Source organism: Nelusetta ayraudi, unplaced genomic scaffold, assembly GCF_046127955.1.
Source record: "Nelusetta ayraudi isolate G7.1 ecotype Tasmania unplaced genomic scaffold, CSIRO-AGI_Nayr_v1 ptg000002l, whole genome shotgun sequence".
Lineage (NCBI taxonomy): Eukaryota > Metazoa > Chordata > Actinopteri > Tetraodontiformes > Monacanthidae > Nelusetta > Nelusetta ayraudi.
The window spans coordinates 2,159,034-2,220,000 of NW_027466052.1; the positions used below are offsets into that span (position 1 = coordinate 2,159,034).

The window sequence follows — 60,967 nt, forward strand, 5'->3', positions numbered from 1 at the left end:
ATCGTGGTCCCCGACGAGCACCCGGTGGGGGAGCTGCTGATCCTGCAGGGCGAGGGAGGCGGCGTCTGCTCGGTGGCTCAGACGGTGGAGATCGACGCCGTTTAGCCGATGGCCGCGCTGGAGGTGGAGCTGGTGGTTGAGCAGCGCCACGGTCCACCAGCAGGGGGAGTCGAATGCTGCGTTCTTCTGTCACCTCGTTCACGGTGAATGTGAACTGGTGACTTTGAACCTCACGCAGGGTGTTTGTCCAGTCAACCCTCCCAGCTTCTGTGGGCGCTCCACATCTTTCCAAACATTAACTCTGAAGCTCTTTTCCAGACAGCCTACACTGTACACTGTGCAATCTACATAGATTCTACAGGGATCAATCCACGGGGCATTTCAGGTTCTGCATTTTCAACACCTCTGCTGTCTGATTTGTGGATTGGACACTTTGAAGCTGAGGCCTGACCGTGAACAATCGTAACAGGAAGGTTCTGCAGGAAGGGAAAGCTGTAGAGCCATCAAGCAAAATTCAGTCGTAACTGAAATCACAGAGATTGTACTGCAAGCCCTCTGGCATCCACAGGCCACGTGTTGTTGCACATCCTGTAATATTTAAGATTCTGTTTTTAAAGGTATGGCATAAAATACACATCTTCAGGTCTTTCCTCCGCTTCCTTCCAGCTTCACACCGTTGATTGTCAAAATTATTTGCACTTGTCCAGCATTTACTGTATACCGCCATCTATTGCAGTTCATCCACTTTAACCACTTTGGTGGAAGCACATTTTTCTCCTTCCTTTTGGTGAACGGACTCATTAGTGTCCTTAAAGTGAGGGTAAGATAGGATGGGAAAGAAGGAGGTGGAGCTACAGCCAGGATAGTTTTTGAAATTTATTATGTCACCAGGACTGTCAATAGAATAGAATAGACTTTAGAGGCATCTATCTTGGCCGCCCATGGAATATATGAGCATGTAACCTGGCAGGTAAACAAAGAGCGTGAGAACCACGCACACAAAGGATGCTGTGTCAAAATTGTAATCATTAATAGTTTCACAAATGACTGTAATTTCATGACATATTTTTTACCAGTAATGTAATCGATTATAATTGTCTTTATTTTGTAAGTAGATTACATAACCACGTTTCATGTAACTTGTTGAGCATCCATCCGTCCGTCTTCCGCTGCTTATCCGGTGTTGTTTCGTGGGGGCAACAGTCTCAGCAGAGACACCCAGACTTCCCTGGACCCAGTCTCCTCATCCGGCCGGACCCCTAGGCAGTGGTGTGAGCTCTGCAAACTATACTTCAAGGATTCCAGCTGGCATGGTGTTCTGACCAGGCAGTCGACATGTCGGATCATAATCCATTGCCTGTTTTACCTTCTGTCCACAACAAATGACTTTACTGCATTTACTTGATTAGCCACAATGAGGAGCATAACTACATTACGATACAGCAGTTTCACAAGACTTCAATGAACGCTCACCTTTCTTTTCTTTTCGTCTTACTATTCTTTCATATTTCTATGTATTTCTGTGACATTCTCCAGAAGAAACATATTCCCACAAAGCTGAATAAACTGGGTCATGGGTAATGTGAAAGAGGATAAACAAGGAAATTTGCCTTCAAAGTGGACAAGAAAAAAACTGTTTCACCATCGAATAAGAAGACAGAATAAGTCTGGGAGGAATTTAATGGGAAGCGGCAGTCATGCTGGAAAAACCAAGTGAGGTCATCTGTGTGCAAAATTGACTGCAGTGGGTGATGAGGAAAGTAGGGAGAAAGTGAATAGAGTAGCGCAGGTGACTGTCATCTGCGCCCCTGCTTTTCTACAGACAGAGTGGAATCTGGGTCAGTGCAACACCTTGTCATATCATTACTCTGCAGGAGTCTAAAGTTCATCTGGGCAATAACACAACCAGTTCAACAGTTCACACAACAAGTAAGACGGTGTGCGTCTCAGCTGCCGACGAAGGTATGTTGAGCTTTACACATTTAAGTCAATTAGATATTAAGTCTTCTAAATCTTCTTCTTCTAAACAACTGCTAAATCTATTGTCTACTTTGTTGCAAACCCAGCTGCATGGCAGCTACCAAGAGTCTTTAAGTGAAAGTAAAAATATAGCCAACACCAGCCGACACACAAACCTGGAGAGAATTCCCTCTTTGTGTCTCAGGACAGACGGAACGCAGCCATCATCTGCCTCGGATTTTCTGGGTCAACTCCACATTGTTGTTCCTCCAACAATGATTCTCACCTGCTTTGTGGCTCTTCTTCCCTGGTTGTGCAGCTCAGCCCCAAGTAAGTCTCTAATGCCTTCATAATGCTGTAGAATATTTCTGCCGTTTCATACAATCCACCATTTATCACATTTGCCTGCTATTTCTTTTTGATAGGTCTTCTATGCCAATAAACAAACTCTACCGCTGTACACAACCAATATATGAATGCAAATATATCAAAATGGGGAGATGAATCTCAACTGTGAGGCTAACCCTGATTCATCATCATACAATTCCTTTTTAAAAAGGGACAATGTACATTGATCACATGCTCAGCATTAATTGCACCAGATTTAGGCAAAAGGTTATTCCTGTGGCCTCGTCCTCAGTTAGCGCCCCCTATTCATAAACCACAGTCTGGGACATAAATAGCTGAAATCTTTGAAATCTTTTTTTTCTTTTTTTTTATAGAAGACAGTTCAAGGATGTGTGACTCTTATCATGCACATAACTGACCAGATTTCTTTCACAGCTGGAAATGCAATCAAGGTTTCAGTCTCGTCCTTGGTCCCAGTACGAACTGGACAATCCACCACGCTACCCTGCTGGCTCGATCCACCACAAAGTGCTGAGGCTCTTGAGATCCAGTGGTACCGCAGTGATAAAGATGATTCCTACATCATGGTGTACATGGAGAGGAAAATAGTGTATGCAGGCCAGAACACACCATATCAGGGCCGGGTTTCATTCGGCACCAAGGACGCAGCATCAGGTGGGCTCGCATCAGGTGACGTGAGCCTCCAACTGGTAAACGTCAGTGTGGAGGACGCAGCAAAATACACCTGTCATGTAAGCAGAAATCAGGACGAGGACATTGCAGTGATCACCCTGGCTGTCTCCAGTAAGTACTGTGAGGGAAACAAAAGCAAACCAAACAGAAGTATGCTGCTGCTTTGAAGTCAAACATCTTCTGACCTTCCTGTTTCTCCACCCTGCTCCTCAGAAACTGGAGGTCCTGTGCTTCTGTCATCGGTGTGGAGAGATGACAACACATTGAATGTCAGCTGTGAGTCTGGAGGCTGGTATCCAGAACCCAGGCTGCAGTGGAGTGACTCTAAAGGGGCTCTGACAACAATGAGGCTGAAACACAGCAGAGACTCCTCAGGTCTTGTGTCAGTCCACAGCTGGCTTCTTGTCTCCAGCTCCTCAAAGATCTCCTGCTCAGTGGGTCTGGATGGTGAAGAGGCAAAGGAGGCCAGTGTGTATCTGGCAAGCTTATCCCAACCCTGTGACCAGTGTTCAGGTCTGTGTTTCCTTTTCCTAGTTAGGAGCTAACTGCATTCTGTTGCTTGTACATGTGGCAGGTGATGTCAGGATTTAATATGGAAACATTTTCACGTCATAGTAACATGTGGACATTTATTGGCGCCTGCAGACAAGAGTTGAAAATAAGCATGTATGATAAACTCTCCAAGCCAGTTGTGATATCTATGTTAAATAGACACTATCTAATCTATCCAGCTGGAGGGACTGGATGGGTGGCCTTCACTGTACTACTCATCACCATCCTGGCTGCACTTGGCGTGTTGTGTTTCAAGAAGAGAGGTAAACCCTTATTGGACATAACATTTCTATTGTTATAAATATAAAGTGCCCCAAAAATTCCACTGTGTGCTCAGATAACAAATGAGTTTCTCTTTGTAACCAGTAAAATTAAAATCATCTTCTGTTTCAGGGATTTTCAGTCGTAAAAGGAAGGTTGAAGAGAAACAACACAATGGAGGTAAATAGGAGTGCTTATTTTATTACCACACATCAGTGAAACATTGCACTGTTTGTTATGATTGAAGGTTGTTGTGGTACTGAATGTTTCATTTAAAGCAATACAAAAAATAATCACAAATCTTTTAAGAAAATTACTTTGAATGTGTTGATTGTGTTTATGTGTGTGTGTCCACCAGGGAAAGACGAGCCTTTACTGGGAGAGGATCACTCTGTTATTAATGAATCTAGTAAGCATCTTTGCCTCAACCTTCTTTCTTTCTAGAGCCTGAAACTCCAGGAGGGAAAAGAATAAATTAGTTTTCAACACTTCCATGTTTTTATCTATATATTGTTGAGAGATGTGCAATAAACACCATTTGTCTAGTATCAGTGCAAATGTATCCCATAATAATATTCTGACTATGTGTTCAGATTTACTCTGGGCTCAATCTGCTGATCGTCCTCCAATTGGCTTCATCGTAGTGATGCTTGTTGACATGGCACTGAAGCAGCCGGACAGCAGCTGTGGATGTGGCGACAGGAAGACACTTGATTTTCTTGAGATCACTGTCATTCATTCGTTCATTGCTAGATTGCAGTTGGATTGTTCTCTCAGTGAGGCGCTCACTGCTGGGAAATCATTTCAAGACACACGTCTCATTATAGTTTGTCTCACACGTGAAATCAGTGGATTCAACCATCTCTGTTTATTTCTGTCCTCCAGGGGAAATCATAAATCCTTTAGCGGAATGTAATCAGTCAGTCTGGTGATGTGATAACAGGAATCCTGTGTAAAATTCTTGACAATGTTTTTCTATTTTCACTCAGAGGCTCCAGGAAGAAAAAACACTGAGGTTATAACGGTTGAACACAAAGCAAAACAACTTTTTGGTGAGCAGCTTTGTTTTGATTTTATATTCATTCCAAGTCATTATTATTATATTGTGATTGGCCTAAGGGACTTTTTCTTTTGAAGTACAATTTAAAATTTTAAAAGTATTTAATACTCAGATTTAGTCCTAAACTGCTGATCATGCTGACCTTGGCAGGCAAATACTGTATATAGTCTGAATCCTGAACAAACAGTGGAAGAAAAAGAATAACTGACCAAAAAACACAGAAGGGAAGGTTGACTCTTGAGTGGTTGAATAGTGGCCTTATAAAGTGTTGCTGTAGTACGGAAATTAAAATAAATGTTCTATGTATAAAATTTTTATTTTTTCCAATTTGTGACTATAAATTCCCAGATAAGAAAACAATGGACGCAACAGATGTATCAAAAGTGCAGGATTTCTTTGGTAAGCACTTATTTCTTTCATTTACTTCAATTGATTCTCATTATTATGACATCATCACCCTGATGACAGTTTTTTTTTATCACTCTCTTTTTTTTTTATTACACCAGCCTTATTTTTTCTCTCTGTTAATCTTGTTTTTCCTTTTCAACAGAAAACATTAAATTTGCCACAACAACAAATGGAAATCTCAGTCTGTCTCCAGACTGCTGTAAAGTGAGACAATCTGACAAGACAAGATCTCTAACAAAGGTGACCCTTCTCACAGTCATCACTGGAGGAACTGGCTTTACCTCTGGACAACACTACTGGGAGGTTTCTATGAAAGACCCTGATGCTGAAGTTAAAAAGTCCTGGTGGTTGGGTGTTTATCGTAAAGCTGTCATTCCCCAGTGGGATGATTATGATCCAAGTGTATCAAATGGTTTCTGGTTCCTGTCCTCTTCCTCTCAGCACTTTCAGTTCAACACAGAACTACGTGAGTTACTTCCTGTCACATCCAGACCAGAGACAGTTGGTGTGTATTTGGATTGTGACACTGGAGAACTTTCCTTCTATAATGTGGAAGAGAAAAGTCTCATTGGTAGTTTAACTGTAGACAGTAGCAGAAAACTGTATCCACTTTTCAATACAGGATTAGGTGACCAGTCATCAATGACATTAATACACAGAGATAAGACTGGCTTCCTGTCAATATTAGTAAGTGTGAGGAATTCTACCAAAGGCCCTGATGGAGCTGATGTTGACAACAGAGCCGATGAACAAGAGAAAGATGGGAAAGAGACGAAATTACAAGAGCAAAATGGCAAAGAGATGAAATTAAAAGACAACAATGAGAAAGAGACGAAATTAAAACAAGAAAAAAATGGGGATGAGATGAAATTATTATCAAAGATGCTAGCAAGGTGGAAGGGCCGCAGCCGCCACCCCCAGACACCTGCAGATCCCCTCCATCCCCTTCCAACGCCCCCCCAACAACCGGCAATGCCCCCCAACACCCGGCAATGCCCCCCAACACCTACCGACCCCTGCACATCCCCGCCATCCCCTTCCAACGCCCCCCAACACCTACCAACCCCTGAAGGCCCCTGCCGACCTCTGCAGATCCCCGCCATCCCCTTCCAACACAGCCTAACACCCGCCGATGCCCAACCAACACCTATTGACCAGTCTGATTCAGAGGCCCCATGAGACTAACCAGTGATTTATCTAGGAAACAGTCCAGGATGTAGGTGGCTGCTTTATTGTTTGTAGGTGGCGCAATAGAGCCAAGTGGGTTAATTCCTCATGTTTGTGGAATGTTTCACCAGTCTGGACCTGTGTGGCAAATTTGATGAGTTTTGAAGCATGTTTAGAGGGCAAAAGGAGAACTGGAAGAAGTCTTCATCATATGCATTTTATCATGTGGAAGCAAATGATGCTGATTCTGCACTTTCTATTTGTTTTTGGTGAAAGCTGTTGAAGAGACAACATTAAAACAAGAGAATAATGGAGAAGAGACAATATCAAATCGACCCTGGTTGTATCTGTACCTTATAACATGAAAACAGTGAGACAGTAGGAATTATCGCTGTGTATGCGACTTCAATCAACAGCAGCTACTCTGATGGTAACATCTGTCAAGTGGTTTGTAGTTTTACAAGATTCACCAATTGAAACGGAATGTGTTGACGTAGACAATTTGTCAGTAAAGTGTTTTTTGTTGTTACTGCTCTATTTTACAAGGCTTTTTATAAGAAAAACACCCACCCAATCCTCATGTTCATAAAGGTTTGAATCCATGTCCAAGTCAGTGAGTGTGGAACTGTTCAGCCTCCAACAGCAAATGGAAATGGACCACAATCCATCTCTCGTTTTCAGTTATTGCTAAGCTAACTTTTGATGGTGTTGCAATTTTAATCCAGTAAAGACATTGTTCATAAATAATAAATAAGCTCATTTATGTGTCAAAGTGTGACTCAACAGTTCTGCCGTCAAATGCAGTCATTACTTTTATTGTCCTTCCTATAATTAAACATAAGTAATTAGATGCTTCTGTTCTTGTCAGGCCGGGACTTGAGGCAGGACTTAGAGGATTAAAGGAAAACAAGTAAATTTATTTCACACAAGCAATTGTCCGCAGACCAGAGAGATCAAATAAACAGGCTATAAGAATCCTATTCTCACTGAGCTGACAACAAAATCACTCGCATGGAGGAAAAAGGACTGACTAACAAAAGTATACTCTAACAAATCTAGGTTTTAACAAAAAAAAAAATCACTCACGAAGAGGAAAAAGACTGACAAATTAACAAAAGGTCTACTCTAATGACAAAACAAAATCACTCACAAGGAACTAGTAAACAAAATCCTATTCTAATAACAAAACTTAGCATTAACAGAAAATCACTCGACCTCGGGGAACAACCGTCTTACTGTGGACTCTTAAAGCAAAGGCTGTGGCGGGGTACAGGGCTAGACGTGACGGACAAAGACACTCTGGCACAAGACCAGGGGAACGCAGACTATTTGAACACACAAGGTAACACGGCACAGCTGGAAACAATGGGTAATTGGGTCAGACAAACAGGTGGAACATGAGGAGAGGTTGTGATCTGAAACGAGAGGAAGTTGTCAAAATAAAACAGGAAATGACGAGACAAAACCCCAAGATGAGACAAAACCTCACCACGGTGTGACAGTTCTAAATGAATTCTAAATAAATTTTAACCTTCTGGCTTCTTCTTGTAATGGAAAATTCATGTACTCGTTATTGTATGCATTACCCTTTGGAATAGTCATTGTATCTTGTACTTCATCTTGTACTACATCTTATACTGTGGAGTTTCCCAACTTGGGATTAATAAAGTAAATCGATCTGTCCATCTACTCAATGCATTGTTTACATTCGTCTGACCTCATCTCCCTGGGAAAAAGGTGTTGCCTCGTTCCCATTGAGGGAGGGTACGACGGGTGTCTAAAAGTTACAACCACACTAAGAATTATTGCCTTGTTTGTATACATTTTATAGGTTTTTCCTGTGCCAACTTGCGTATGTTTCCTCGTTGAGTTATTGTCCTTCTCGTTGAGTTAGTGCCTGATTCTCTCATGTCTTGTTCTCCATACTCCTTGTTGCATTCACACACCTGTGAGACTCCGGTATCTCCTGGTTTCCCAGCAACGGGCCTCGGAGCAAGGCCATCGGAAACCTGTGTGTGTGTGTGTATGTGCTCCGACTCTTCTCGAATCCTCCTGAAACTCCTTATCTCATCTCCTCTCCTCCTCCTGCACTTGCAACTTGCACTTGCATCCTGACTGCATTGCTGTTCATTTTGTATTGTGCCAGAGAACTTTGTCTCTTAAAAAAAACTTCTCACAAGTCGATCTGATCGCAGTGTTTTATTTTTTCCACAACATTCTCAATCCATTTCTAACTAATATGAAATCTGTGATGCAGCTATTTGTCATACATAGTAATCCTGGAAAGGCATTTTTGGAATTTGGAATTCTTGCCCTTGTGATGAACTGTTAGCTTGTCTAGGATTTCCTGAAGCTCTGTGTAAGATAGTTGGGATCAACTCAAGCAGTCCTGGGTACGTCTGTTTCCACGTTTATGTTCAATGTAGAAAAAGTGACTCGACCGTGGAAATGTGCGGTGCCTCACGTCTAGTCACAGGTGGGTGTACGTACATTTCCGCACTTGTTGATCCGTTGGCGACACTCACTGGTGATGTCGGGAAAGGATTACTTAAGCAGAATCAAGTAGGCTATGATGAACAATTAACACGTGTCTGTGTATCTATCTATCGTATTTTCACATGCTGGGGATAAAGTGCAACCAGCATGACAGCCTGTCAAATTTCCAGGCAATTTCTCAAGATGTCGGGGGAAAAAAAGATGTCAGTAGCCTGTGTAATTATTATTATCATTATTATTATTATTATTATTATTATTATTATTATTATTACAAACAGTGAAACAAAAAAAGTCCAAAGTGAGAAATTCAGAGGCAAAGTTTTTATGAATATTTCATTAACTTAGATCAACAGATATGTGAGCCTTCTGTTACCAAAACAAAGCAAATATTTTAAAGGTCGGTGTAATGGCAATCTTCTATTCCTTAAAGACTTCAGTTCAAACCAATTCCACTCTTGCCATTACATGCATATACCTCAGGTCTGGTGAAAGCTTTGTGCTCTCCCGCTTCACGTGCTCCTTCCCTTCTTCTCACCTATGCCTCAATACATATGGTGTGTTCTTGAAATGTGTTGCGGCTAAGGTCCCTTCAGGAGGATGTGCGTGTTTCTGGGACAGGTGTGTGCGCACGTGTTTGTGGGAGTTTTTGGAATTATTGAGACACATGTCTAGTCTCCGGTTTTGGCTGAAGGGTTGATGAAAAAAAAAAAAAAAAAAAAAGGGCCTGCATTTGAGGTAGGTTGTCGGAAGCGACAATAAAGCCAGCTGATAAACCAACAACAACGTCTGGTTATTTACGAGAACTCCAACGTCACTCTTCCCAACTGCTGCCACCTTGTGTAAAAATGATAATGAACGCAAAGTTAAACAATAAAAAAAAACAATAATAATAATAATTATAAAAAATAAAAATAAAAAAACATGACAACGCTAAATAAAACCGCCCCAACAGTCAGCGAGTAAAATTGTGGGGGGTGGAGGGGCGGTTGCGAGGAAAAGATGAAGTAGAGAAACAGTGACATCAAGTGGACAGATTTTAGATCACAAATGCTACTGCTGTTAATGCTGCTGCTGCCCGCTGAACCACGCCGGATGTGTCGTCACCAGCTAGCGGATTCGGGACTCACGTGACAGTGACTCGGCTCCCCGGTCAGGTGATAAAGAGTCGGTGCGGGGGCTCGAACAACAACAAGTCATTGTCCAGTCAATGTCGGTGCCGCCAAAGTCCTCCAGCTCTTCAAACATGAGGCTGTCGCTCGTCGTCGTTTTGACGGCTTTTGCCCTCACGAGTGACGCCGTCATCCGGTAAGAAAAACTCCCGTCGGCTTCAGTGCGACGCCGACGAGCGTTAGCGATCAAGCGACCCAGCATAGCTCTGACCCTGTTATCCAAGATCAGATGCAGCTCGACGGTCCCCCGCGGCGCTGAGCTCTTAGCTAAGTCAGTTATTTGGAGCTACGTGTAGCTAGCGTTAGCTTGTTGTAGCTCAGCTGCTAGTTAGTTGACAGCGTCATCTTGTTTTGTTTGTTGTTTTTTGTATCCTTGTATCTTTGTATGCGTTGCTGCTGCTGCTGCTGCTGCTGCTGTTTCTGTTGTTGTTGGTGGTTTACCTGTAACGTGAAAGCCGGACAGTCTCACGACTTCCTTGCGTACTGGCCGATAATGGACTGGCTTTCATCAAACTAGTGCTTTGGTGGAAAAGGTCGGACCTGATTCACGACAGGCGAAAGGCCATGACGAGGGTTGTTCACACCTCGGGAACATATCCAGCAGAAAAGTGTGTCACAACACTAAAGGTCACGGTCTGACATTTAGCTACTTTTTTTTTTTTTTTTTTTTTTTAAACTTCAAACAAAGGTGCAATAAAATTCTATTCACCTTCTGTCTACTTAGCAAATCTCAGATGTCCCTGGGTGTTTGCCGTCCAATCAGTGAACTGTTTGCAGTGACAGCGTTAAGGGACACGGGGATCTGTCGGAAAAACTGGTTCGATTTTGCGTAACAAAATAATGTTTCAAAGGAAGAGAACAACAAGTCACGCCTCTTTTGTTCTATTGTTTATGTGGTGCGTTCAATGTCTGTTGATTCTAAGTTTAGAAAGGCCCAAATTATTCCAGATGGTGAAGAACAATTGATTTTTCTTTAAACCTGTAATGTCTGTCATCAGGAGTGCGTCTGGCTGCCGTGCAAAGTCATTGTTGAAACCGGGCTGCTGTCACCGCTGCTTGGTGTGCAGGTCCGATCAGCTCTGTGGACTTGACACAGCACACACACTACACAGTGGTTGTGACAGGTGTTGGGACACACTGGTCACCAGTATGAAAGCGGCTCAAAAGCAGAAGTAGTCGGACATTGCCAAATGTCCTCGTCATCATAAGCACGAGACATCGTCTCTCTCTCTCTCTCTCTTTCCCTCCCTCTCTCTATCTTTCCATCTCTCTGTGTATGTCAGGGATCACATGATCTGCTCGACTCATTCCAGCCGCATATATGTGTTTATTGAGCTATTCTGCTCTGCGTCTTCTTTTAAAAAAAAGTCTTTGTACCAAGTAAACTTGTGCTTGCACTTGAAACAACCTGCATGCACGAGAACCTGCATACTGAATCCCGTTCAGGGATTCAGTATGAATTCAAACAGCATCAGTTTGAATGTCTTTTTCCTTCTTCTTTTCCTGCCGACCCCTTGTTCACACTTTCAAGTGCCAGATTGAATCTGTGCCAGTGGATTGGAGGGCGGATCACACGATTAGGTGCCTTTTATTTGTGAATCATGCCTTCAGCTAAACTTCCTGGTGTGTCTGGAAGTACGGATTAAATCCGCTGATTAACGTTTGTCAGGCGCCCCCTGTCTTCACACTTCAGCCGCCCAACACGAGGCCTGTGAGCCCTCTGCTGCTTCTGCTGTGTTGGAGGATTACTGCACCGATAATCTTGAATAATCAGCTGGTACAGATTAGAATGTCGGTCAGATCTTGTTGCTGGTGAACTTTGTCCTGTGATTGTTTTCACCTGCCGGAAGGATCAACTGAGTTGGACTTGTACTTCAGTGTTTTTGTGTCTTTTGTCAGACGTACATTAAAAAAAAAAAAAAAAAAAGTTTTGTTTTTAACCTTTGACGGTTTTGACGATGAACCCTGGCCTTCAGGGTCCTCGGGTCCGGCAGCTGTTTTTCAGCTGCTTTCCGAGATGAAAGTGAGAAGAAATCAAAACTGTCAAAGGGTTCAAAAACATGTTGTTTTTCCCCCACGTCTGACCAAAGAAACAGTCTGAAACTGTCAAAGAGTTAAAGAAGACATGATGAACTTCACTGAGCAACAATTATATCAGTGTGTTTAATGTGGCAGCCCTGGTTTTAATTTATGACCATACAGCGTAATGGATAGTTCATGTGTTAATGTTTGCCAATGAGCCACTCATAACACTAAAGTTATAAAAAAAAAAAAAAATCTGACCTCTTTAACAATTTTGGAGCCGAATTGGATCACTGAGTGCGTCAAACTGTTGTCGGTCCTCAGGTGGCAGAGTTGTGTATGTGGGTCAGTTGGCTCCAGCCAGGTGGCCGGATCACACACAGAGATTTGAAGAACACGTGTGAAATATGGTGTGGAATAACTGCAACGGCTGCAGCCAGACTTCCTCTGAATCTCCTCCTCTGTCTCGTCTCCGATACCCAGAGTCCCCCTGACCAAGTTCCGCTCCATCAGACGTGAGCTGACGGATTCAGGCAGGAAGGTGGAGGAGCTGCAGGCCGACACGCACTCCCTCAAGTACAACTTTGGCTTCCCGGCCAGCAGCGCACCCACTCCAGAGACGCTGAAGAACTACCTGGACGTAAGCAGCAGCCGCACTTGTTTGAAACGCTCACCTGTCCTCTGCCCCCCGACGGCAGAGCCCTGAAGCTGGTTTAGCAGGTTGGGGCCACGCCCACCTTTCTCCCACGAATCCTCACAGCCTCAACAAGAAATCAGACTTTCCTGTTTACCTGCTTAATGTGGCCGAGTGTCATGAAACGGGTGATGTGGGAATTTTCGATCCCGTCTGCCGACTCACCACATCGTCAGCTGACGAAGCAACCGTTTGTGTGCCGAACGTGTGAAATAATCAGCTGCTACTGTCGGTTCTAAGCAGCGTGACCCTGATATGGGGAAGAGGTCCTGTCCCATCCCGCTGGGAAACGGGAAGTTGTCTGTGTCCTCTATACTGCGGCACAAGAGTTTCCACTCAATTGGCTTCCTGCTATACGACCTAAACCAGAGGAAGTGCTGCAGTTCTCCTGAGTCATGATTGGCTGAAAACTTGACTGTCATGCTGTGTAACGACTTTATGGAACGGGTGATATAAACATTGTCAACCTCTTTTTGGATGCAATCGCTTTACAAAATAAAATCAAAGCCAAGAGAACAATATAGTGACAACCAAAATATAAAAACAGATGGCAGAGCGTTTTTTTCCTCATTCCCAAATTTGTGTTCAATTAGAAAATGGATAAAACGGATATATGACAGTTATCAAATTTGGATACTTCATTTTGAGGCAAAGGTGCGTGACCTGGAAGCAGGTGGTCATATCTTCACCCTCTTACCTTCTCTGAAAAGCACAAATGTTTTTCATCCATTTTTTTTTTTATACCGGCTGCTATCTCTCGCATGTGCACAAAAAAGAAAAAAAAAACGCTGACAGACATAATGGGAAACTTCCTCCGGGTTACACGCCTTGCCTTCAATCAAAGTATCCAAATTGGCTGTTTTTGGTTTTGTCCATTTTCCAGTTGAGCGCAATAATGGGAATTAGAAAAACAATTTGTTAACCGTTCTTTCAGTTTGGGTGTTGAAAAGACAGTTAAAAAAAGTTATTAAAAAGTTAAAGTCATTGTTTAGTTTTCTTGGCTTTGGTTTTGTTTTGGAAAATGAATGATACACAATTCCCCCTCCCTTGAACTCCCCCTTGTGGCTGGTGACAGTATAAAACATGAACCCATTCTGCTAGCCAACAGTCTCTTGGTCACTTGCTTGTGGTTTCAAATGACGTCGTCCTTTTACGGGAAGTCTCGAAGTGGACGTTGTCTTTTGCCAGGCTGAGAATAGAACAGTTGCTTGTGTGAAGTGATGGGCGACCAGCAGGGGGCGCCATCCAGTCGCTGTCAGAATCATAACGATGTTGTCTTTTCTACAGGCCCAGTATTATGGCGAGATTACCCTGGGAACCCCCCCGCAGACCTTCACCGTGGTGTTCGACACCGGCTCGTCCAACCTGTGGGTGCCCTCGGTCCACTGTGCCTTGACGGACATTGCCTGCTGTAAGTCTCCTGCTGGCCAACGTCTGTACTGCAATTCCTCACCGCTGTTTACTGAGGCCCAATGCCTTTCATGGGCGACTGCAGCTCGGGAGGTCCAACAAGTGAAAGGTTGGCGGTTGGAGCCACGCTCTGTCCCAGTCTTTATTTTCGTGTCCTTGGGCAAGGACGCACTTATCACCAAGAGGCTCCTACTAAATAAACAAAAAAGAAAGTGGGGCGGCTCTGTGTCACGTAATAAATGATAATAATAATAATGATTATTATTATTATTATTATTATTATTATTATTATTATTATTATTATTATGGCTTGAATTTACATTGTTCTTACATAATAATAATAACAATAATTGTTATTATTATTATCATTATTATTATTATTATCATTATAATTATTATTATCATAATGAAGTATCTTTTTGTTGTCTTTTCCCCTCACAGTGCTTCACCACAAGTATAACTCCGCCAAGTCCAGTACGTACGTGAAGAACGGAACTGCCTTTGCCATCCAGTATGGCAGTGGCAGCTTGTCGGGCTACCTCAGCCAGGACACATGCACGGTAACTGCCACACAAACGGCAGCAGCAAAAGCAGTCACAGAGGAGGGAGGGGCTTCTAATGGTGTGGCCTGAAGATTCAGGCTCAGACTCGAGCGAGGAGAGACGGCTGTGTGGGGGAAAGGCGAGATGGGAACATTTTCCCGTTACCCTTAGCATTGTTAGCGAACGCTAAGTGACCTCAGTGTTCTTTTCACGTTAAAGTCCAAATAACACAAATGCCGTAGCTTACTGCTGTACAAGACGGGAAGCCTGCATTGCCTGGTTGTGCCATGTTTAGAAGTTACCAAAGATGGGAGACTCGTGTCACGTGACTTGACTCGAGTCGCACATTTGAGGACTTTGCTAGGTTCACACTTGAGACTTGCACGTGTGACTTGCTCCCACCTCTGGAAGGTGCCGGACCGCAAACTCAGGTTAACCACTGTAACTCCAGCGATGTGGAGGTCAGATGGTCGGTTTCTCTCTGCTCCTCGCACGCCAGGGTCGTAAGTGAGCTCTGCTGTGTTTACTGTCAGATCGGAGACCTTTCAGTGCAGAAGCAGCTTTTCGGAGAAGCCATCAAGCAGCCCGGCGTGGCCTTCATCGCGGCCAAGTTCGACGGAATCCTCGGCATGGCCTACCCACGCATCTCCGTGGACGGCGTCGCTCCGGTCTTCGACAACATCATGAGCCAGAAGAAGGTGGAGAAGAACGTCTTCTCCTTCTACCTCAACAGGTTGGGTCCAGCGAGACGTCGAAACATTCCAACCTGGTGTGATCACCAACATTAATGCTAACGGCCTGACTGTCGATCTCGCGCCAGGAACCCGGACACGCAGCCCGGCGGCGAGCTGCTGCTCGGAGGAACAGACCCCAAATATTACAGCGGAGACTTCTTCTACGTCAACGTCACCCGCCAGGCCTACTGGCAGATCCACATGGATGGGTGAGAGCAGGAGATCCGCGCTACCGATGCTACCGCAGCCTGTCTGAGACGAGCACTGATCTGTGTGTGTCCGTGTGTGTGTCTTAGCATGACGGTGGGCGACCAGCTGGCCCCGTGTAAAGGCGGCTGTGAGGCCATCGTGGATACCGGGACGTCCCTCATCACGGGGCCCTCGGCAGAGGTCCGCGCGCTGCAGAAGGCCATCGGAGCCACGCCCCTCATCCAGGGAGAGGTGAGCAGACGGCGGCCAAAAACATCTCCTCCACTGTTGCAAAAAAAAAGAAAAAGAAAAAAGCCACCCGATAGATGTGCGGTTTAAAGCTTGTGGCTCTGGGTTTCAGTACATGGTGAACTGCGATAAGGTCCCGTCGCTGCCCGTCATCACCTTCACCGTGGGCGGGAAGGCCTTCTCGCTGACTGGGGAGCAGTACATCCTCAAGGTATTTTCAACCAGATAGCTGCACCAGAGGGCAGCAGAGAGCTGCCTCCCATCATCCCGCCAGCGCAGCAGCAGCGTCTCATTTCTGCTTCTTCTCCTTGTTGTCTGGCTCCGCCCCCTCCGCTCCGTCCAAACAGGTGTCGCAGGCCGGTAAGACCATGTGTTTGAGCGGCTTTATGGGTCTGGACATCCCGGCCCCGGCCGGGCCCCTGTGGATCCTGGGAGACGTGTTCATCGGCCAGTACTACACCGTGTTCGATCGCGAGAGCAACAGGGTTGGGTTCGCCAAGTCGAAATAGGCCCCTCCCACTCGCGCAAATGGAGCAACACGTCCAAGTGCAGCACGGGAACACGCAAATCAGAATCCGCACTTGTCTGAGCACGTTTGTGTTTCGTTTGCTTTGCAATGAAAACAGTAACTAGCCGTGTGTGTGTGTGTGTGTGTGTGTGTGTGTGTGTGTGTGTGTGTGTGTGTGTGTGTGTGTGTGTGTGTGTGTGTGTGTGTGTGTGTGTGTGTGTGTGTGTGTGTGTGTGTGTGTGTGTGTGTGTGTGTGTGTGTGTGTGTGTGTGTGTGTGTGTGTGACCCGCTAAAGCGTTGTTTTGATTTAGATCAGGGATTGGTTTTAGTCTAAAACCTAATTAGCATTATTTTTTTTTTGGAGACGTTTCTCTTCTAATGACTCTAAGGTTCTCTGATTGTGATTGGCTTCAATAAATTCTTCTACAAACATGTTTCCTAATTTATGGCTTCTTTCCAGTTCATTTTGAAAGGGTACTCAATTTCAGTGTTTGTTTTTTCTGTGTGTTTTATACGATAAAGTTGCTTCTGAATGGAAATTATTTATCTAAATTTAGACTTTTAGACTTTAGGCCTGACCAAAGGGCCTACCAGAGTGGATATTGATTTCAGGGAGTAATTAAAATAAATGTTTTAGTAAGTAAAGTTTAAAGGTGCAGGGTGTAAAATTAGAATGCTTTATTGGTAAAAACTTAATATACTTCCCATAAATAGGTTTGGAAGTGTTTAGTCAATGCCAAATAAAAGTAGTTTGGTTTCCCCAACCAACAGTTTTTCTATATAAACATATAGATGGTCTCACTCGCACACAGCCAATTCGGACAATTCAGCCTGTCAGCATTTTGTATTTATGGTTGGAAACTTGTGAAATTATGCTAATAGGTATTAGGCATATTAATAGCCAGGATGGGTGCACTGGCAATGGGAACCTCATAGTTGAACAACTTGGCACACATTTTTGAGTTTCAAGGTCACACTGCAGTCCACTGGCAAGTTTGACTAGGAGAGGGGGAGTGCAAATGAGTGCCACAATCTAAAATCTGACCACATGATGTCACTGTTTGTTCTTAAACAGAACATTCTTCCCCGTCCAATTTCTCACACTGGACCTTCAATTTCTGTATACATTAGTGGCTGCAGTATTGTTGTTGATACTCTCCAGTTATTTGACATGGAGACTACATTAATCACAATGCATCTTCTTGGGATTGTGCCTGATAGCATGTGTGTCTGTGTGACGCTTGCCTGCCTCAACCTTATGTACACAGACTTAAACAGATAGACTTGAGTGAGGAGAAGTTTTTTTTTTTTTAATGAAAAGAATGAAGGAGTAAGTAGACCCTCCACACTTTATTATCCAATTGCAGTCTTTGTTGATCACTATAATGTACAAAAAGTCCATATATCATCTGTCATTCATTTATACTGAAAAGTGGTTATTTTACATCTCACACTAGATAAAATCCAAAAAGACATCCTCACAGTTGTTTAGTAAAAGGTACAGGATATTTGTTCTTGTGTGTTTCTGTGGAAAATTTAGACACTTGAGTAAATGTCCAACAGAATGGGTGAGACTGGGATGGCCTTAGCACAGTACAAGCTGCTGGAAAACAACATGGCCAATTAGAAAGTTGTGTCTTTTTCCAAAATGCACCCTGAAGCGGTACTTGAACAGCGAGGAGGTCTCATCCGTAGTATATGTTGACGATGCCACCGGTGGATGGGGATGAATGAGGTGTGTCTCCTCTCGGGGCTGATGGAAGCGGATGGAACTCAGAGAGAGAGAGAGAGAGAGAGAGAGACAGACACACAGACAGACAGAACAGCAGTGTCTCTTTCCGTGGATCAGGTCACGCCCCTCTGACCACTGAGGGGGGCCAACTGGGCTCAGTAAAGGTAGGCTGCACACACAAAACCACAATGCGTAGGCCAATGAACAGAGTGATGCGCAGCCGCACTCATGACCCTGGGTGTAAGAACTTGTGGTCCACCTGGACCAGTAGGCCTCGTGCTGGACCAGGTGGACTTTCTTTTTTCCGCAATGCTTTCTTCTGCTGCAGTCAATTTTGTAAGAACAATGGGGTCCACGAAATTAAAACCCCAGACTAAAGCCCAATCCCAGCATCAACCAAACAAGAAGAAAAACACCCGGGTTGTTGTAGAAAACATCATGGCGTGACTGCGGCTGCCACCAGTTAAATTAAGTTACCTCCAACGTCTTTATACACTCACAGTAAGAAACTTTTTTTTGGTCCTGGACCCAGTTCTTGGACTTTAGGAAGGAGGCTGGAGAATCTTGTGGACTCCTCCTCCAGCACTCAGGAACAACCTTCCCCTCTCCCTGAGTCACCTCCTGCTCCTCCTCACCCCTCCTTCTCCTCATCTTGGCCTCCCTTCTCCTGCTCCGACCCGACACGTCTCACATCTTCGCCCTCCTCTGGTCGGGTCTCCGCTTGCTCACCTTCCTGTCCTCCGTCCAACTCCCTCAGCGGCGCCGCCGGGTCTCTGACCACGTCATCCATCTCCACCTCCAGCTCCTCCTCGGTCTCCTCCTCCACCCGGCCCACCGTGTCCGGGATGATCTCCACTTCGATGTCGGAGGAGTCCTCGCTCTCCTTGAACCACACTGTCTTCTGGCCCTCCTTCCTCCTCTGCTTGGCCAACCGGGCCCGGTCCCGGTGGTCGTCGCCGTCGCCACGGCCCCTCCATGCTGACGGGCTCCCCTTGGGGACGTGGTTGGTGTAGACACCGCAGGAGGGGCAGTGGTGGCTCCGTCTCTGCAGAGGGCGACCTCGTGCCAGAGGGAAGGTGGTCCTCCGGGGGAGGGCGTTGTTCCAGCGGCAGGAGCTGCTCCGGTTCTGCTCGGCCTCGGTCTGAAAGCCGTCGTTGGTGTACTGCAGGGAGTCCTGAGGTCCAGTGCGGGCCCGGTCTGACTTCAGGCAGGGGCCCAGGCACTGCAGGTAGGAGTGAGGGGCCATCATTGCTCTTTGCTTCCTCACCAGAGGTTGGGAGTGAACAACTACAAATATTTCATCACTGTACTTAAGTAGATTTAAATATTTGTACTTTCGACTTCTTACATTGGGCAAACATGCTCATTGCTTTTTTGTTTGAAAGACAAAATTTTTTTTCAAAGGGATTCACTTATTATTTATCATTGAAGTGGAGCTATTTGAACTCTGCTGTTTAGTAGTTTAAAAGTGGATACAAAAAAAATATCGTTAAAATATATATATTTTTTTTAAAGTCATGACAGTGAAAAAAGCAATTTTCCTTATTTAATATTGTTCCTGATTATTTTTATGTAGTGGTGGCTAAACAATTTATGTATTTCTTACAGCAAACAATTAAAAAAAAAAAACCCTGACTGACCTCACATATTTTGTCCACACTTCCGTTTCCTTTGGCCAAGCGGGAGATGAGGAAGCCGATGACGATGAGGCAGAGCACCAGCAGGGCGGCCATGACCAGGCCAAGCAGCGCCATGTCTCCTGGACGGTAGCCCACGTTGGATGGAGATGGAATGGCCACGGCTGTAGGGGACGACAGGTCAGCCACAGAACAGGTGGGATGGGAGGGTTGGTTGAGGGGTGGGGGGTGTGTCCGTGTCCTGTCAGCTTGAATAAATTGTTGTCTTTATGACAAAACAAAAGGAAGATTGAATGATGGGACACATTTTCCAGTTTTCCCATCATGCACTGAAGGGACTAAAAAGAACTTCTCGGTGGGAATTGAACCTGGTGAACGCTGGCTTATTTGCAACCAACCTGAGTTAATGTACTGTAATTCCTGCAGACTTTATTGTTCTTAACTTTGTTGTCTGGCCACAACAAGGTGCTGCTTTTGTTCATAATCTCTGCTTCTGTTTTTTGTTTTGACTCCACTCAGAACATCTGCAGTACATGAGCTCCAAACACTTGATGGAGAACATGTTGTAATAAATCCATTTTTTTTTTTTTTTTTGGGGGGGGGGGGGTTTAAGCTGCAAAATTTTAATAGATTGACTTTGGGCCTGAGATGGACAGCAGGATGCGCTCTCACCAGGGATGACCTGAACTGAAAGCGCAGCAGTTCCAAACTCCCCCGTTGTCGTGTCCACCGCTCGCAGCTGTGCCCCAAGAGAGAATATATGAAAGAGTTATTATTCATCCTCAGGAAACTGCATCAGCCAGCAGATTTTGTCAGTCATGAGTCACCTGGAGCGCGAAGGACTCAGTCTTCACCACCCTCTTCAGGACCACAAATCCATCAGCTGTCACGTTGACGTAGCTGCTGTATTGGACCTCGTACCTCATGTCTGGATTCACGCCCTGACAAGTCACCAAGTAAAATTAGCTACATCTCAGAGTTGGATGTAAAGCGAGACGTCATATACATATATACTAGTGTTGTAAAAAATTTCGATATGTCGATAAAATATCGATACTTAAAAGTAAAAACGGTACGATATGACTTTTCCATAGAATGGATATATCGGTATTACATCGACTTGACATGCAGCACCGGAAACACACACACAAACACGACAAGCGTTCCCTTCCCTATGTCCCTGCGAGGCAGGAGTAGACAGAGATCGCATCGCGGACTTCACCCCGATTCCTCCAACAAAACTTCCGCGAGACTTCAGCGCGATCTCCACACCCCCTGTCGACGAAACTTACGCAGTTGCTAGTATCGAAAATCGTATCGAAAATCAATATTTTTCAGAATATCGTATCGTAAGTATATACAGTATCTATGTGAGACTGTGAGGTTGGTGAAAATTGTGTATTGCCCCTTGAATAAAGCATTGATTGACATGGATACACTCCAACACAAACAGAATGGCCCTGGTTTTCCCCCCCTTAACGGCGCCTCAGTGTTTATGTGTGTACGAGAAGCTGAATTTATCCAATAATCCACCACACAGTCTCCTGGCTCTGACTCACAGTGGCAAAGTCCTCGTCTCGGGCTCGGACCCTGAAGGGTCGGTTGGTGGTGCGGTCCCGCAGGACCATGCTCTCTGGGATGGAGCTGCTGTAGATGAATCCTTCGTAGCGATCCCTGTCGAAGCGAGGCGGGTTCCTGCTCCTCTTCATCACCTCAATCGTCACCAATGTGACGGCAAACTGGTCCCTGTTGGTCACCTGCGACGCCTGGTGAATTACATAAATTCAACCCTTTAGCAGAACACATCTGGTAAGCTGCCAGAATCAAATATTCTATGTAGCTGACCAAGACAGTGAGGATGATGGGGCCAACAATGTCGGCAGCCTTTGTCATGCTGATGTTTCCTGTGTCCTCGTCAATCTGGAAAATATTCCCCTCGTTTCCTGTCAACATAAAAATATATTTGTACACCTCAATTTCAAACTTTGATTGTGCATCTCTGATGTTGTTAATTAATGTGTGTAGTTCTGTTCGGACCTCGCAGAATTCTGTAGCTGATCTGTTCACTCCTGTTCTTGTCTCCGTCCTTGGCGAACACCGGTCCAGGCTCCAGAACCAGCGGTCCGTCCTGCACAGCCGATCAGAAAATCACACTCAGCAATATTAGCTCCACATGTTGAAGTGAACATGACCCAACAGCAATGGAACTGTGCCCGACCTCCTTCTCAGTGAGGTTGACCCGACCTCGGTAGCCGGTGCTCACACACAGTTTGGCCGTCCCCAGGGTGGCCCTGAGACAGGGCTGGAACCACGGTGGACGGTTGTCAATGTCCCTCACCAGCACAGTGATGGAGGCAACAGAGGTGAAGAAGGGCTTGTTGGAGGCGGAGCCGTTGAATGTGTCCTACAACACAATGGCACGGGTTCACAGGTGAGAGGCTGCGGTTGGTCTGCAGCTCGACGTCGGTCCGTGAGTTCTCATCGTACCTGCACATGTAAGACCAGAGAGATCTTCTGCACGACATCGTAGTCCAGCAGGCTTTTCACTAATATCTTCGGACTGTTGATGCTTTCCAGACGGAAGTATTTGTCCTGCTTTAATCGAGGGAGACAGAGAGAGACCAAGATCAAGATACTTCATTGTCATTATACACGTGTACAATGAAATTAAGGTGCACAGTCATAGTACGGACTAATTGACAAAAAAAAACATATAGGAAGTATGCATAGCTAAAAGAATGTAAATAGTTCACAGTCGGTCACTGATTCACACAACATCCAAGCATCCCACGCTCTTAAAAATAACAAACCACCCATACCCGGCTTAGATGGTAAGAGAGTCAAAATTGCGTATTTGAACTATAAAAACTACAATTCTATATATACATATATATGTATATACATCATATACGTCATATATATATACATAGAGAGAGAGAGGAAGAGAGAGAGAGAGAGAGAGAGAGAGAGAAAGAGAGAGAGAGAGAGAGACAGAAAATCAAGGCAGAGTTATAGAGCGCAGTGTCATCTGCAAAGAAGCAATGGGCCGTGTTTCCCGTAGAAACCATAACCTATGAAAAAAAATCTATGGCAAGAATTCAGACTGACAGACAACATGTAAAACACGTACTTGAAAAACGTGCGTTAAAAAATGAATTTGATGGCAGTAAAATTTGTAATTTTCTTACTGTCGCTGACTCCAAACGATAGAATAGCGGCTCAGAATCGACGTCCGTGGCTTCGATGAGTCCAACACTGGAGTTGATTGGCGTGAGCTGCAGGGGGCGACATCACATCACATCACATCACATCACATTTCTTCTGTACATCACATTCTCAAGAATGCAAGAACTCACCTCATTCACCTCCAGCACAAAGTGGTTCTGTGCAAAGTTTGGCGGGTTGTCATTGATGTTTTCCACCAGGACCTCAACAGACTCGTTGACCTGAAAGTTGTCATCAACATACAGGCGCCATGCTTGCGTCATTGCCTTTTTACGCTTAGCTCATTTGCAATACATTCCATCTCCCTATGTCCAGTTTGTGAAGTTGTGATGTTGTACTCACAGATCTTGAACCAGCTCTGCTGCACTGAACCCAAACCATCAGAGCTGCAGTGGACAGCGACTGTTGCACACACACAAACACACAAACGGGCGTGCGCACCATGATGCAGGTGTGTAACAAGAGGAGCGCAGTCGTGAAAAAGATCTTTGACAATAGTTTCTCGAAAGAAAGTTGCTGATGTGCGTGCAATTGATTTGTGCGACTTGGATATTTCACCTCATAGTCGAGTCCTTTCTTTATCATCAAGGCGTTTCCTTTCAGGTAGAAGAGCTCCTCAGGGTTCACAGACACCCTCAGCGCCACGTCGTCACCCGAGTCGATCTTCACCAGCTGGGCGTCGGCTGTGTTGTTCTCCAGGACAGACACGGGCCCCGGTGGGACGGTGCAGACTGGGACAGAGAGAGAGGAGACTCAGACCTTCAGACAGGCAGGCAAGCAGACAGACAGACAAATAGATAGACTAGCAGGGAGACAAACCGTCATATAGACAGGCAGGCAGAGAGACTGACTGACTGACTGACAGACAGACAGGCAGACTTTCCTCTTGAGCCTTTTCTTTTTGTGTCATGGAGAACAAACAGGGACGGACTGCTTGTTTTCCATTTGTTGGAATTTGGCACAGAGCTGCTGGTCTTATCGGCTGACTTGGGATTAGTTTACTGACTGAACACAGCATAACTGATCATAAGTGCTGATGTAGACTCATTTTGTCTACATTGTCCTGTTTACTAGGGCTTCATTGTTACGTTACACTTCAACCGCTTGTTTAACTCATTTTAAAAGCCCCTGGCTGAGTGAAATCAAGTTCATTGGCATCTCTGTCCTGCCACTGAGCTCTGGTCCACCCTTCACCTTTTCTTCACTCTTCACATTGTGTATGCTGGAACACATCATTCTGATAATCAGCTCTTTGTGACATCAGACATGCAGGACTTTTGGCACGTTTCCAGTAGCACTACCCTGCTCTTGCCACCTCAGCTTTTTACGAGGGCTGCGAATGATTTTGTTTAATGCTGTTGACTTGTATCAAAACACTTTCCTGGCAGAGAAAATGTAGATGCTGAAATGATCACTTGAGTCTCAGAGTCGTTTATTATTAGATAAAAATATTTGCGCAATATAAGTTCCCACAAAGCACAAAACAGCAACAGCTTCATTCAACCGTCGTTAACATGCTAGCAGCATTTAAATCAGCGAACGCAAGACACAAGCAGAGCATGGAGTTAGCGGTGATGGCTAACAGTTTATCGACATGAGTCACTGATTGTACTTTGCAAACAGCCTTAAAACTACAGTTGCTTTCGGTCACAATACACTCGCAGTCCTCATACATGTTCTCATTTCATGTCTTTCCCAAGCTCAGTGGCCACACCCACAGCCAGGCATTGGTCCCCGCCCACTGAGACCGCCTTTTTTTTGTTCCTCTTCCAAGAGTGCGGAAGATAAAAAAAAAAAAAATCATCACAGCAGGAGGCAGCAAATAGAGGGCTTAATGTGCTGTGTTTGTGGTGTGTCCAGAGGACGTCTGCCTCCACCAGAATCTAGAATAATCTATTTATACTCCATTCTATTTCTAATTTCTAAGAATGTCTGGAATACGCTTCTTTACAATATTCTGTCAGCTGATTTGTTGTTGATCCAGTAAATAACCCTCTGACTTTTAAACCTTACTTTTTCTTGTTTACATTATTTAAAGGAGTGCCGCTGTATAATTTTTACACACAACAAAAATTGGATGTGACTGTCCTCAAAGCGTAGCTGCAAGGTTAAATAAACATCCTGCAGAAGTAACACGTAAAGGAGGAAGGACCTTCTGAAGAGAAACTGAAACGCATCAACCTCACAAACACACATACACTAGACACTTGCTGCTCTGCCATTTCTTGGATTTTGCAAATTTCCAGTGGAATTTAATGAGGCCATGGCATTTTGATAAAACAAATTCAGGTTGTGTTTCTGTTGAAGCCAAAACTAAAATTATTCCTGCACATTTTATCTTTCGCTGTTGCTCCCAAAAACCAAAAAAGCTTTTTAGCTCAGGTTTGGCTGTCCAAACTTCTTCTCCCTCTTTCAAACTGAACACCTTCCCAATCAGAAACTGGGAAGATTTTTTTTTTTCGCCTACACCTGGCCAAGCACAGCTCAACAACTCTCTGGATGTCTACTCACGCCTCTCGGCCAGACCAATGGTGCAGAAGCAGACGGCCACGATGCATCCAATGTTCACAGGTCGGCTCCTGGATTTCACTTCCATGTCCCGATTTGAGAGGCAGCGGCGAGTGAAGATCCTCCAGCCGGAGAGCGAGGAACCCGTGGCACCGGCTGGTACTCATCCACATAAAGGCCTGTCTGTGCTGGCGACCAGTGGGAGTCGACTACAGTCGCAGTGTTTGTGACTTCATCGTACAAGCAAGAAGCTGCACCAGGCAGCTGCCAGCTACTGGAGCCACTGAAGCCTCCCTCCCACTGAAATATCTGCATCTGTTTTAGTCGGACGGGTGGCTCTGTGTCAGCAGCCCTGATGCATTCTGGGAGGAATCCAGCCGAGGAATGTTGGGCACCTGGGAAGTTTGCTCGCTTCCAGAAAGACTAAAGATGAGCATGTTTGTCACTTTTAGTTCACTCAAAGCTGAGATTGCTACTGATGTGTGTGTAGCTGGTTCTGTACCTTCACCCATGCAAAGGGCTCCACCTGATAGAAGTCTGGCAGAAAAACAGAAAAACAAGTGTCCATAAAAGAATGTGCACTCTATGTGGCCTGAAAATACTGATGTTTATGAAAATCACCACGTTTTCTCCAACAGACATCACCTTTTGGAAATGCAGCACGTTGGAACTGCCACATAACGACAGCCCGAGCAGGCTCTAATTGGCTAATGGCGGGAATGAGGACTAATTTGTGGCCTGTTTTAAAAAAAAGCAGCCTTTAGTGTTTGTTGTTGTACGCTTGGGCTCCCCCTGCAGCTACAGAGTGTAATACCCTGTCGCAAAAACAACAACAACAAAAGACTCAAGTTATGGACATGATTTATAGCGTTCTGCATTAGGCCAGTGAGGGGGTCACCAATCAAATGGTGACGATGATTTTTACGACATAAAGTAAACTCCTCTGACAAGCTTGCTAACACACACAGATTAGGGGGTTAGGGTTATAATTTGGGAGTTAGGGTTAGGGGGTTAGGGCGTTAGGGTTAGGATTGGGGTTAGGAGTTAGAGAGTTTGGGAGTTAGTGTTAGGGAGTTTGGGAATTAGGTTTAGGGAGTTTAGAGTTCGGGTTTAGAGGGTTTGGGAGTTAGGGTTAGGATTGGAGTTAGGGTTAGAGGGTTAGGGTTAGAGGCTTTTGGTGTTATTGTTAGTGGGTGATGGAGTTAGTATTAGGGGGTTAGGGAGTTAGGGTTAGGGTTAGAGGCTTTGGGTGTTAGGGTTAGTGAGTGATGGAGTTAGGGTTAGGGGGTTAGGGAGTTAGGGTTAGGGTTAGAGGCTTTGGGTGTTAGGGTTAGTGGGTGATGGAGTTAGGGTTAGGGGGTTAGGGAGTTAGAGTTAGGGTTAGAGGCTTTGGGTGTTAGGGTTAGTGGGTGATGGAGTTAGGGTTAGGGGGTTAGGGAGTTAGGGTTAGGGTTAGAGGCTTTGGGTGTTAGGGTTAGTGGGTGATGGAGTTAGGGTTAGGGGCTTTTGGTGTTATTGTTAGTGGGTGATGGAGTTAGGGTTGGGGTTAGAGGGTTTGGGTTATGGTACATGTCTGAGGTGCAGTCCCGCTGTAACCCAGACGTGTGACAGCACCAGAAGGTGACGCCGTTTGAACCATATCTGTAGAGTACCATTGTTGTTCCGCAAGAGCAAAACAAAACAAACAAAAACGACCCACAACGAGCTGCACTGTTGCCCTGTGGCAACATGTTCCCTTGCTTCCATGGACACAGGCACTGTAGTTTATTTTGACCAACGTTGACAAGACATCACAGCCGGGACTCATCCGCCGCTCGCACACACACAGACCTCCACGTCACTCCCTGTTCTCATGAGAACTGTCGCAGGTTCGTATGCCACGAAGCTGAGACACGAAAACAGAAAATCAACCAAGCCGTTTCCGCTAAGACGACACAGGAGCGTGTCGGCAGCCATGACATGCTGGTGTTTACTAGTCAACGCTCATGTTTCTCTCTCTCTCTCTGGCACACACACACACACACACACACACACACACACACACACACACACACACACAGGGAGAGAGAGGCCCTCCCTCCACTCCATAGTGTGGGAACAACACTCCCAGTGTCACTGCGAAGCCTAGACATTATGTTTCCAGCGCAGATGTTACACACACACACACACACACACACACACACACAGACACACACACACACACACACACACACACACACACACACACATACAGGGATTGTGTTTATCTCATGTCTGACCAGCAGAGGGCGCTGCAGGATCATACTGTCTCAGCTCCTGAATCTGGCTTCCAGAATATCAACAAATTAACAAGGTCTTGCAAAAGGGAAGGTTGGCTCAAAAGTGCTTTAAATTAGTTGGACAAATTCCATGTTTGGTGGACCAATCACGATTCTTCTTTTTTGGCCAAACCGGTTGCAATCAGACTGACCACAGTGCACCGTCCACATGAAGTTGTTTGTCAGTGTCAGCACCATGGAAGTATTATAAGAACAGTAAGAAAAGGTACTGACAGTCGGCAGCTGGCTTTGCAACCACTCACTAAATTTGTTTTTTTGCTTTTTAGGATTTTAAAGAGTAGCTGCTTCCTGGTTTCATCAGAACTTCATGGAATTTGAACACTGGTTGATACTGGTACTGTGGCACTGTAACAACGACATCAAATTATCTGTATGATCAGGATATATATATACATATATATACAAACCTAGTTTCATGTGCACTCACCATGTGGATTTGCGTTTCTGTGAAAGGCATTTAAGACAATCACAAAGCAATTGTTGTACTTTACAAAGAAGACGTAAACCAATGGACATCACCCCTTGTATTTTCTTCAGCAATTATGTTTTTCTTCCATTAGTTTTTATAGTGAAATTTCATCAATACATGTCACTTTTTCATTGACCAGAATTGCAGCAGAATTGATTTAGAGGTTATCAATTTACAGAAGGGAGAGTTGTTGTTGTTGTTGTTGTTGTTGTTGTTGTTGTTGTTGTTTTTGTTTTTTCAGAAAAAGCTTCTCTCTGTTCAACGTCTGTAATACAAACCTTTGAATTCTCGACTGACCTGCTTGTTTTATGATTTGTGGTGATGTAAGTGTAAAGTGGTGTTGGAGTTTGGTGGCGAACATAATCTCATTAGAGGCGGACTGAACCAAAGTCTTGTTATTGCCACAGTGCAGGGAGAGACGCTGAGTTGCTGGTTTAGTAAGCTTACTTTATTTCATTTTAAAGGATTTCATGCCAAATGCTGAAATTGAAAAAATGTTGAAGGAAAAAGAAAAAACAAATGAGGACACCTTCAGTTATCTATAATTTACGTATATTTGTTGCTTCTGCCCAAAGAACCAGGAAAATCTGACCTCAGAAGAGTGACAACAACAGGGTCACGACACAGGACTGTAAATATTCTCTGTAGGGAATTATCTGCTTAATCCAATTCTGTTTTTCCTGTGTTTATATTAAAGAATTTTTATTCTTATCCCCCTAACAGCAACAGTACCCCGGTGATCATTTTGGAAGTAGAGCTTCTTCTCTGATCTGTGTGTCAAAGAAGCATAAATGGTTTGTTTACTGTGAACAAAGATAATGTTCTAAGCTGAAAGGTGGAACTTTGTTTGGTGAGGTGGTAGATGAGGGTGAATGTCACATGTCTGATAAATCGCAGAGAGTTGGAGAAGAAGAAGAAGAAGAAGAAGAAGAAGAAGAAGAAGAAGAAGAAGAAGAAGAAGAACTGGCGTGAAACCTCAGGTCAGCAGCTTCTTTCTCAAGTGTTGCACATTGGAGTTTTGCACATTGTGACTTGGCGAGGAGGAGAGAGGAGGACACAACACATTTCCAAAGACACTGCAGATGTTTGTCTCACAGTCCTTTCAAGCCCGTGGAGATAATCGCGTCATTGTTTTCAAAATATCCTAATGTAGCCGTTCACGAGGCTAATCAGCTCCTGACTCGCAAGTAAACAGACGGTTTTGTGTGTGTTGCCGCGGCAACTTGACGAAGTCCCTCTGTTAAGGGAAGATGCTGAGGCAGCGCCAACAATCTTTAGTTAGTTTTACTGCATTCTGTTTGTCCACAGTAGTAGAAATAATCCCTTTGATTCGCTTGCCAGGCTTTTACCGCTGCTGTTACAGCGCACTTTGGGCTTCTCAACACCAGCTGAACACCATTCAGTCGCCACAGTGTTGCTGATCTTCTGATGAGTTGGATAAATCACCAGGTCACAGAACTCCAGTCAGCTCAAACTGTTAGTCCACTGTACTTTGGGGGTCTCCACCAGATCTCAGTGCTGTGGGAACCTGTGGTGGAAGAGCAGACTGTCGTCAGATCAGTCTTTGAAGAACCTGGTTGTGTCAGCGCTGTGGAAAAAGAAGGCAGTTGTGAAGGCCAAAGGCAGGCCAGAACCCATCTGACAGAGCAGCTCCCATCACAGCGCAGCTTCCTCAATCAAACGAAAAGCAGAGCACCAGCGAAAAATTCACACTCATATTTCATGTTAAAGGCAACTTTGTTGGAGCCATAATATCATTTTTGTGCCATGTCCTATTTTTGTTTCTATTGTTTGTTTCTTTATTACATTTAAGACCCTATCTGTGCATGCACCATTTTTGTGTTGAATAAGTGGGCCGTGCATAGCACTGGAAAAAAGGGATATTGGCAAGCCCAAAGTAATTATCACCATGTGTGAAGGGGAGGGCAAAGAGTTTTTTGACAGTGTGACCTGAGGTAGCTTAGTGGTGAATAAATGAAAATAAATGGGTCACCGCACTGAGCGACAAGTTATTGAATGATGGTGATTTATTGGTGCTGAGAACACACGTCCAAACAAGTTCTTCCCAAAGACTACAAACCTTATCTGATCGCCTTTTCAATTCAGTATTTTGTTGTTGCTGCTGTTCCGAGCAATGCTTTGGGCTCTTTTGGCAGCTGGAGGTGTTGAAATGAACCAGAGGGATCAGTCAGATGCGTGGAGTTACAAAGCTGACGTGAGAAAAAGCGCACGGGTCCTGCAGGAGGAGACACGGTGAGCTGAGAGGAGGCGGCGGGAGACGGATGACCACAGGGGGAAACATCCGTCTCTGTCTGCATGCGGCTCCGGCTCAGTTTCTGCTGCTGCTCCATCTTTTGACGGATGGCTCCCGACTCTGTGGCAGATGCAGATATCATTGTCACAGAATCTCACCACCAGTTCAAACTCTCAAGGGCCTTTATTAATATGGTTTTAAAAAAGAAATCATCACTTATTCATGGGACCCTCCGTTTTAATTCATGACTTCAGGAGTCAATTCGGACCACATTACAGCCCAGCTATCACACACATTTATTCTCCAAAAGTAAAGAATATTTTTAGAGTCATTGTCTGTCAGGTGACCTAATGTTTCCCACCTGATATCAAACTATGCACACATAAATAATTTTTGAAAACACTGTGTGCCCTGCTCACAATGTAAAAGTCCCGTGTTCAGCAAAATTCACTTCCCTAAGGTTTTCTACCTGTCAACTGCAGAAATGAAGAAAGTCCACGCTTTACTTCTGAGTGTCTCTTCAAGCACAGAGTGATGGGAACCAGCTCTTCATGATGTCACAAAGGGCGCTGCTATCTCTCACAGGTTAGTGGCCACAACCCCAGCCAGGTTCTAGCTCCGCGGACACATTTCGCATCCTACGAGACACGACCATGAGCGAGCCTTTGACCTTAGACCTTTAACCTTTAACCTCCCTGAGCTCTGCTTTGATTTCTAGAGGTTTATTCTCCCATATTATCACTTCATATGGAAATACTTAACAAATAAGCATAGTAAAAAAAAAAAAAACAGCAACAAGTACTTTATTCCTACCAAATATAAATTACTTTATTTCTGTGAGGGTTCTCAGTCATAATGTAAAAGGGTTAAGTTGAGGCACCTGGACATCACAAGAACAAGTCCAGTTGCCTCAACTTAACCATTCTACACAAAGTGCTTTATTATTACTCACTGAACGGTCTTCTCTGCATTACGATTCAAATTGGGTTGAGACATAGGTAAATATTAATGCCTGTCACAAGTACAGCATACTGTAGTGGGCTCTATAAAATATTATCTTCAGTTAAACAATATGTAGAAAAACTCCATAGCCATAATCAGAAACTTTCCATCAGCGCCTCAGTTTCAGCAAGTGGCTGTAAACAGAGGGCTAAATATGCTGCTTTCTTGAGGATCTTGTTTTTGGAGACCGCTGCGCTGGAGTCTGAAAACTAGAAATCTGCAAGTTGTGGAAGATCCGAACCTTTAACTGGAGTGACGCGGTGACACCTGGGGCAACAGCATCTCCTTTCCGATGATCCTCACGTTGAGGACCTCGGTGTCCAATCTGCTGCACATTCAAAGGTCAGTGTTCTTTGCTCCCTGAGTTCCGCCACCCTGCAGGAAGCTGCAGAACCAGGACTCAGCTGCTGCTGCTGTTGCTGATGATGCTGATGATGATGATGATGATGATGGTGGTGGTGGTGGTGGTGGTGGAGTGAAGGAGTGCAGTGCAATGCAATGCAGAGTAGAGCTGATGTTCTACGTGCTGATGTTCGATGTACTGTAGATGGCTTCTGCTGTAGTCACGGAGGACTTACTATTGATTCAGCGCGGTCAAAAAACCTGAAATGAGCTCCACCTTCTCGGGACCCATTGTGGTTGTGCTGCTGAGTTTCTGTTACAGTGTGTTTCTGCTCCTGAGGCGCACAGCAGAGCTTCGCTAAGCTGATTTGCTCGGACGGATTTACGGCGCCGCCGCCGCCGCCGCCGCCGCCGCTGATTCGTCCAACTTGCGAACTTTCTCCTGCAAGGACCGGAGCGAAGCGGCGGCAGGACGGCGGGACGGCGGCACCCCCTCCAGCCTCCCTGGACCGGAGCGGCTCGAGGTGAAGGGAGGAGCAGTCTTCCGGAGCGCGGTGCGCGCCCGCTGCGCCTCACGCAGGAGTCACCTGCGCGGCTCCCGTGCGTCTCGACACCGACGGACAGCGCGCACGGCAGGTGGATGAGAGGCTGCCGCCCCACCCCGATTCGCCCCGCTCCATCCCGCCGCGCCACGCCACCATGTCCCGCAACGACACGCGGCCCGCCGCCGCCGCCGCCGTCACCGACCACAACTTCCCGGCGCTCGTCTTCGGGATCGTGCTGATCGTGGCCATCACCGGCGGGAACGCGCTCGTGTGCCTGAGCGTGCACATGGAGAAGGCACTGAAGACCACCACCAACTACTTCATCGTCAGCCTGGCGTTCGCCGACCTGCTGCTTGCGGTGCTGGTCCTGCCGCTCTTCGTGTACGCAGAGGTGAGTGCGGGACGGTGGCGGGAGTGGGTGCATGGTTGGACACCAGCGGCGCATCAAACATCAATAATCAATCCACACAATTTTTTTTTTTTTTTTTAATTATTATCATTTATTTAAAAGGGACCGTGCATATTGATGAACATGTACATGTAAATATGCCAGAATTAGCCAAAAGCCACTTTCCATCTGTAGTCCCTGGCAGGTCAGGATAAATAACAATACAATGACAAATACAAACAAATGAAAAATATAAAAATATGATAATAATAATAATAATAATAATAATAATAATAATAATAGGAGAATTGGAAAACTGACACTAACAAAGTCACAAACAACACTAAGAGGATACATAAAAACTTTTTTAAAAAAAATTGGTGCTGACAGATCTGGGTTTTTTCAGCCAGTTTTTTAGATTGATTTTTAAAAATGCTTACTAAAAAGTTGAATACCTATATGGAACTGCACAGTCACCTCTAGTTGCTCCTCGGGTTATTCCCCCGTTGGTGCTGGATCGGCCCAAAGGTAGTGAAGCAAGTCCATGCAGGATCTAATATACACAGCAAGCAAGTTTAAACTTCTTAAAATTATCAAAAATTAAAATATTACATTTCTGGAGAATAGGGCAGTAATGAAAGGAAAAAGGTTTCTTATCCAGTAGTTTTACAGCTTTCTTGAGGAGAGATTCTGTACGTTTTTAGCGTACTTGGGCTTGCCAATGACCAGTTGATGACAATTATCTGTATGAGAAAAAAAAATCATAGAGTGAAGATTTGCAGACCTCTCTGGGAGTAACGGTGTGATATGCTTAATATTGTTGAGATTGAAATTTAACAACAGAGAAACAACAATAATAATATAAAAATTAGCCATGTAATGGAAACAAACAATCTGAAAATAGTTTCTCTTATCAATTAAGTTGGAGAAAAGCAGGAAATGTGAATTAGGAGAAGGGAGACAAAGTGATAAAACACAGAAAACCTCTGGGACGGTCTGTCATGATGTGATGGAATGTTTTTTTCAAAACTTTTGGATTGACGTCACATGATGCCCCTCTTGGAAAGAGGCTGGTGATGGTGGGCGGAGTTTACAATGTGTGTGTGTGTGTGTGTGTGTGTGTGTGTGTATATGTGTGTGTGTGTGTCCAGAGTAAGTCAGTCAGAGGAGAACATCCAAAGTCAATCACTCATTGACAAATTCACCAGGGACTGTTAGGTGTTGCACTCCACCTTCGACAGACAGACAGACAGACAGACAGACGTCTCCAAGGAGAGCGCTTGAACGATCATCTTGAATTCCCCAGTGAGAACTCTTAACAAAGTCGTCAGGATTCAAACTCCATCCTGTGGTGCCATTTCTCGTCCGTCAATCACGATTATTTCATCAAACTGTTGTCTTGGGGGAGTTTACCCCGGCATTAGCGAAGGTATGATCCATAAATTACAATTTCCCCTGCAACCGAGGCCTAATTTAGGTGTAGAGGGGCCACCTGCGAGCTCGTCCGTCACTCTCCAGAGCTGCTGCGTACTAATTCCCACCTGAGTGCCACCTGATTGGCTGCCTGCCTAAGTGATCTCATTACCTGCACCCGTGGCTGCAGTCTGTAAAAGAGCAGATTGTCGCGTCAGTGTTCTGAACACACACACACACACACACACACACACACACACACACACACACACATATATATATATATATATAGATATAAAAAGTCATGTCTGAAAGTTGCTGCAGGTCGACCACCAGAACTGAGCAACTGTTTGTGTCTCACTCAGTTGGAATGTTTGTCGTAACGCTGCTCTGAAGCCCAAGAGGATTAGACGTTGAATGGGGGCAACTGATGACTGTGTGTGTGTGTGTGTGTGTGTGTAGTTTCAGGGCGGTGTGTGGTCCTTGAACACGTTGATGTGCGACTTCCTAATGACCATGGATGTGATGCTGTGCACTGCGTCCATATTCAACCTCTGCGCCATCAGCGTGGACCGGTATGTGCTGCTCACCACGGCTCCTTCACGTTTTGATTTGATTTGCTTGTCACTTGACCATGACACAGTTTCTCTTACGCTCACACTTGCGTTGAAAATCTAAGCCATTGTTCGTTACTACTGTCTCCAACTGCGTGTTAACAATTTATTTGCAACTTGCACATTATTTTCTTTAAAGTTGCGTTTATTCTTTTTTTTTTTTTTGCCTTGCTCTATCTTGAATAGTCACCTTCACTGCTCAGCACTGCCCCCTGCAGTCCCAGTCACTTGCAACAACATAGAATATTATAGAAGCTGTATTTGGCAAAAAAGAAAAAAAGAAAGAAAGAAGCAAGAAGAAGACAATGACCACCATTAAAGGCACTAAAAATGTGTTTTTTGTGCAAGCAACAGACAAAAAAGAGAGAAAATCAGAAAACCGAGAGCTAATGGCCCTTCCCTCCTGGAGATGAGGCACTAGCATCAATTCAAGATGTCCAGAAGCAAAGGTGCTCTGAGTGGATGAAACGCTCTCCCTCAGTCCCCTCCCCTCCCCCTAAGGGTGGGGGCGGAGCCGAACACTTTGTGTTCGTCATCACTGCCGAATGAAGAAGACATTCCTCTCCTCCGAGTATCTTGTGTACTCCAGTGGCTGTTGAGTGAAGCTGATGGAAGACGCACCTGATTACACACTTGCTTTTCAAAATGCCGAGACAAGATGAAATGAAGAGCTTAGACGGAGACTTGAGTTGTTAATTCGTGCGACACCCAGTGCATAGCAGTTTTAAAGGTCCAGTGTGTAATATTTGCCTTGATTTACGATTATTATGGTAAAAGCTTAATATGCTACCCAAGAACAACATCACTGTACAATAAAAACAATATGGTTTTCCTACTCATAGAGCAGTTCTTATATATATATATATAAGAATATACATAGAGCAAGGGTCTTGCTCACAGTTAGCTGCCAATTTTTACTACCATATTTCAAAGGAAGCCTGGTGTGGACAATCCAGCTGCCTGAGAGCCCGTTTCCTATGCAGGCTGAACACTCGCGTCCTCAAATAAACCAACGAAGAAGAAGTTGGACGAGGTACAAAGGTTTGTGTGTGCAGGCCACCCTAGTTGACCGGCAAGCTCAGGAGAGGGAGGGCGAGAGGGTCAGCGCTGTAATCGAAAATGTAACCACCAGATGTCACCGTTTCTTCTTCAAAATCTCCAGATATTACACACTTAACCTGAAAACAGTGTTTACTGAGCCCTTTTTGTCAGCAAACTGGGCAGATGTTGATACCAGATCACATGTCGTCTATTTTGATCTCTCGCTTGCTACCACAGGTTCATTGCCGTGTCCATCCCACTCAACTACAACCGTAAGCATGTGGACCAGCGGCAGCTGCTGCTGCTGGCGGCCACTTGGCTGCTGGCTCTGGCTGTGGCCTCGCCCGTCATCTTCGGCATCAACGAGGTACCGGAGCGCGACCCCAGCCAGTGCAAGCTGGAGGACGACAACTACGTGGTCTACTCCTCGGTATGCTCCTTCTACATCCCCTGTCCCATCATGGTGCTGCTCTACTCGGGGGTGTTCCGTGGCCTGCAGCGCTGGGAGGAAGCTCGCAAGCTGCGTCTGCGCAGCAGCATCGAGGCATGCAGGAAGCTGCAGCACGCCGCCGTGGCTGCCACCCTCCCCCCACTGGCCGGGACCATACCGGGACCACTGCCCATGCCCCTGCCTAGGATCATCGAGCGGGACCTGGCCCAGTCTCGGCTGGACGATGAGGACGACTGCATGCGGCGGGAGATCCCTTACCCTCGGCAGTATCGCGAGAACTCGGTTCCCACGGTGACGCTGAGCCACCAGCTGCACGGCAGGAAGGCGGCCAAAATCAACAACAGGGAGAGGAAGGCCATGAGGGTGCTGCCCGTCGTCGTGGGTGAGTGCTCGTGTGACCTGTATTGGCCAATCTGAGGCCTAAACCCCGTGTTTTGCTCAGGTCTCTTCTTCTTAACTTCATATTTTTGTGGTCGCTGGACTTCTTGGACAGGTGACATTGTGGTGTAGTGGTTAGCACCACTTTTTGTCAAGAAGGTTTTGTGTTCGATTGCCTTGCGGGATCTTTCTCATTCCAAACTCATGCACATGAGGCTAATTGCTCAGTAGGTGTGTGTGTTAGTGGTGTGGGGGTCAGGGGTTCTTGACAACCCTCGGGTCCTGCAATTGTCAGTAATTTGACTCGTCCCAGCCCGCCCCACACAAACGCATCAATTACCACAACCCGCCTCGGCCCGCAACCTGCTGCTAACAAATAAATTGAATATGTCTTTGAATACGGATTTTCTTTCCGTCAAAAAGGTGGCCATTAGCCCATTAAAGCCTTCATGGGCTAATGCCACTTCGAAGTGCCAAGTGTATGAAACATCACTCGCAAAAACTCCATAATATGTTATTTGACATGGCCCAGCCGACCCCGCAAGATGCGCTTCTGTATTAACAAGGTGCAATACGGCGAAAGTTCTTTGTCATCGGATCACCACAGGACCGCTACATGTTTGTGTGTCGTTTTAGAGGGGTTGTATGTTTGTCCAACAATGGCGACCAAGGTAACGCGTTGGAAACGTGTTTGCGCAGATGTTCAGTTGAAGTTGGGCGCTGAGTGGACAACAAGCCCTTTAGCAAACACTAATTCGAAGACGAAGGAGAATAGTAGAGGTGATCGTACTCTCCAGCGTCCTCAGTCAACTTCTTCTCGACGTCCTCCAGTGTAAACAACACACAGTTTGCCAAATTAGCCAATGGCGTGATGTTTTGGGCAGACCCATTGCAGCGCTTGTGGCCTGCGTCACGCCGACGTGCAATTGCATTTCTTTTTTTAGGTGCACGTCAGGCTAACCTCTGAGGAGAGACTTGCCAGTCCTTCAGAGTTAAAGGGATGACTTTGACCCCATTCAACTCTGATCGTAAGATGAGCGGAGAAAGATGACGTACGGAGTTCCTGCTCGGGTGGGGCGGACAGTTCACAGGGTTTCCGAGATGCTCAGAGTACTGGTTTGGGTGTAATTGGGGCATTTATTTGCAAATACAACCCCTGAATACTGAGTGCCAAGCAGGGAGTCCTTGGGATCAAACCTTTTCCCAGTGTCATGGCGGACTCTCTACCACTAAACTGGGCTGAGCCAGTTTATCAAACGGGACCAGAGGACAAAGTGTCACTTCTAATGATTCTTATTTTATTCCTGATTCCTTTTTTTTGATGACACTTTGTCTCCATGGGATTAACAGCATTGGCTCTGACTGCGCTGCACAACGTTAGAGCCTGAAGCCTTCAATCCAATTATTACACAGCACGTGACCGTCTCACGGTGGCAGTGTCCATCCAGCAGAGTGATGCGCCCATGTGACGCACCTGCTGCCTGTCTGTTTCAGGCCTTTTATTGATTTTTGCTGTAACTGCAGATCACCGACCTCAACACAAGGCAACAGCCTGGAGTCTGAAGAGGTCAAAGAAAGTGTGTCAAAATGACTGAAAAGTTGTGCTTTAGTTGTTTTTTTTAAACAAAGTCCATTAAGTGGATCCAAAAATGACTAGGCAGCAGTATTGTTAAGCTTGGTGGTCTGAGTCAACGGTCATGCATTGTTAAAGTGTATGGTGGGTTTCGTGCATTTCCTCAGCTTGGTTCACACCAGTGAGGTTTTATGACACTCACAGTCGCACTGGAAGATGATGATGGCACGTCAATTATTCCACTTAAACAAGAGTCCTGGCCACTGTCGCACCTTGCTTGCTCTGAGGATCGAGTTGTTTTTTTCCTCTGGTTGTACAAAGCGCTTTAGGATGCCTTTGGTTAGGATTTAGTGCTGTAAAAATAAAGGTTGGTTGATAGATTGATTGATTGGTTGATTGATTGATTGATTGATTGATACATTTCTAGTCTTCAGCGGCTGGAGCTCCACTACTTGGTTGCTCGACTGTCTGCTGGCTACGTCTATTAGCTTAGTCACCGTTCAATTCACAATCCAATCCCGCTCCAATTACTGCTCACCTCCTGGTACAACCCAAAAAAAATGGGACCGGGTGCTGAAGGCAGTGCTGACCGTGAGGCCAACCTCCTGGTTTGACCAGCGAAGAATCCTGAGTATCATCCTGTATTACACAGCAGGGGTTCAAGTCAGTGAGCTGCTGCTTGTTGCTGGTGAAACTATGGAGTTTTCCAACAAGCCCCTGAGTAAAGTCTTTCTTTCACTGAAAATGTGCACAGCCTGATCAGCATTTTGTATTCACCTTTGACATGGGTGCAATCCATGGTAGTGGTGTAAAATTATTTTTGCACATCATGTAGCTCTGCAAAAATGAGGACGAAGCGTTCCATGCAGTCGGGTGGATTAAACTGACCACTTACACGCCTTCGATGCAGCGTCATCAGCAGCTCCAGGCAGCTTTTCTTCTGCGGTTCCTCCCTGTGGAGTGCTGGGCAGCGACCTGCTGGCCGAAGCTGCTTCCTGCTGCCACCGCACATGTATCACTAGAAGTGGCCTGAATGCAAATTTGTTTATCTTCAGGGAAAGGGGATGTAAGGTCCATCCATCACTGTCCAACTGCCGAGCTAATAAAGCAGCACGCTACATTTCTTTATGGCCAACAGAAGGTGACGCTTGAGATGAATGACCTCAATTCAATTCCACCATAGTTATTTATAAACCTGGCAGAAAAAGGTGCCATTGTTTAGTTGCATTTTGGATAGAAAGAAGCTTCAGCTAGAGATGGCGCCGTTACAAAATCAGACCAGAGTAGCTGAGCAGAAACCTGTCGCTCACAATGGAAGATTTCTTGATAACTCCGTCGGTTTTCACCTAACGTGGAGGAGCAGGAGGCGTCGCAGTGGGTCTTCCACCTAACCCTTACCCTAACGACCCACTTAGGTTTCTTCCTATTGGCACCTCTGAACCTCCTCCTTGGTGGTTAAATACATGGGACTGTCTAACCAGAAGAAGCCTTTTGGATGAGAGACGAAACATCTTCCAGATAGCAAGAACCAGTCCAGTTGCTTCGACTCAAGCTTCAAACGCATAGAAAATTTTCCAGAAACTAAATGTGTCCATCTGGGTAAACTGGTTGACTACTTCTTTTTTCTGATTGTTTTAATTTGAACACCCAAAGAAAAAGCAAAAATCATAAAAATTCTAAATCAAAACAAGAGACAAATAAAATTTAAAAAAAATATAGAAAAGCTTCTGTTTCTGAGAGGAGACAAGCCTTCACAATAAAACTGGTGATTCTTCCTCAAAAGAAGCAGAATCCTTGTTAAAGAGGCAGCTGACAGCAGTTCCTTCCTTCCTGCTGTTGTTGCAGTAAAAAGGATGATGATATGAAATATAGAAAACCAAGGCTACCATATAACTTTTCAAGTTGGATGAGCAAGGTTTGCAGACTTGAAGTCATTGAGGATCCAGCTGTGGTGCCACGTTGCGTCTTTTTATCCTGCAACCACTTTTTATATCTGAAGGTTTGTGGAGAGTTTTATGTTCTTTTTTTTGTCAGTCGTTTCTGTTGCGTCTGGTGACGAGGAGTGCGACTCTGGCGTCGGGAAGAGCATGAGTTGAAATGACACGACAGCGGCGGTGTGAAACATTTCGGTTTTCTCTCTAATGAACCGCAGCTACTTGTGAATCATTAAGAGTCGCCGTGTCAAGGCATGATGAAACATTTTGTGGAGAAAACGTTTGAAATGAATGATGGTGCTGCAGCCCGGAGGTGTAGGAGAAGAAGGAGGAGGGGTGATGAAAGATAAAAAAATTTTTATGTTTTTTAAACATCAACAGAATTATTCACAATGGGCTTTATTTCAGGAATTTGCATATGTGAGTTCCTCACTGTATCGTTGAAAACAGTGACGCTGAAAATATTCAACAACAGGCACAACATGGACTTGCCCCTGCCCCCACCACCTGACATTTGCTCACATTCGTACAAGGCAGTGCAGGTGAAGTGTCTTGCCCAATGACATAATGGCAGAGACTGGGATACATTTTTTTTATTTTTTATTTCTTCTTTATTTTGTGACTTCTTATAACAGATTTTCTTCACCATTTCATGACCATCATTGCTACACACTCGTCCTTTAAAATATTATTACTGTTATTACTAAGTTCTAAAATCATCATTCACCAATCCCAGGATATATTTATGCTGCATTTGTTACATTTAGGCTTTGGGAGATTGATGAGACTGTCTGAAATCGAACTAAAATATATCTGTGTTGTGTTGAAATGAGTTTCATGACGAAATAATCAAAAGAAAAAATATTTTCAGTCTAAAAAGACATTCTACTTCCTCTGTAAAGTGCCGATACGCTATTTCTTTCCACGAATGCAGAGCGCACAAAAGCCAAAACAACTAAAATGATGCACTTTCATTCTAATTTTTACATAGATGCCATTGTACTACATATGTTCAGAGGAATATAGAGGTATGATGTGTTTTGCGTTGAAAACATGATCAGTGGACGTGAGCTCCAACAGGAGTCACTCACGGTTCTAAAGAGTCGGGTACGGTGGAAAACTGAGTCCGAGTCTCATTCTCTCCGTGCAGGTTGCTTCCTTTTCTGCTGGACGCCATTCTTCGTGGTCCACACCACCCGAGCACTGTGCTCGACGTGCAACATCCCCCCGGGGCTGATGAGCACCGTCACCTGGCTGGGCTACATCAACAGCGCCGTCAACCCCGTCATCTACACCGTCTTCAACGCCGAGTTTAAAAAGTTCTTCAAGAAGTGTCTGCGCAGCTGCTGCCGACGCCTGGATCCCATCCGCAGGCAGTGATGGCGGGAAGTGGTGTGCCGGCCCGGGCAGGTGGCCCGGCCTGGAGGTCTGGTCGGGCCAGTGTTGGAGTGCCGGTGTGAGCTGAGCTCAAGAGATTATTTCAACTGTGAGGCACCCGGACCACTGAGGTTTCACGTCGGAATTTCCACAGGTCGAGCCTGACAAGCCGTTATCTAAATAGCTTTGACTGGAAGCTGTAAACGACCAGATTGTGAACAGTGGCTGTGTCCAATATCGCCCCCTACTGACTATACAGTCACTATACAGAGGCTACGCCACTTTGTAGTGCCGTCCGAATCCTGTGTTAACGTTGTTAATCACCGACATAGTCCACTCAATGCATCGTTAAAAATGGTGTACAACCAGTGGTCACTAACCCGGCAGTATATCCCATCATGCATTGCAATCACGCTGACCCAAAGGTAGAAAAAAAAGCGGGAGAAGCTGAGCGTACATATTTTTTTTTAATGTGGGAATATTCTTAGTATAGTATGAACTTGGCACAAAAATACATATGTGTAAATTAATTTAATAAATAGAAATTTATTTTAACCTACTAATTTATTTATTACCACCTGCCGATGTGATGTTTTAATAATGTGACCACGATGACGTTATTAAGGGCACCAAGAGTGCCGTCTGAAAGTTTGTTTTCATTTGGCTAATGAGTCACTATGTAGTTGGCTACATATAACTTCCGGTAAAGGGAGGAGGGAAGGAGTGGGTGATTTGAGGCACAGCCAGTGTCAGCGTGGAGGCTGCAGTCGCTCAGTCTGGTCTCAGCTGGAAAACGTTTCCTCATTAGAAGAGGGCCACAGAACTAAAGGCATTGAAAGTTTTCCTCTGCTGGTGACTGGCTGCGGACACGCTGTAGTTGGACGCCACCCACTATCACCTCTGACACCAATGGGAAGCCTGGAGCTGCTACCAACTGGCTCCACTGGTAGAGGAGAAATCGGACTGGTCTGCTTTGATGGTCAGAAAAAGTTTGTCCAATCCTCTCTTTCATTTGTTTTGAAACAGATCCTCCCTTTTCCCGGTCTCTGCTCTCGGGCGAACTTGCAGATTCAGTTCAGACAACTGGACTGGTTTCGGCATCTTCTGTGACGTTTTTCCTCTCATCTACAGTTCTGGAAAAACAAAAATTGGTTGGACAGTCCCACATATTTAACTATCAAGGTGGAGCAATAAAACAAACAAAACAAAAACCATGTATCTAAAAACCGATAACTGAACTCATAGAGGCTTCTATAGATTATTCACAGCCAAAGAAGTCTTTGGGATGAGATGTGAAACGTCTTTGTGATACCAAAACCAGTCCCGTAGCCTCAACCAAATCTTCAAGTACCACGACGACCTGGACGACCGAGAACCTTCACAGACACAGACATGAATCCAGCAGATTTAGGAAATGTTCCATCACAGCTGGAGCATCAACAGGCCTTACATTGTTGTTAAAGAAGTTGAACTCTTAACATGCAAAGTTAATCATTATGTCGCACAGCTTTCTATACGTCCTGTTTCACTCGGTCACGTCCACGTTTCAGGCTTTCCAGAAAATATTCGTTTTTTTACTGTATTTTTTTTAACATGATAACAAGGTTATCGGACTGTCACAAGGAGGGCCATGTTAAAGGCTTCACACATAACATGAATGTTGTGTTTTGTCTGAAGAGAAGTACATTATGTATGTTACTATATATTCTATAACTAATTTCTCCTTTATTTTGCAGTGTTTTTTTTTTAAACTTTGTTACAAAGACATTTTCTTATTTTTTGTAGCTTTTTATTAAACTGTCAGTCAGATAGAATTTACAATGTCAATGTTAAAGCAGCAAATGTACTTGTGTGATAAAAAAAAAAAAAAAAAAGCACAAGAAATGTGTGTGATTCAGGGTTCCATTCTATTGGTCAACGTAAAAACCACAATTAAAGAGCGAGCAGTGTCGAGTTAAAGTCCGCCGCATTCTTTTATCTCAGTGTGATTACGCTCCGCCCACAGAAATTTAGATTTCAACTTTCACTTATGTGAGCAGAAGAAAATCTTCTGCGATGGCTGAAGTGAAGTGTCAGGTGAGTCTGAAGCTTTTTTTTTTTATTTATTTTTTTACGTGTCAGCGCCACCCTAAAAATACTGGAGGGTGTCAAATAACAATGTATTATTTTACAGCTGGCAGGAGGTGGTGAGGTGAAAATTGGAGCGGGGTGCTGAGAGACGGAGCCGAAGTGGATCAAAACAGCCTCCGAGGTGAGACTCTGAGAGACTGTCTCTGCTGCCTCGTGATGAACGAGTCGCTGCATTTACTGAGTTGATCGACTGGAATGAGACCTTCTCCTTCTGCTGGCTGTCCAAACACTCATAATTCATCCCGAAACTCTGTGGCATCGGCTGGGACCTAAAGCGACACTTCGGCGAAGAGCCAGAGTGAGCATCTTCGTCGACAGGAAGTGGGCATCAGAGAGCTTTTTTTTGGAATGACTCTGAAGAACAAACCTGAGTCAGATCACCAGTGGGAACTGTTTATTTGGGTGTTTTTCTTCCATTCAAGAAGTCACGGAAACTGTCCGGAAAATGAAAATATTCAACAAAACTAAACAAAAATCATTCAAGAATCAAGAATAAAAACTGAAGTCGAACTGAAGTCTGATGTGAAACAACGAAACACTGAATGCAGTCAGACGTGTTTGGAGAGACACAGCAGACTCCAGGTGGCAGCGGAAGGTCGCTGCACTCTTCCTTACAGTTCAACCAAATCCAAAAATCACCACGGAACGGTCCAGAAGAAGAGAAAAGGACCTTCTGAGCAGAGGCGAGACAACACTGAGTGTCCTCACCGATCACAGGAAGCCGGAGCGGAACGAACTGCACCTGGACCTGAACACACTGGGAACTCATCGGTGGCTTCCCTCTTGACCAATCAGACAGCTGGCAAAGAGATTCTGCTCACTTGCTTAGTGTCAAGATATATACCTTTTCTTACTTTCATGAAAACATGTCATACAATTGCAAAGCATCAAAATAAACTCAGCCATTTCTGACTTTTGCTGAGAAACAGCGTCAGCATCACTCTCGTCTTTGCCAATAAGTCCACCTCCTGGCGTGAGGATGAACGATTAACAAAAGAAAAATATAGAAACAAAATATGCAAAAAACTTTTGATGTCATTGTGAAGAAACTGGTGCCGGCGCTGACGCCCGGAGGTGCTCATCGGACATAAAGTGCATTCACAAGGAGCAGAGTTCGCGGCGCGGCCATCAGTCCTCCTCGTCGCTCCAGAAGGCGTCTTCCTCATCGTCCAGGTCGACGCCGTGGAAGAGTCTGAAACAGGCAGAGCGCAGACAGGTGTGAGAGGCGAGAGGCCACAGGTCTGTGTTAGTGTGTGTGTGTGTGTGTGTGTGAGGGAGAGAGAGAGAGAGTGAGAGAGAGGGAGAGAGAGAGAGCAGGAAAAAGAAGAGAAGCCGCACACAAAGGTAACTCACTGGTTAAAACAGGGCGAGTGCGGGTTGTTGAAGTGACTGTATGGGTTGGCTCTGCTGAGGACGCCCAAACACAGCCAGCAGAAGTACTGCTTGCAGGAAGTGCACGTCATCTTGTTGCAGCCGTCCACTTTCTGCGGACCGAAACAGGCAGCGTCAGTGGGGGAGGCGACGCCAGGTTCTGACGTCCTGTCTAAGGGTGCACGATAAATATCGGCCCGATATCAGGAATTATGACGTCACACCGATAAATCCGACGTTAATGAAATTGGCTGATGTAAAAGCTCCGGTCAAGATTGCGTAGATTGCCAGTACGGTGCTGTAGTTGGGTTAGGGTGAGCAAATCAAGCGCTCCCTTTCTCCATTTTCTAAGAAGTTGATATTTCTAATAAGGAAGAGACATTGTTACTTCTTTTATTCAGAGATTTCAAAGTTATTTTGCACCATTATAAGTTGTTGAAGAATTAGTATTTTAGCCACAGCATGTTGTTTCACATGTTGAGTAACTTAACTCCATTTACAGAGGGTATACTTGAAATATATTGAAATTACAAGGCATCTTTGAGTAAACTCAATATCTCATTGAGAGGCCAAGTGTCCTGATTGTCAGTCATCAAAATACAGAGGTGGGAATTAACAAAGTAATAATACTTTGTAGATTTCTCAGGTTTCTGTACTTGGGTGTTTCTTTTTCTGACGACTTTTTACTTTTACTCCCTACATTTGTACACAGATATCTGTACTTTTAACTCTTTACATTGGAAAAAACATGCTCATTACTTTTGTGTTTAAAACAAACAAATTCTGTGGAAAGTAATTCACTAAGTGCCATAGTTCTTGTTGCTTGAAGTGGAGCTATTTGAACTATTCCGTGTCGTTAAATATAAAACTGGACCATATTTTTAGAGGACGTCGGCTTTGGGGTCCCTCTGGTCAGTTCAGTCCATATTTCTGTCACAACCTTTTCATTATTGCAAAATTATAAATCCTTTTCACTTCGTACTTAAGTACATTACACAACCTTGTACTTTCTTATTTTCACTTGTGTAAAGGAGGTGAATCAGTACTTTTACTTCTACCAGAGTATTTTTTTTTACCCAAGTGCCAGAATGGGAATACTTTTACCGCCTGTCAAAATTTCAGCTTCCTTTTCTGCTTTTCAGCGCGCCTCGTTTGAGGTGTGATATATTTGCGACCAGTAGGGTGAGTCCAACCTGTATGTTGGTTCCACAGCGTGGGCAGCTTTTGCAGTTCTCGCTGAGCCAGTCCGTGCTCAAGGACTCGTCCACCGCATTCTGGATCACCTTCTTCCCGAAGCGTTGCTCCATGAACTTTTTCCCCTCAACTGTGGCCGACAGGTACTCGTCTTTGAGGCCACGGAGTTCATCTGGGGCGACAAAAACATGGTTTCAACCACAGTGGCGGGCGAATGGGAGGAACGGAGGGAGAGAAGAAATGCAGACGTTACCTGCGCGTAATTTACACTTGGAGAGGCCGTGGTAGCCCAGTTTGCACAGCGTGCAGAACGCGTATTGACACGCAGAGCAGATGCCCATGGTCCTGTCGGGCTCCACCATCACAGCGGTGCCGCAGGACTTCCGAGGGCAGTAGACCACGTCGGCCATGAGGTCCAAGGTGGTCTGGAGCAGCAGACGGTCGTAGCGGGCAAACAGTTCCTCGTCCACGAGCTGCTTCACCTGGAGGACACAGACGCAGGGACACTCGTCTTTGGAGGGTCCCACGAGCACCAGTTTGAGCAGGATGCTAAAGCAACGGCATCTTCACAGGAGGCGCTAAACAGAGGGCTAAATATGCTGTTTTCTGGACACAGCCAGCAATGCACCACTTGAGTCCAGACTGAAAAAATAAACATGTGAAAACAGGTGTAACCACAAAGAGGAAGTCATCACCTGCAGCGGTGTGGCCACGGAGGAGCACTTGGGCTCAGGGCAATTAAGGCACTGAACGTTTCCGTCCCGGATCTGGATCTGGAAGTATTCAGTCATGCAGGCGTTGCAGTAAACGTGCTGGCACTCCTTGAAGCAGAGGCAGCTGGAGCCCAGCTTCTCCGTGAAGCAGATGCCGCAGCAGAACACCGTGCCGTCGAAAACCTTCTTCCGCTGCGCCTCGTCAAAGTCCAGCAGCTGAGGTAGGAGGTCAGCCCGCGGGTCCATGAGGGAGACGGCCCGCGGATCTGCTTGGCTGGAGGACTGGTCAGGCTTTTCCTGCTCCTCGATGTTGTCAGAATGAGTCTCGCACGGAGACTGAGCTGGGCAAATTCAATAAACATTACAAAAAAAAAGAAAAAGAAAAAGAAAAAGCAGCTTAGGAAAGTTTTTTCATTCCCAATTGATCACTAGTTTAAAACAACAACGTAATTAATTCTCTTGTGAAGTAGGGATGCTGCTACACCACTAGTTTTCCTTTCGATCCGATACCAAGTAACACCAAGGCTAATACCCTGATACCGATATCTGTACTTTTAGATGCGTACCTGTGGTTATGAAAATGATGACTTTTACAATGCACATTTGTGAGATAAAAAAATGTATTTGAGTCGTCTAAGGAAAATAAAAATATTTTTGATGCACAAATGTTTTGTTATGAGAACTACAACTACAACTAGCCATACGTTTACTTTAAATGTGCTTTTTAGGCGATAAGAGTTCAGTCACACAACATCCAATTTTTTATAAAAGTGACCCTGACTTTTACACTGACTTGTGTTAAGATGAATGCTAATTAAATTAATTACTACATATTGTTTATCCAACTAAACCAACTTGTTTAAAAAAATAAAGATTGTTTTAATGCAAAATTTACAAAATACATTATTGTATTATATATAAATGTATCTAATATTCACCATATACATGGACATTGTCTGCTTCCATCATAGAGCTAAAGTTGTAATGTTTGTACACTAAACTGACTTATAAAGAACTGCATTTTTTTTTCATTTTGTTGTGCATGTCACAATGACAATAAAAGTCTAGACTAGCTTATCTTTTATCTTACTTGTGCACATATTTTATTGCTTTTGTGTCTTTTTATTTTGTGCTCTCTTAGGTTGTTCTTAGCTGACCGTTTATTAAGTGACTTCTTTATTGACTTGTTGGATCTGTGTTCTTTTATCTTTGTATGCTGAATGAGTGTGCAACTGCTGCTGTAACATCCTAAATTTCCTGTAAAGGATCAACAAAAGTATCCATCTATCTATTCTATTAGACACACGATGGCACACCAGTGCTGAGAAGGACACCTCAATTCTAGTTTTCCATATGTGGTTACCCAAGCAAGACACCGAGAGACTCGTGAGACGGCGCAGACTGTACCTGTAGAGTCTGTTTCCCTGTGCTCACTGAGCACCTTGCTGCCTCCTCGGACGACCAGCAGAGGAGACTGGATGCCCAGAAAGTCCAAAGCCATCTCTTTGAGGAATTGGATCCACGTGAAGAGAATCTCCACACCTTGGTTCTCCTCCCACAGCTGATCCAGGCGTCTGCACAAGGCGCTCATCTGGAGAGGTAAGTGGAAGAAATGATCCATGATCCCAAATTGGGAAACTAGACTGTTGCAGCAGTCAAAAAACAATACAAAAAGTGAAAATAGAGGAATAAAAATAAACTATACAGTAAACTATACGGCTTTATAAAACCCTGAAAAGGGACTGAAATGTTTGGAGGATTTCTGTAAGGAAGGGATCTTCTGTTCTTTCACAGATCTGCTCACTAAATGTAATCTTCCACCCTTCTTCCACCTCATATCTTTAGATAGTTCCGGTCGTTCCTGGTGTTCTGTCATGAACTGGGTAGTAAGGCAGAATCAAGCCGGGGGTGGGGGAACATTCACAGAATATAGAGGATGCCAGACAGGAGGGTTACCTGGGCAACAGTCATCCACTTGGAGCTCAGGTTGAAGATCGGCGGGGATGTGGAGGGATAGTCAGCAGGAAGCTCAAAGTTGAGCACCAGCGGAGGTAAGAAGGAGACATGGTGATCAGTTTGCTTCCCTCCTGCAACACAAGAGGAATCGATGTGGTGTGTCATGGATTATTTTCTTCTTCTTCCCTCTTTGAACCATGCGGCAGGCCGTCCCACACCTTTGACGACCACTTTAAAGTCTGGGGGGAGCTCCAGGCAGAGCCGGATCTCTCCGCCCGGAGCGGACTCTGCCCGGTGGAACTCCTCCTCATCGTAGATACTTGTCAAAGCAAGCAGCTCATCGTCCTGGGCTTCCCGGTCCACCGACATTTACATTCCTGTGACAGGAGCAACGTAGACGTTGATGAATAAGCATTGAAATTGTGAAAGAAAGAAAGAAAGAAAGAAAGAAAGAAAGAAAGAAAGAGACCGCCGAATGGCTTCAACACACAGCTACGTGAAAGTATGCTAGCAAAATAGCGGACCTGTCTTCATATGAACGCTGTTTTTTGTAACTCGTAACTAGTTTTCTCATACATAGGCCGAATAGACTAAGGGGGCATATAAACAACTCTTAAGCCAGGACACAAAATAGCCGAGTACGGCGACGCCTCACCTACAGAGTGTGCTTTAACGTTAGCTAGCACTGTTAGCGAGCAACAGTATGCCAACAGTATGGCTACGAGTCCTCCGGTGGGGGGGATCCCGACAATAAAGGCAACTTTACGGCAGCTTTACATTAAGCTCTTCGGTTCGCAAACGCGAGAATGGCTGTACACAGTAAACACTGTGGTCATAACGTATGAACAACACGTTACGTACCTCGCTGGAGCCAAGCGCTAGTGACCCTTCAACCCTGTAAGGTTCATGACTGAGGGGAAAGCAGCGTCGTGACGGCAGCCTGACACTGACACTTGGTACGCACTTCGAGACCTGAACTACAATTCCATAGACCCGCTGCTTCGAAGCATGCCTCAGTGCGAAAAGAAAATAATAATAATCGCATGGTATATGCTGTTCGAACTTCGAAGCAGTAACCGCTTGACTTCTCTCAATGAAAATAATCTCTTGCCTGGTTCGCATTAGAGATGGGCGATACTGCATGTGTTGGTATCGATCCGACGCCAAGTAAATAGTAAATACAGTTCATTTTTGCTTCCACTCAATGTGTCGGTATATTTTATGAAGCTGCCATCATGTTACTATAACGGCAATTATATTATGAGTTGGATGTAACGCTGATATAAATGAAATACCTTTCTGGTAAAGTGTGATAATATGATGTACACTTTGCTTAATGTGTCCAGCAGAGGGCAACGTTGTTTACTGTATGCCCAGGAAGTGACGTCACTGATACTAACAGTTGACGCGCGGTCTCAGTTAAAAGCAGAGTGGCAGCATGGCAGGCGGCATCTTTCCCGACTGACATAAATAAATTAATCACCCTACGAAAGGCGAATGAATAGTACGAGAGTTCAGTTGAATCTCCATGACTGATATCATAGTATTGAAACATCTAGAAAGTGAGGAGGTAATTACACAAAAATCTTACTATTGTTATCTACATATACTCCCACTGCTTTTATTGATATTATAAAGATTTATATTAATATTTACTTTATAATAAGGGCTGGTTAATACAACAGATAAAAAAAAAAAAAGTGGATTAACGAAAACCCTGGTAGTGAGATTTGTAAAAAGTGACCCATTTGTCACTCAGGGTACACCGGGTGGCCGGAGCACTCGCTGCCAATGTGATCATCGCAACAAACAGCACTCGCCTGCTTCTGACAGACAGGCGGGGCACATTATTCAAAGCATACAGTGCCCTTCTCGTTACTGTTAATGAAGAATGAGAGCTTATCCAAACAGCTACCCTCGTGCTCAGAGGCTCAATAAAACTGTTCGCTCTGAGGTAAACAAAAACCTAGGATGGACTTATGGTTAACCTCATCTTTTGCAAGCATTGATCGTAGGTTTCACATTGTTATGCTCCTTTTTAAGGTCCAAGATCAAAAGTTTCAAGAAGCAGATGAACAAGTGGCTCTATGAATATTTAGGAAATTAATCATACTCAGAAATGGGAATATTTTCAAGCCAAGTGGATCAGCTCACTCATTAGTTAGCATGTGTACTGACGCATGCATTTGTTTTTTCCAGAGGCAAAAGTGTTCATATTGTGTGCTTAAGTACATATCATTGTGTAAAAAAAAAAAAACACGCTGGTCAAAGTACTGATTCAACTACTTTACTCAAACAAAAGTAAAAAAGCACAACTTCTGAAATGTACTTCAATAAAAAGTGAGAATGTTTTGGGTTTTTTTTACCATTAACAAAACAATATATTGTTGATAATTTTGCAAGAATGAAAATGTTATGACAGAATAACACAGCATAACATGAATGACACGTGGCAGAACATTTTTACAGCTTTGGTACTCTAATGTCATTTCTTTTTCTTTTTCAACTGAAATTCAACCAAACAGTAAGTAAGTAATCAGTAGCCTTATTGGTTGGTGTGTTGACATTTTTAATAACAATAACCAAGTTATTTTCTACATTTATGTTTTCTCTGTACTGCAATCGTACTGAACGGTGACCACAAAGCCAAGGTACTCTAAAATAATCTCCCTCTAAGACATGATCCACTTTTATATTTCAATGCACAACAGCATGGTTCAAATAGCTTCAGTCACTTTGAACAGAATTTGTATCTTTTAAACACAACCGCAACCAGCATGGTTTTCCAATGTAAGGAGTAGAAATTACAGATATTTGTGAACAAATGCAGGGAGTCAAAGTAAAGAGTCGACAGAAAACGATACTCCAGTGAAGCACAGATACAAGAAAAATCTACTTAAGCACAGTAACAAAGTATCGGCACTTCATTACTTACCACCTCTGGTTAAATGTCCAAACCTTCAATGCATCAGCCCCCCTTGGTCTCGGCAGCGGCCGCCATTAGAGAGTGCAGCTCCTGCTTCCAGCCGAGGGCGTCGACCAGTGCCTGCACGCCGCTGACCACGTCACCCAGCTGCACTACGTCCTGAGGCCGCCGGTTCCAGGCGAAGGGTCCCACCAGGTCCCTGTTGATGAGCAGCCGCGGCACAGAGCTGCGCACCGCTCCTGCAAGGCTAGCAAAGGGCTCCACCTGCAGGCCAGAAAGTAAACAAAGGCCACGTTAGGTTTTCTGAGATACACATTTCTCTGAACCACATGTGTCAAACTCTGGCCTGTGGGCCAAATTTGGCCCGTGAGTCAACACAAAATCACTACTTGAGCTGGCCTGCCGGTATTATACAGCACATGCACCGCTAATATGACAAATCCCAGAATGCTCTGCTCAATCCGGACAGGACACTCATTGAAGGATAATATTATTACCTAATTGGTTTATTGTTAATATTTTATTTTTAAATCTATTATTAGCCCATGGAAAAAAGTTGCTGTGGAAATGTTAAACAGTAGGCTGCAAAATAAAAAAAAAGAGGCATAGTATTTTAGTTTTTCAAATTTGAAATTCGACTTTGCATATGTGCAATATTAAGCTATTCATTGCATAGTATAAAGACTTGCTTGTTTCATGTTCAGGTTGAAGCGAAACTTGTTTGGGTCCATAAAAAAGTTTCACTGTTCCATCTGAAGGAAGATTTTTTAAATAAGTATGCATGTTGGCTGACAACTTTGTCCAAGATTTAGTTTTAGTCCCGCTGTGTGTTTGAATTTGACAGTGTTGTGACATTGCAACACTTCACTGACCTTTTGGTCAGTGTACCTTCTTTTGGCTTTGCCCTGCTGTCAGCCGTAATAGAAAACTAACATTGTCTCTTCAGGAGGAAACGTGAGGAGCATAGCCAGCAGGTTGCGCTTACCTCCAGCGAGGTGCCCATGATGATGAGGAGGTCGGCCAGAGGGAAGTCTGTCAGGTACTTGAGGAAATGGCGTGGAAGCTCCTCCCCAAAAAACACTATGTCAGGCTTGACCACGCCCGTACAGGTGGGACACTTTGGAACCTCGCCCTTCATTACGGCTGGCTGGTGGCGCCAAGGAGAAACAGACGAAAGTTACCATTTGCTGACCGCAGTGATAAACAACAATTACTTTTTTTCCTTTTAGCATTTTCCTTGGAACTATCTGACTTTCTCCGAGGACGGCGTTTCAGTCAGAACTCACTCGCAGCTCATCTCCCTCATATTTCCTCCGGCAGACGGTGCAGGTGGCCGTCGCAAACGTCCCATGAGCCTCCACCAGCATCTCAGGAGGAATCCCTGCCACTGAAGGCAGACGGATCAGCTTCATGTGCGCATGATCTTGATTTAGATGTTCTTAAACCTATGAAGAAAAAAGATTACATCTCTCCAGTCCGTCGATGTTCTGCGTGTACATCCTGAGGAGCTGGCCCTTCTTGTGGAGCAGGCTCACAAAGTAATGGCTCAGGTTGGGCTGATAGTTTCCAGGATACAACTCCTTGGCCAGAGCGAAGAAAGGATTTGGGTTGTGGTGGAAGAATTCGATTTCAAATATGGCCTCAGCGTAGGGGAGGTTGTACTGCTGCAGGTTGTCGTAAAGTCCGCTGCCTGGAGATCTGAGGGAGAGAGGACGGGGTGATGGCTCCACCCACCTCCTTTTCCCAATGTTGCCTGGTCTTAATTTACCTGAAATCGGGGATGCCACTGGGCGTGCTGATCCCGGCTCCAGCCATCACCACCACCCTCTTACAGAGGCGCTCTCTGACTTTCTTGGCAATGTCCTCCAGGGTGCGCTGCTCCTCAGCTGCACCTCCACCACTGGAGAAAAGACCTCGAGACCCATGCCAGTTTGTTTGACTGTGAGAAAGTGACAAATGGCCAAATGTAAACTACAATCATTTTTCTTATTTGTCGTATCCATTTATTTCAGTGCCTGGTGACCCTAGTCACATGGCATGAATGTGTAAAACAAAAAACAAACAAAATATATAACTGATGAGACAGTCCACTGAGTAACCCCAGACAAAAAATTTATATATAATGCTAAGGGAAAATAAAGCAAATCACCCCCCAATAATACAGATGTGCACCTTAAGGCCAGTTTATGGGAGACTGAGCCACACGTAACAATAAAATATCTTAGAATAAAGTCACTTTAATGTAGACAAAAGCCTTCCATGATTTTAACGAGGCAATGTTAAAACATGAATTTCCATTTAAAATTCTAGGAACGTAAGGATTTGCCCCCCCTTGGTGGCGCTCCTAGTGGCCAATAGGGTGTGACGGTGTTGATGGGCGGCTTTTCTCCTCACCTCAATAGTCTGTGTGTCCTGCCATGTCCCTAATCTCACAGTTAGTCTATTAAAGAAATTGGTAATAATATCATAATGACTTTATCAAGTAACAATGTTGTTCCTTTCCCAAAATCTTCTAATTATTTCAACAATATGGGCTGTGCAAAAGGCACCAGTGCTGTACATGAGTTTGTTCTGTGAAATGTGCACTTTGTGTTCACAGAGCAAAAAATAAAGTAATAAAGCAAATAAAGCATGATAAAGTTCATTCCAAAGCACTGAGCAAATGTTACTTTATCGTTTTTAACGAAAGTAATTAGTAATTTATTACTAATGACACAAAGTATTTAAATAAGTAATTAGATTACTTTGTTAAGGCGTAATCAGTAGTTGCATTATTTCTATGGAGTAAACCCAACAACACCGGTGTTTAACTGAACGTTATCGTGTCTTGTATGTTTCACCAAGGTCAATGGAATGATTGAAACGCCTCAACTTTCTGCATGACACTTGGCGGTGGACTGAAGTACCTGCACAACGCCGCTGCTCCCCCAGTGACCAGTGGCAACGTCCTTTGACGAAAGACTGTAAAACACACACGAGGCATGTGTTAGATGTGTTAGAGATGACAGATTTTACAAATTCGTTCACTTCTTACACCGCATCATGTCAGCTCGGGGATGTGTCGCTCACCTTTCCAGGTTTGCCAAGACAACCGCAGCCTGACTGGTGACGAAGCCATCGCTGCAAAGCTGTGACTGCCGACTTTTAGACTACTGGCACGACACCGACAAATTTAGTGAGGAAGACGCATCAATACACATTTTTACGACGTAACAATAACCACTGGATTAATGAGAAGCTACCTTGCCGAGGAACGGTCGTCTTGCGGACATGAAGTTTTGTTGACCTGTTTTTTTTTTTTTTTTTTTTTTTTTTTTTACCGTAACGGATGTTGTAGACCAGCAAACGCAGTAGAACTATCTACCACTGTATTTATTTACGTTTATTTGGCTACATTAAGTCCACAATTAAAACATAATCCACGTTATAAGAAAAACAAATCTATGAATGTCTTAAGGCAGGTTTGGGGGAAAGAAGATTGCAGTGCACATTTAGCTACCCATTTTTTCCCCCATGGTGCCTTGCGTTCAGCTGCACGGCAGACGATCCAGAACACGGCAGTCTACTTGCTGCGCTACGTTAGCTCGAGTGTATCACACAGTACTTGTCAGTTGTTTTATTTTCGCCACAATGAAAGATGTTAGCGGCTACCTCAAGCAACAGCAGAGCAACAGCTCCACGCCGGAGATGGCGGCGGAGTGGCACGATTTGGAGGAGTTCCATAACAAAAGGTAAAATAAACAAATTTAGCAGTGCAATTAAAGTAGCTATACCTGTGCTGCTAGGCTAGCTCTCGTTAGCTCGCTCATTCATTGGAAACGCCAGCTGAGTCATGCACAGAGCTAGCGTTAGCTTTGAGTTGATGTTAGCCTTTAGCTCCTTGTTATAACTCATGAGTTCTTTTTAAAGTCTCATCTTTTACAGATAGAAAGTATGGAATTAGCAGGGCGTAACTGAAGTTGTTGAAGAAGTGACGTGGTTACATTGAGTTTATGGGGTTGTTGAGGGTTTTCTTAGCGGTTGCTATAACGCCAGCGTGTTTTAAAATGTGTCATTATGTTACTTCTTTGAAGAAACCATTACCATATGATATATTTGTTGTTTTTAAAAACAAAATAATTTTATAGTGTGTGATTGGTCAATACACACTATGGTCAATATGTGACAGTAAATAAGTTTTTTTTTATTTTTAATGTTTGTCAAATGATATAAGCAAAGAGCTTAAGACCCGAATCTTTACATGTGATTAAAACATGAATTTTTTTTAATTAGGTTACTTTTAACAGACAGAATTCACAGAACCTGTTTAGTGAAACAGACTTCTTCTTTTTCTTTTTTTTTTAACAGGTTGTGGCATCAGTTGACTCTGAAGTTGACAGATTTTGTTAAAGATCCTTGTTTCAAAACAGGCGATGGCCTCATACAGGTAACCTCATCTTTGTCATTAATTTGGAGTTTAGTGACTACATACCCTCAGAATTTTACTATACCAACATTAGACCAGTCTGCATGATGACCAGTTTCTGTTTGTTTTTTTACTTTAAATCCCCATTAGCAAAACAAGTATATTAAGGATATATTGTCAATTGTTGGTTGGTTCTCAGTTGTTTATAATTTTAAAGTCAATAAAAAAAAAGTAATTTATTAAAATTATCACCTTTTTTTTCCCTTCAAGCTCTACGACAACTTCATCAGTGACTTTGAACACAGGTGAGAAAAGAATCTGCAATTGATTCCACTGTCAACTGTTTTTTGTTTTTGTGTTTTGTTTCCCCTGTTTTCGCTCTATGTGATATTTATGTCTCCTTTTTCAGAATCAACCCTCTGTCCCTCATGGAAATCATCCTCTACGTTGCCCGTCAGATAAAAGGTATAAAGCGACACCTTGTCTTGCGAATGTGCACACACATTAGCCATGAACCCGTTGATATTGACTTGTTTTGTGCTGCAGATCCGAAAGAAGCCATCACTTTCCTGGAGAAGACCAAGGAAAAGGTGAGTCCACAAAACACCACCTCAAAAATTCTTGCAAAGAAATATTGCTTTATGACTGAGGGATTAAGTCGCCTGTTGAATCCAAAAGTAGACCCTTGGATGTTTTGTGTTTGTTTTTAGATAGTGGCTTCAAACAGATGTACCAAGCAAACTGTTTCTGTCCTTGTCTGCTTCAGGTGAAAAGTAGCGACGAAGCCGTCATTCTTTGCAAGACCTCCATCGGCAGCCTTAAATTGGAGATCAACGATCTTCCTCCTACAAAGGTAAATGCTCCAAAACCAACCTCCAAAATCTGACAGCAAAAAAAAATCCATTCACTCATATGATCCTTGTGTTTTGGGCAGAAAATCATCGAAGAGGTTGAAGAAATGTTGAACAATCTTCCTGGGGTGACGTCGGTCCACGGGCGGTTTTACGATCTCTCCAGCAAATACTACCGCATCATCGGGAACCACGCATCCTATTACAAGGACGCACTGCGCTACCTCGGCTGTGTGGACCTCAAGGACCTCCCAGGTGAGGCAGCGTGCCTGATGGAAATGATCTCTGGTTACTGTCAGATGGTGATGGCTCAGAGTGACGAGCTGTTGTCTCCACAGAGACAGAGAAGCAGGAGAGGGCCTTCACGCTGGGGCTCGCCGGTCTCCTCGGAGAAGGAGTCTACAACTTTGGAGAGCTGGTGAGATTCCCGCTGCTCCTTTTGTCCTGTGTATTAATATTTCTTAGCCTGACGCACCAGAATGTTTTCTAAATTCACTGTATTTATTGAACCTCTCTGTGGTCCGGAGCACGGAATGGTACCGTAAATCCAACTGAAAAAGCATTAGTGTGGAGTTTGTGATAGGGATACAAATTGTGCATTCATTCATTAATCGTTAGTTGATTGACCTCATCGATCGATTAACGATTAATTGATAAGCTGTGATTTATTGTTTTTCCTGACAACTTAAATTTCACAATGAAAAATATGTAAGGAACACTTTATTCCAAACATTGACCCTTGAATAATGTTGAGGGTCCAATGTGACCTATTTTTACATTAGAGAGCAGTAAAAACACGATAAAACATTTATCCTCTGACTTGAAGTTGACTTTTAATGGGTCACATTTCAACTGTTTTTTAAAAGTAACTTGTTCTAGGTTTACAGGTATACACCACACACACAAAAAAGCAGTGTAAAAAAATTCAAATAGTTGTGACCAATTAAATTGAATCAATTAAATTCTTAATTGACAGTTAATCGATAATCGATTAATTGTTAACATCCCTAGTTTGTAGATGTGAATCGTCTGCTGCCACTGAGCTGCAGCCTGACTGCTGCCTGCTAATGTGTGTTTGCAGCTAATGCATCCTGTGCTGGAGTCCCTGAGGAACACAGACAAGCAGTGGCTCATCGACACACTCTACGCCTTCAATGGAGGCAACGTGGAGAAGTTCCAGGGCTTCAAGTCTGCATGGGGCCAACAGGTGATGAACCAACACAAGCTCAATAGTCTGATTTAGACCTTTCCCACTATGGCAGCATGGTCATTCATTTGTTGTTGCGCTCTGATTTATTTATTATTATTATATTATTATATTTATTCTGATTTATTCATTTGTTTATTTTGTCCTTTTGTTCTGCAGCCTGATCTTGCAACACATGAAGCCAAACTCATGCAGAAGATCCAGTTGCTGTGTGTCATGGAGGTGAGCTAAAGCTGAGGGAACACATTAGCTTTGGAAATAATCAGTCATCTAGTAGATGTTCATGAGTATGAAAGTTAAATGTTGCTCTGTGCCCTCTGCACTGAACTGGCTATCCACCGACCAGCAAACTTCAAACTTCAACAACTCTGCACCACAAACAGCTGTTGCTAACACGTGCCACCATTTACAGACAGATGTGTATGAATGCACAATGTGTAGGGGAGATATTGATGATGCCGCCATGAAATTTAAAAGCAGGAAGTACGGGTTGAGGGGAGGGATGTTAACAATTAATCGATTATCGATTAATTGTCGATTAAGAATTTGATCGATTAAATTAATCACAACTAATTGAAAAAAATGTACACTGGGGTTTTTGTTAAATGTCATGGTGTATACCTAGAACAAGATGATATATGTGAGGATAAATGTTTTTTCTGTTGGTCACATTGGACCCTCAACATTATTTAAGGGTTAAATAATGTCTTCCTTCCACATTTTTCATTGTGAAATTTACGTTCTCAAGAAAAATAGCTGCTTATCAATTAATGGTTAATTGATCCATAAGGTCAGTCAACTGACAATTAATGAATGAATTGATCATTTGCATTCCTAGTTGAAGGTTGATTCATGCCTCTTCTCACTGCAGATGACTTTCACCCGTCCTGCTAACCACCGGCAGCTCACCTTCACCGAGATCGCCCAGAGTGCCAAAATCCCCGTCAACGAGGTCAGTCCACCAGTCGCTGGCATCCGCTGTCATCGCCAGCTCATCGCCAGCCCTTCGTTCTGGCCGCCTGCACAGGGCAGAGAGCGCTCGCTTCTTGGACTGAAGTTGCCGCGTGTGTTTGTGTCCTGCAGGTGGAGCTGCTTGTGATGAAGGCTCTGTCTGTGGGCCTGATCAAGGGGAACATCGACGAGGTAGACCAGAAGGTGCAGATGACCTGGGTGCAGCCCAGAGTGCTGGATGTGCAGCAGGTAGGTGGTGTTCTACTAAGAAAAAAAAAGTAAAAAATAATACATAAAATAAGGGGGGGGGGCACTTAATTGAATAGAATAAAAAACTTTATTAATCCCCAAGGGGAAATTCAAATACCAATGCTCTTATATATGATTGAGTTATTTTGAGAGGGGGGTGGGTCTGCGTGTTGCTTTATTTTATATGTCTAACGCATGCATTAACATTTGTACTGACTCAGTCAAATGACGATGAGACACATGGGGGCGGGTCTAGGCTTGTGTGGCTAAATGGTACATGCAGCAGTGCACAGAACTGTATTTTGCATTTTCTGCTGTTGGTTTCTGCTTTAAAAATGAGGAAAAGATCTGAACCCTCTCTTTTAAAAGAAGAGAACAGATACAAAAGTTTCCATAGGTGACATACTGTAGTGTTGTAATTTCAATAAGAATGTGAATCAGAGTACAATTTAGATTCTGTTTCCCTATTTTTTGTTTATTTTAGTTTTGTGTTGTCACTAGGATGACTGGAAATGCCTTCATATCAATTACAGAAGAAATTCCCTAACTGCTGTTGGTTGAACATATGAGAATATTTGTGGCGTGTCAGTTTGGAACGTTGCGTTTGCTTTCAGATCAAAGGGATGAAGGAGCGTCTGGACTTCTGGTGTGGCGACGTGAAGAACATGGCCATGCTGGTGGAGCAGCAGGCCCACGACATCCTCACCTGAAGCCGAGCGCTCGGCTCCACCTCGGCGCCGTCATGCCCCACTCCTTCTTTTCCTCTCGCCCTTTTTTTTTCACTCTCTTTTGATTGTCTTTTGTTCTGTTACCATCTGTGGTCATGACCAACCTGAGGTAGTTTACAAGTAAACACCTGGTTGTGACATCATTATCCTCTGTTTGAGCAGGAAGACATCGACTCAAACGGCAATAAAAATAATAAACCCAGTCGAGCTCTCCAGTCATTTGTGCGTCTTTTAATCTGAAATGTTCTTTTTGAAAAATTAGATTCGTTCATCTCCCCGTTTGCAAGGTGGCGCCCCCTCAGGTGGAAATTTGTACTGCACAAATATGAATGAAAGAGCGCCCTCTGTTGGCAAGAGTGGGGCTCTTGTCTTCTGAGTGGGGGAAGGGGGGGGCATGAAGAATAGTTTATCGCTGAAGCAGAGGTTGAACTGAAGAGTGACTAGAGCAGGTAAACTTTTCTCATTTGTGGGGATTTAACTGACAGGACGGAGACGCTGAGCTCTGATTGATTGAATATTGGACCTTCAAATGGTGTAAAATAAAAAAAACAAACGGAAAACAAGTGTGCTCCTTCAGTCAAAGAGTTGAGAAGAAAGCTGCTGTGTGACATGAAATCAAATATG

At 44.3% G+C, this 60,967-nt stretch overlaps 8 protein-coding genes and 1 long non-coding RNA gene across 14 annotated transcripts in view; 6 read left to right on the forward strand and 3 right to left on the reverse strand.

Annotated features, from left to right (window-relative positions):
* znf408 (zinc finger protein 408) overlaps positions 1–646 on the forward strand; it is a 10,086-nt gene extending 9,440 nt beyond the window's left edge. For both annotated transcript variants that reach the window (XM_076043267.1, XM_076043346.1), the window contains exon 9: positions 1–646. This exon is cut by the window's left edge and continues 542 nt beyond it. In XM_076043267.1, coding sequence (XP_075899382.1) covers positions 1–105 — 105 coding nt within the window. In that variant the 3' untranslated portion in view covers positions 106–646.
* Positions 647–790: 144 nt separating this feature from the next.
* Positions 791–4,540, forward strand: LOC142900175 (butyrophilin subfamily 3 member A2-like; the record flags this gene model as incomplete). Its single annotated transcript, XM_076044356.1, has 7 exons — positions 791–2,289; positions 2,743–3,111; positions 3,214–3,513; positions 3,732–3,815; positions 3,946–3,993; positions 4,172–4,222; positions 4,407–4,540. Coding segments are annotated over exons 1-7 (1,311 nt in total), but the record flags the coding sequence as incomplete, so codon positions are not given.
* Positions 4,541–10,077: 5,537 nt separating this feature from the next.
* On the forward strand, positions 10,078–16,901 carry ctsd (cathepsin D). Its single transcript, XM_076044595.1, has 9 exons — positions 10,078–10,249; positions 12,619–12,775; positions 14,117–14,240; positions 14,681–14,799; positions 15,315–15,514; positions 15,602–15,724; positions 15,812–15,956; positions 16,066–16,164; positions 16,301–16,901. Exons 1-9 carry the CDS (start codon positions 10,152–10,154, stop codon positions 16,460–16,462), a joined length of 1,227 nt encoding a protein of 408 aa, XP_075900710.1. The 5' UTR covers positions 10,078–10,151; the 3' UTR covers positions 16,463–16,901.
* A 1,685-nt stretch (positions 16,902–18,586) lies between these two features.
* cdhr5a (cadherin-related family member 5a) lies at positions 18,587–25,851 on the reverse strand. 2 transcript variants are annotated; one of them, XM_076043548.1, is made up of 14 exons: positions 25,567–25,851; positions 23,614–23,786; positions 23,398–23,457; positions 23,187–23,276; positions 23,019–23,105; positions 22,318–22,422; positions 22,049–22,234; positions 21,868–21,958; positions 21,676–21,773; positions 21,390–21,596; positions 20,658–20,771; positions 20,503–20,569; positions 19,834–19,994; positions 18,587–19,415 (listed from the first exon to the last, which is right to left on the reverse strand). In XM_076043548.1, the coding sequence occupies exons 1-14, from the start codon at positions 25,649–25,651 to the stop codon at positions 18,825–18,827; spliced, it is 2,115 nt and encodes a 704-aa protein (XP_075899663.1). In that variant the 5' UTR covers positions 25,652–25,851; the 3' UTR covers positions 18,587–18,824. The 2 variants fall into 2 exon arrangements, with proteins under 2 accessions (XP_075899663.1, XP_075899585.1); XM_076043470.1 differs by having other exon boundaries at positions 22,318–22,425.
* Positions 25,852–32,348: 6,497 nt separating this feature from the next.
* Positions 32,349–43,613, forward strand: LOC142900611 (D(4) dopamine receptor-like). Its single transcript, XM_076045040.1, has 4 exons — positions 32,349–32,884; positions 34,757–34,869; positions 36,187–36,782; positions 41,436–43,613. The coding sequence occupies exons 1-4, from the start codon at positions 32,648–32,650 to the stop codon at positions 41,663–41,665; spliced, it is 1,176 nt and encodes a 391-aa protein (XP_075901155.1). The 5' UTR covers positions 32,349–32,647; the 3' UTR covers positions 41,666–43,613.
* A 556-nt stretch (positions 43,614–44,169) lies between these two features.
* rnf14 (ring finger protein 14) lies at positions 44,170–52,080 on the reverse strand. 2 transcript variants are annotated; one of them, XM_076044135.1, is made up of 9 exons: positions 51,962–52,080; positions 49,245–49,403; positions 49,027–49,157; positions 48,478–48,661; positions 47,053–47,411; positions 46,611–46,839; positions 46,357–46,529; positions 45,146–45,276; positions 44,170–44,984 (listed from the first exon to the last, which is right to left on the reverse strand). In XM_076044135.1, the coding sequence occupies exons 2-9, from the start codon at positions 49,393–49,395 to the stop codon at positions 44,921–44,923; spliced, it is 1,422 nt and encodes a 473-aa protein (XP_075900250.1). In that variant the 5' UTR covers positions 49,396–49,403; positions 51,962–52,080; the 3' UTR covers positions 44,170–44,920. The 2 variants fall into 2 exon arrangements, with proteins under 2 accessions (XP_075900250.1, XP_075900343.1); XM_076044228.1 differs by lacking the exon at positions 51,962–52,080 and adding an exon at positions 49,686–49,710.
* On the forward strand, positions 49,863–51,377 carry LOC142900690 (uncharacterized). Of its 2 annotated transcripts, none has more exons than XR_012928923.1 (2): positions 49,863–49,982; positions 51,070–51,377. It is a non-coding gene; the product is annotated as an uncharacterized LOC142900690 (long non-coding RNA). The 2 variants fall into 2 exon arrangements; XR_012928925.1 differs by having other exon boundaries at positions 49,881–49,982; positions 50,786–51,377.
* Positions 51,300–55,176, reverse strand: sirt3 (sirtuin 3). Of its 2 annotated transcripts, none has more exons than XM_076044830.1 (7): positions 55,022–55,176; positions 54,859–54,913; positions 53,721–53,891; positions 53,418–53,650; positions 53,239–53,339; positions 52,938–53,099; positions 51,300–52,216 (listed from the first exon to the last, which is right to left on the reverse strand). In XM_076044830.1, the coding sequence occupies exons 1-7, from the start codon at positions 55,068–55,070 to the stop codon at positions 51,995–51,997; spliced, it is 993 nt and encodes a 330-aa protein (XP_075900945.1). In that variant the 5' UTR covers positions 55,071–55,176; the 3' UTR covers positions 51,300–51,994. The 2 variants fall into 2 exon arrangements, with proteins under 2 accessions (XP_075900945.1, XP_075901031.1); XM_076044916.1 differs by having other exon boundaries at positions 53,721–53,865; positions 55,022–55,094.
* Positions 55,177–55,485: 309 nt separating this feature from the next.
* Positions 55,486–60,558, forward strand: psmd13 (proteasome 26S subunit, non-ATPase 13). The gene is made up of 13 exons (XM_076044472.1): positions 55,486–55,683; positions 56,300–56,378; positions 56,628–56,662; positions 56,767–56,822; positions 56,904–56,947; positions 57,124–57,210; positions 57,292–57,463; positions 57,547–57,626; positions 58,290–58,415; positions 58,575–58,637; positions 59,287–59,367; positions 59,499–59,615; positions 60,230–60,558. Exons 1-13 carry the CDS (start codon positions 55,583–55,585, stop codon positions 60,323–60,325), a joined length of 1,137 nt encoding a protein of 378 aa, XP_075900587.1. The 5' UTR covers positions 55,486–55,582; the 3' UTR covers positions 60,326–60,558.
* The last annotated feature ends 409 nt before the right edge of the window (positions 60,559–60,967 follow it).

Coding starts and splice junctions, on each gene's coding strand:
- rnf14 (XM_076044135.1), bottom strand. CDS start 49,395: ATGTCGGTGGACCGGGAAGCCCAGGACGATGAGCTGCTTGCTTTGACA. Junction 47,412..48,477: donor CAGGGAAACAGACTCTACAG/GTACAGTCTGCG, acceptor GAATTTGCCCAG/CTCAGTCTCCGTGCGAGACT. Junction 45,277..46,356: donor GCTGTGGAACCAACATACAG/GTTGGACTCACC, acceptor TTCGGTCCGCAG/AAAGTGGACGGCTGCAACAA.
- cdhr5a (XM_076043470.1), bottom strand. CDS start 25,651: ATGGAAGTGAAATCCAGGAGCCGACCTGTGAACATTGGATGCATCGTG. Junction 23,787..25,566: donor CATTGGTCTGGCCGAGAGGC/GTGAGTAGACAT, acceptor TCTCTGTCCCAG/TCTGCACCGTCCCACCGGGG. Junction 20,772..21,389: donor GAGACGAGGACTTTGCCACT/GTGAGTCAGAGC, acceptor GTGACTTGTCAG/GGCGTGAATCCAGACATGAG.
- ctsd (XM_076044595.1), top strand. CDS start 10,152: ATGTCGGTGCCGCCAAAGTCCTCCAGCTCTTCAAACATGAGGCTGTCG. Junction 12,776..14,116: donor CGCTGAAGAACTACCTGGAC/GTAAGCAGCAGC, acceptor TCTTTTCTACAG/GCCCAGTATTATGGCGAGAT. Junction 14,800..15,314: donor TCAGCCAGGACACATGCACG/GTAACTGCCACA, acceptor GTTTACTGTCAG/ATCGGAGACCTTTCAGTGCA.
- LOC142900611 (XM_076045040.1), top strand. CDS start 32,648: ATGTCCCGCAACGACACGCGGCCCGCCGCCGCCGCCGCCGTCACCGAC. Junction 34,870..36,186: donor TGCGCCATCAGCGTGGACCG/GTATGTGCTGCT, acceptor TTGCTACCACAG/GTTCATTGCCGTGTCCATCC. Junction 36,783..41,435: donor GGTGCTGCCCGTCGTCGTGG/GTGAGTGCTCGT, acceptor CTCTCCGTGCAG/GTTGCTTCCTTTTCTGCTGG.
- psmd13 (XM_076044472.1), top strand. CDS start 55,583: ATGAAAGATGTTAGCGGCTACCTCAAGCAACAGCAGAGCAACAGCTCC. Junction 55,684..56,299: donor GAGGAGTTCCATAACAAAAG/GTAAAATAAACA, acceptor TTTTTTTAACAG/GTTGTGGCATCAGTTGACTC. Junction 58,416..58,574: donor AGTCTGCATGGGGCCAACAG/GTGATGAACCAA, acceptor TTTGTTCTGCAG/CCTGATCTTGCAACACATGA.
- sirt3 (XM_076044830.1), bottom strand. CDS start 55,070: ATGGCTTCGTCACCAGTCAGGCTGCGGTTGTCTTGGCAAACCTGGAAA. Junction 53,651..53,720: donor AGTGGCATCCCCGATTTCAG/GTAAATTAAGAC, acceptor TCTCTCCCTCAG/ATCTCCAGGCAGCGGACTTT. Junction 53,100..53,238: donor ATGAGGGAGATGAGCTGCGA/GTGAGTTCTGAC, acceptor TGGCGCCACCAG/CCAGCCGTAATGAAGGGCGA.